This window comes from Ammodytes marinus, assembly GCF_949987685.1.
Source record: "Ammodytes marinus genome assembly, chromosome: 12".
Lineage (NCBI taxonomy): Eukaryota > Metazoa > Chordata > Actinopteri > Uranoscopiformes > Ammodytidae > Ammodytes > Ammodytes marinus.
The window spans coordinates 4,256,928-4,329,016 of record NC_137216.1 but is presented as its reverse complement, the minus strand read 5'-3'; the positions used below and the strand labels follow the sequence as shown (position 1 = coordinate 4,329,016).

The 72,089-nt window shown below is 41.2% G+C and overlaps 2 protein-coding genes and 1 long non-coding RNA gene across 3 annotated transcripts; all 3 read right to left on the bottom strand.

Moving 5' to 3' along the window:
- Window positions 1-37,442: 37,442 nt before the first annotated feature.
- On the bottom strand, window positions 37,443-39,274 carry LOC307258442 (intestinal mucin-like protein; the record flags this gene model as incomplete). Its single annotated transcript, XM_080037971.1, has 5 exons — window positions 39,223-39,274; window positions 38,981-39,109; window positions 38,389-38,428; window positions 37,913-38,036; window positions 37,443-37,626 (listed from the first exon to the last, which is right to left on the bottom strand). Exons 3-5 carry the CDS (start codon window positions 38,408-38,410, stop codon window positions 37,443-37,445), a joined length of 330 nt encoding a protein of 109 aa, XP_079894097.1. The 5' UTR covers window positions 38,411-38,428; window positions 38,981-39,109; window positions 39,223-39,274.
- Window positions 39,275-39,931: 657 nt separating this feature from the next.
- LOC307258441 (mucin-5B-like) lies at window positions 39,932-61,944 on the bottom strand (the record flags this gene model as incomplete). The annotated part of the gene is made up of 24 exons (XM_080037970.1): window positions 39,932-39,936; window positions 40,468-40,636; window positions 40,729-40,760; window positions 40,876-41,015; window positions 42,208-42,277; window positions 42,382-42,560; window positions 42,653-42,857; window positions 43,008-43,191; window positions 43,295-43,539; window positions 43,675-43,846; window positions 47,573-49,749; window positions 52,550-52,617; window positions 53,162-53,312; window positions 53,556-53,684; window positions 53,865-54,021; window positions 54,166-54,405; window positions 54,490-54,669; window positions 56,743-56,942; window positions 57,032-57,158; window positions 57,286-57,380; window positions 57,467-57,631; window positions 57,731-57,868; window positions 61,489-61,614; window positions 61,713-61,944. 24 exons carry the CDS (start codon window positions 61,942-61,944, stop codon window positions 39,932-39,934), a joined length of 5,586 nt encoding a protein of 1,861 aa, XP_079894096.1.
- A 102-nt stretch (window positions 61,945-62,046) lies between these two features.
- On the bottom strand, window positions 62,047-62,955 carry LOC307258551. The gene is made up of 3 exons (XR_013845130.1): window positions 62,892-62,955; window positions 62,199-62,259; window positions 62,047-62,120 (listed from the first exon to the last, which is right to left on the bottom strand). It is a non-coding gene; the product is annotated as an uncharacterized lncRNA (long non-coding RNA).
- Window positions 62,956-72,089: the final 9,134 nt, after the last annotated feature.

Genomic DNA, 72,089 nt, shown 5'->3' with positions numbered 1-72,089 from the left:
TATGTCTGGACTAAGGTATTAATATTTATTGAACGTTTTGTGTCAGTTTTATGATTTATGAAATTGCTTATCATCACAACCCAACAACATACCTCAAGGAGGGCCTTCCTCACTGCATCATGAGGGATATCCTCAAGTGTAGCCTCAATTGCCTTTACTTTACCAACGAGGTACCGGAAGAAGTTTGGGTGGAGACAACGAGGCCCTGGACCGCCATGGACAATAGAGACTGCAATCATTCTTCCAACGTGGAAGTATTCATCGTCTTCCAAAGCTAAAAAATGCCAATATTGCAATGTCAGGACAAATCAATTTACAATAATGTAAAAACATGAGAAAACAGGATTACCTTTACTATCGAATGAGAGGTATTTGGCATTATCTTTGCCTTCAAACACTTGTCTTGTCTTTGTGGCGTCAATCAAAAGCGTAAGAAATTCTCGAGTAGGCCCACCGGTGTCGATAGCCTCTTCCACCTGCTCATCATCTGTGAATCTCACCATCATGTCATAGGTAGGGTCATATGTGGATCGCTTGAACCCTCTTATGGCACCACCCCAGACAGAGCTTGAGTCACGCTTCAGAGACAAATTGGAGACCAGGGGCCTCATTTATAAAGCTTTCTACGCACAAAAACCTTGCGTAGACAGGCAGAATGTGCGGTCAAATGTGCGGTGGCAAAACGGTGGTATTTATAAAATAATTATTTGCGGAGAAGTGTGCGTATTCCCACGCAAACTTTTCACCATGCGTAGAGCTACCGCAAGGTTTTCCTTACTCGGGGAATCAGCGACACTCAATGGCAACACCACGAAATAAAGCTCTGTCATCGGAAAAACACACATATCCTTGTGAAATGCATGGCACCCAATATATTTAATCAATTACATGTGCGTACCTATTGTTGCGAATATAGGCTACTGTTGTCTATGGCATGCAGTAATGATGTAGGTTGATTTAGGCTACTTATCAAGTAGGTCTATACATGTTTTTGTTATATTTTTACATGTAATCTTATAGTTCTACTCTATAATAATGTCATATACGTCGGGAGGTGTGTCCGTGAGTGGCCAGCGGGAGAGCAAAGTCAATATTTTAGGCTGTGTGTAAAAAGTAGTTTTGTACAAAGTTAAGGCCAAACATATTAATTAAAACTAAATATTTCGTTAGATAAAATCATGTTGTGAATTTAGCAAATTATTTCATGCATTTCTTTCCCATAACAACTAACCCTGGAAGTTTAAACTATAATCTGACGTTGTTGTTGGAAATGTGTTGATCTCACGGAAGGGAAACAATGCTTTGGAATAGACTATAGGCTAATGCATTATTTCACTTCTCACAACACATTTTATATAGGCCTATATAGTCCAACAGGTTCGCTAATACGTGATATTTCATACAGTACAAAGTTGGGCAAAACAGTTTACCAAAGACTATAACGACTGTACCAATCATAATATGTGATCAGCGCGCGCGTGTGTGTTTGTGTTTTAGTGGCAGTTACAGCGACGCATGGCACGGGCTTTCTTCCTTCCCAGTCGCTTTCTTTGCGGCTGGTTGCCTCCCTTTTTTCCCCATGTCAGTCAAAATGTCGTACTTATTAAGAGCGTCATCATATTCAGGAGCTATTTAGCATTCACCATGTATGGTAGATTGTGGGATGAAATTGGGAGGTGAAGTGGGATGACACGGGCGGAGATCGTCTGCGCACAATTCACCGCAGGTGGATAATTATAAAGGGAAGATTGCGTGCAACAGTGCGCCGCACAGTTTTATAAATCTCAACTTTTTTTTTGCGCAGCACATTCTTGGCTTTGTGCGAACGCAATGTTTTGGGAAGGTTTCTACGCACACCTTTATAAATGAGGCCCCTGGTCTGCAGCCGTCAGACCATCACTGTAGAAGAGAAGCAAACCGTCAGTTAAAGGCAAGAAAAGCTCTGCCTCTTTGTTGTTGTGCAGATTATTTATACTGTGAATGAAACATTTATTTTTTAAATGTATGAGTAAGCTATCCGGCATCACTCAAATGATAAGCATAATTCAGACATGACGATCTGTATTAAGTAATATATTTTGAGAGGTCCACATGACCATATTCTTTTGCAGAGGAGAACCAGCTTGACATTTATTTCAAGATTTAATAAATCATAGGACTATACTGAAAGGAACTTCAAATGTCTAAGTTGGTTTGAGACAATATATATCTTATCTAAGGTTTAGAAAAACAAGAAATGCTTAAGGTGAACAACTAGTACCTGTGTTCCTTTGGCAATTCCTCTTCTACCTCACAATCTGAAGAACTGCTGTCAATGATGACAGGTGCATAGATATTGGTGTATGTGCTGTGGAAGGAAGGTACACGAATAATTGCCTTTTGAATAAAACAATGGGATACATATAATCTCGAAAGTATTCTGATACAGAATTTGTGTTGCTTTGGCTCTGTATTGCACCCATTTAACCTCATCGTTAATGTTTAATTTCAAATCCACTGTTCAAAAGTATGGAACCATAACAATGAAAAACTGTCACTATCCCAATACTTTATTACTGTACCAAAGATGTCAGAATAAAAACTCTTAAAGTTATGTTTTATGACTGACTTGTAGAAGTCACTTGAAGTAAGCTGATCTTCTGAGGTGGTTGTCTGTTCGGGCCTCGTCACACTCTTGGCCTAGCCTGGCGCTACCAGACCATCGTACTTCATTTCATTTGTACAGAAGGTCTGGAAGTGCTGTAATTGGCAAACGTTCACTCACTTGGAGGCGGGTGTCTGTGGAAGTTTAAAACTATTGGATCTGCTCAGTGCCACTCTGGATTAGCCAACCAATCGCATAACGTTTGGTTGGTTTGGCCAGGCTACTCTTGGCCTGTATCATTGATCACATTACACATCACAGCACAATAAAAGTTAGACGTCACATACATAACCTGAAAACAAACTCAACAAGTGCAAGTTTAATATAGAATATTACATACCTGTCCTTTAGATGGATGGGATCTTGTGGGTGAGCTAAAAATACAAGTATTAAAAATGTCTTAGTAGAAATTGTCATTGTGTTGTAGAGAACATACAATGCTTTCTGAAACATACTGACATTCCTATTGCTGGAACAGGTACCAAAAGAACATGTTAGCAGAAATGTTACTTACCACTGACTATACTGTGGTGTACTGCACTCAGGACTGCCAAGTGTAAACATCAAACCCTAACTTATTCATAGCCTTAACACTGAATCTTACCACTGTATATGCTTATTCTCATAACTGTTGTCCAGAACATTTTACTGTAGCTGAACTGTACAGCACAGAGATCTTGAAAAATCATTCCCTGAGATGTACCTACCACTGTGTCAGATAGAGGTGACATATTGAGTGGCACCCTAACAACAACCTCATCATCCTCCTCCTCCTCCTCTTCCTCCTCATCTCTGTCACCTTCCAAAATATTTTGTGATCACTCTCCATTTAAAGATATGCCCAAATAACATTCTAAGCAACTATACTATAGCTGGAAACCAAAAAACTCCAACCACTAATGACTAAAATAATCTGATTTGTTGTACATGTACAGTAGGCCTATATGTATTGTCTTTCAATACTTACTGTTTGACAAGTCCTCAAGGGTGCAGATGTATAATGTGATCCTTTGATATTGTTTTCCAATGGCCTCTTTGTATTTTTCGATTGTAAAGACAGTCTCAGTCCCAGGGATAAATTTGATCGGCGAGCCATCAGGATACAGCAAGACATATTCCCCATCTTTTATGTCTTTGTTGAAATCTTTTATCTTTCTCCAGGCAGCTGCCAAAAGTTGCTCAGATGACCACAGAGGTTCAACTTGAACAGGAAGAGATTTCCCTCTCATGGGCTTGACGCCATTCCTCGTCTTCCCCATCATCCCAACAGAAATCTAGATGACAAATCAGAAGCAGAAGTTAAGACTATTGCGTCAGATAATGCAATTTAGCAGTATCAAACATCAATATTTACTTACCGTGACTGTTTTCATTGTTTTCTTTTTTTTGGGGTTCGAACATTTTGTCCTCTCAGTTGCTTTTTCTGCCCTGTATTTCATAAACTGATGCATAGCTGACTTATTGGAACTTGCATCAGTCCCGAGAGAGAGAGAGAGAGAGAGAGAGAGAGAGAGAGAGAGAGAGAGAGAGAGAGAGAGAGAGAGAGAGAGAGAGACACACACACTGATTAAAAAATATCACGCTAATATCACCTTTGAGATGAGTAACGTTTTTCACCTGCAGTCCTCGATACTGAAGAAGCCGCTGGTATAAAGCCGATGTCCTTCCCACAGGAACAGCAGAATTTTGTTGAGTTATCCAACCAGACCCCACAGAAAGGACAATACATGTTTTTCTGAAAAAGACGTTTAAATACCATGTTACATTGTCTTCTGCTGTCCGTTATTTCATAATAGAATAGGTCGGTATACAACTTAAAATATTATTCATGCTGTCTTACTGCATCTATGGAATTAGTTTTCGCCCTTGAACGTTACTTAGTGACAGTTCTGAGTAACTATAGTAAATATATTTCTGATAGTAGGCTAACTATAGCCAGTTAAAAGCGTGTTTCACACAATCTATTTCACAATTAATTAACTGTGTGTATTTATTTCATCCGGTTATTAGAATTGGCAGGCTAATTACAAGCTAAAGGCTTACGAAAGTTTAAAAGCAGATCACTACAATAGGCTAATATCTGAATCATGCAATCACAAATCAAAAACACTTCCAATTTTCAAACACCGAAATCTGCTGCTAGCAAGCCTGTCTGGACGTGTGCATCACTTTTAAGTGTCCTCTGGAAACACTTACGTCGTGTTGTGGCCTATTTCCGTTGTGTTGTGGTCTTTGCATGTGTTTTCTAAATGGTGCGCATGTGTTGTCAAATTGATGAAGATGTTTTCTTAATTTGCTAGTGTTTTGTCTTCTTGCATGTGTTTTTTAATTTGCTTGTGTTTTTTCTTATTGCATGTGTTTTCTAAATGGTGCGCATGTGTTGTCAAATTGATGAAGATGTTTTCTTAATTTGCTAGTGTTTTGTCTTCTTGCATGTGTTTTCTGATGTTGTTGTGCTGTGGCCTCTCAGGGCCACCGTAGAATGGGACTTTTTTTCCCTTTATAGATATCCTCATACTTTTTTACCAGATTAATCTTCATATTAAGAGAAATACTTTTTGTATAACACTTTGTCTAAACAATTTAATACAATATGCAAATGAGGCAATATCTCATTCAATATGCGTAGCCTACATATTGTAGCGACCCAGCAGAACTATGGGGGGGATTGATGGGGAGTTGTGGGGGGAAGGAGTTGCCCTAGTTCAGCCTGATAGGCCAGTTTGGGTTATGGGGCGGGGACAGCGTGAGAAGTGGGAAGTTGAGCCAAGTAGGCGCCAGTTCGGGAAATAAGGCAGAGAAGAAGACACGCTCCTACAATCGACAGTTAGCTAATAAGCCACGCCGCTACCAGCCGCAGTTAGCTATAACCCCTTTTGTTGTTTTGGGCACTCCTCCAACCCCGGGGTTAGCCTGTACACTAGGCACAATAAAGCCCGGTTCTCCGGTTAAACGTCAGCTACTCTGTGTCCTCGTCATTACGCTAGCTAGCCCCCGCGGTGTCGGGCCGTAAACGCTACACTGGTGTCAGAAGTGGGATCTCCAAGCCTCCATTCCCCTCACACGCGCGGGCTACCACCGCTAGCGGCTACCGTAGGAACGAGATGGCTGAACGAATCGGAAAGTCCGACCTCTTCAACCCATACACCCCGCCGGACACACCAATGAGGAAACCAACTGATGCAAGTCAAGTTGTGAGGAGAAAGGAAAAAAAGTCTCACTCACCACTCGCCACTCTGCTGACTGAAATCCCCGATGTTGCAGTTCAAAGCCCCTTCCATGTTACCACGGCCAAGCCACTCGCTGTTCAGAGAGAGGTAAACAAACTACATGCATGCAGCCCGGGCTTCGGCCAACCGGACAACGGTGACGTCATCACACCGAAATATCCTCAAGGTAAAGTGGTTGGCCAACCAAGTTCTATCCCAGAGTTACAAAAAGACATTACAGCTAAGATAGAAGATGAATTCATGCAGAGAATGAGCATTGCAATGGAGCGTGCCTTTGGACATTTCCTTGATGGCTCTAAAGGCAGCATAATGTCCATTATGGGAGAATCACAAGGCTGTGTTATTAATCCACCTGAAGCAGGGAACAATGCTGGTGATAGTAAAGCCAACACTGACTATGCAAATATGGGCAACAACTATACTGGCACCTACACAGCCATAGCTAACGATGCTTATGCAACAGTTGCTAATGACAGTGATGCTAACGTTCCCGCCGACGCACCGTATTCCAAGTCTAGCTCCATGGCTACCGCTGCTAACCAACAAAGTGACCTGGTTCCGGCTCTGACTACCGCACTTACTGCTGCCTTGGTTACTCTCCAAAAACCTGCCCCAGACCCCACCCCCAGGGGCAGCCGCATAAAATTGGGACGTTATGATGGCCTCACATCTTGGGAAACCTATTACGCCCAGTTTGAGCTGCTAGCGGCCGCCAATAACTGGTCCCCGGCGGAAAGGGCTGTTCAGTTAGTTTCAGCATTGGAAGGGGAAGCAAGAAGAGTACTGTTGGACGTGACCGCAGCCGACCTAGGGAATCCACAGGCTATATTCAGGGCCTTGAAGAGGCGTTTTGGAAGCACCACCCCGGCAGTTGTGATGCGACAGAGGTTCAACGATCGAGTGCGGGAATCCGGAGAAAAGTTAGGGGTGTTCGCGGCTGAGCTGCAGTACCTCGCACAAAGGGGATTTCCCGATTTTGATGATGCGACACGCTTGGTGTTAACTAAGGAAGCCTTCATTCGTGGCCTCTTACCCCTTCCATTGCGCCAGCAAGTCCGACTCGCTGACCCACAGACATTGGAGGCAGCACTAGATAAAGCATTGGCAGTGGAAGACATACTCACAGAAGGCTTGGACTACCAAACCAGACAGGTCTCTGTACGGCCTAAGACCCAAGCCGTTCAGTCTCCGGGACCTCGTATCCAACGGGCTCCGAACGTAAAGCGATGTCACCGGACGACCGACAGAGTCAAGTCTGCTGGAAATGCCACCAAAGGGGTCACATATGGCGCCTTTGCACAGTGCCTGATTCTGCCCTGCAGGCGCCGGGAAACGCTCAGGGCTCGGTGTAAAAGGGAGCGACCCGAGCCACCCTTCGCTCCCAAAAGACAATATCACACAACCTGTTACAAAAGCGCTTCACCACCCTGTCACCCATGCTCTTCTGCCCCGTAACGCACCCACCGCCGACTGCTGTAGAGTGCCTGTGTTGGTTAATGGCCGATGGACCCAAGCCCTGCTGGATACAGGCTCAACTGCGTCGCTCCTACATCCAGACCTCCTGCCTGCCGGAACTCAAACACTAACAACAGATGTTCAACTCACCACAGTTACCGGGGAAAAGGCCCCCATGCTGGGGAGGTGGGAGGCTCTAATCGAAATAGAGACCTACTCAGCCTGCCAACCAGTCTGGGTCGCTGAAATAAAAGAGGACTGTTTATTGGGAATGGACTTTCTGTGTGCGGCAGGAATTTCACTAGACTTCAGAGCACGTACAGTAACGTTCAAAGACGGGACGACCATCCCCTTCCTGAATGATCCCCACCCCTCTGAAATGGCCAACGAGGTTGGTGAGAGCGGGGATGCGGAGACACACTGGGAGGCCCCTTTTGCAGAAAGCCCTCTTCCACCGTCCGACGACAACCTCATACCCCCAGAACCAGACACACATGCCCAGTTACACCCCCATGCTGTCGTACGAACCGCAAGTGTGATCCCCAGCTCTGGGGAAGAGTCAGCAGCCGATGAAACTGTCCGGGGCATCTGGGAGAAGAATCGGGAAGGCCTAAACTCTGAGCAACAGGATAGGTTATGGAATCTCCTGTATGAGTATCGACACAGTTTTGCCACTGGCCCCAACGACGTTGGCCAAACACACTTGGTCCAGCACTTTATCAAAACAGGGGATGCCCAGCCAATCCGCCAGCGGCCTAGACGATTGCCCAAAGCCCGCCAAGCTGCTGCTGACCAGATGATACAAGAGATGAGGGATGCTGGCATTATCGAGCCATCAGAGAGCCCTTGGGTGTCACCGGTCGTAATGGCTCCTAAGAAGGACGGAAGCTCAAAGTTTTGTGTCGACTACCGGCCATTGAATGACAGAACTGTGAAGGACTCTTACCCACTGCCGCGGATAGATGAGTCCCTCGATTACGTGGCTGGTTCGGCATGGTTCTCCTCATTGGACCTCTAGAGTGGGTACTGGCAGGTGGCCATGGCCCCAGAAGACAAAGCCAAGACCGCCTTCACCACGGGACGTGGCTTGTGGCAGTTCACCACCATGCCATTCGGGCTATGCAACGCCCCGGCCACATTTGAAAGGCTGATGGAAAGGGTCCTTGTGGATATGCCCCCTGAACGCTGCCTTGTCTACCTGGATGATCTCCTTGCCCATGGACCATGTTTTGACTCAGCATTTGAGAGCCTGATGGAGGTACTGGAGCGGATTAAGCGTGCAGGCCTGAAGCTTCACCCGGGGAAGTGCAGTTTTCTTCGGCAGGAGGTCTCCTTCTTGGGCCACAGGATCAGTGGAGCTGGCATCATGACGGAGCCAGATAAAGTAGCAGCCGTCAGGGATTGGCCTACCCCCACTGACATCCACCAACTGAGATCCTTCTTAGGACTTGCATCCTATTACAGGCGTTTTTTTGGCTGGGTTCTCTACTGTAGCTGCCCCCATGTTCGTCTTAATGCGCAAAGACACACCTTTCGAATGGGGACCACAACAGAATGCAGCCTTCAACAAGCTGAAACAAGACTTATGTAAGGACCCAGTTCTGGTTGCACCTAACACAGAGTTGCCATTTATCCTTGACACGGACGCTAGCAACACAGGCCTTGGCGCTGTACTCTCGCAGCTGACCCCTGACGGAGAGCGGGTTGTTGCTTACCACAGTCGTACCTTGGATAAGCCGGAGAGGAACTACTGTGTCACACGGAAAGAACTGTTGGCGGTGATTGATGCAGTAAACCATTTCAAGCACATCCTCTGTGGCCTTCCATTCACCATTCGAACTGATCATGCTGCCTTGAAGTGGCTCATGTCCTTTAAAGAGCCTGAAGGACAAGTCGCCAGATGGATTGAACAACTCCAGGCCTTTCAGTTCACCATTCAACACAGAGCAGGTGAGAGTCACACAAATGCAGACAGCCTCTCCCGCCGACCGTGTGCCCCAGACTGTCACCACTGTAACCGCGAGGAGGAACGAGAGGCAGCTAACCTACAGACGGGGGAGGTGATCTGTCGAGCCCTATTACCCAATGATGTTAAGGGTTGGGCTGAACTGCAAACTGAGGACCCTGACCTTAAAACGGTCATGGGGTGGCTGGAAACAGGCAACCAGCCGCCCTGGGAAGATGTGGTGGCCCAGTCGGCTACGGTCAGAGGCCTGTGGTCCCAATGGCCTGGGGTGGAGCTGCAGGAAGGAGTCCTGAAGAGGTGCTGGCGTGAGCCAGCCACTGGGGAGCCACGCTGGCAGGTGGTCGTGCCAAAGGACCTCCGGGACAAAGTGCTGGAGGCACATCACGGATCCCCCGGAGTAGGCCACTTTGGGGTGACAAAGACATTGAGACGGCTAAGGCAGGCATTCTATTGGGGCCAGAGCAGGAGGGATGTTGAGGACTACTGCCGCCGCTGCGACTCCTGTACCGCTCGTAAAGGCCCCCAAGGTCAGTCCCGTGCACCTCTACAGCAGCAACGTGTCGGGGCACCGATGGACAGGGTGGCAGTCGATGTGTTGGGCCCACTTCCCCGTACCGGTAGAGGGAACAAGTATGTGTTGGTCGCCATCGATTACTTTACGAAGTGGGTGGAAGGAAGCATACCCCCTACCTGACCAAGAAGCCACAACCGTGGCCGAAGCCTTGGTGCAAGGAATGTTCAGCCGCTTTGGAACCCCCTCGGAGCTCCACTCCGATCAAGGGCGGAATTTTGAATCGCAAGTATTCACCACAATGTGTAGCCAACTGGGCATCCGGAAGACAAGAACCACCCCACTTCACCCTCAGAGCGACGGGTTGGTGGAGCGCTTCATGCGGACCCTAGGCGCCTAATTAGCCCTCACCACCGCCCCAGATCAGAGTGATTGGGACCTGCAACTACCCCTCATCCTCATGGCATGCCGCAGTGCGGTCCAAGAATCCACTGGCTGTACTCCTGCATTGTTGATGTTGGGCAGGGAGCTTAGAACGCCGCCAGAGCTAGCCTACGGACGACCGCCCGATGCACCAGATGCCATGGCTGGCCCGGAGTATGCCAGGCAGTTACAGGACCGCCTGGAAACGGCTCACAGTTTCGCCAGACACCAAGCCCAGCAGGCAGGGGTTCGCCAAAAGCGATGCTACGACATGCGCGCTAAGGGGCAGGACTTCCAGGCTGGGGACCTCGCATGGGTGTATACACCTAAGAGGGTAAAAGGTCGTTGCCCCAAGCTGGACAGCAACTGGGTTGGCCCCTGTTATGTGGTTGAGAGAGTTGGCGAGGTTGTGTATAGGGTCAAACTGGCTCCCAGAGGACGCACAGTCGTGCTGCACAGAGATAGGATGGCACCATATCGGGGGAATCAGCAGCCCGCCTTCCCCATGACACCCCCCAGGGTGCGGGCCAGGTCACCTCGCCGCAGGAGGACCCCACCGAGTCAGCAACAGAATGTGCCTCCAGGAGAGGAGGTGACGCCGCTTGGAGCTGTGGTGCCGAGGAACACGGCTGCAACAACAGGAGCTCCTCTGTTGGATGGTGGAGTAAGGAGGCCACAGAGAGAACGTCGACTCCCGGGTCGCTTTCAGGACTATGCTCTTCCTCAGGGACGAGGAATTAGAGGGGGGGGGGGGGGGGGGGCGTGTAGCGACCCAGCAGAACTATGGGGGGGATTGATGGGGAGTTGTGGGGGGAAGGAGTTGCCCTAGTTCAGCCTGATAGGCCAGTTTGGGTTATGGGGCGGGGACAGCGTGAGAAGTGGGAAGTTGAGCCAAGTAGGCGCCAGTTCGGGAAATAAGGCAGAGAAGAAGACACGCTCCTACAATCGACAGTTAGCTAATAAGCCACGCCGCTACCAGCTGCAGTTAGCTATAACCCCTTTTGTTGTTTTGGGCACTCCTCCAACCCCGGGGTTAGCCTGTACACTAGGCACAATAAAGCCCGGTTCTCCGGTTAAACGTCAGCTACTCTGTGTCCTCGTCATTACGCTAGCTAGCCCCTGCGGTGTCGGGCCGTAAACGCTACAAACCCAATAGGTCCTGGATACGATTTGTATGTGTGGTACACTCAAAATCAGACCACTACTCCAAGAGGTAATTTTTGAAAGTTTACATGTAGGGGAAGGTGGGGTGATTTGTGCATTTTGGAAGATGCAAAACCCCTTGTTTCTAGAAAACCGTGGAAGAAATTGGAAATGTGACCACATATTTAAGAAGAGCCATCCATTTGACTCATCCTGTAAAGAAGGGAGACACAAGGAATAAGATATAAGCACATTTAAGCTCAAGAAACTGTGTTTTGCCTTTCAAAGTAAAATTTCCATGATCAAGGTTTTTTGATTATTGTGTCTGAACAATTATAGACACGTTTGAAAACATTTGACACATGTTTAGTGCTTTGGTATGCTACACTTTGAGTCTATATAGTTAGCACAATGTCAACCCTAAATTGCTGCATCATGCCTATTATCCAAAATTCTGGGGATGGGGTGATTTGTGCGCAAGGGCCTGGGTGAGTTATAAGTAAGTAAGTAAGTAAAATGTATTTATAAAAGCACATTTATGACAGTTTGCACTGTCCAAAGTGCTGTACATAGTGCATTCAGTAGGTAAACAATGAAGGTACAATAACAATAACCAAAATAAAAGACGTAAAGCCCATACATCCACATAAACACAGATAGTAGTGCAGAGGTAAGATAGTTAATGGGGAGGAAACACCAGGGTGTACATATGGGTTTTGAGCCTTGATTTAAAGGCAGAAATGTAGGGGGAATCACATTTGTCAGGTGGCAGTTGGTTCCACAAGCACGGAGCAACTAGTGCAAAGTACATTTCTGAGAGTTGTGCCAGTGGCATGGCTGTATACGCTGGTCACCAAAAGAAAGTGATTGTCTACAGTAGCTCAGAAGAGAGTGACATCTCAATTCCACTTAACGACACCACTGATGAGAGTTCAGATGGCCAGAAAGATGATGATGGTGACTTTGTCATTGTGACACAATGACGCACGATTTGTGCGTCAAGACAACTTTTTTTCCGAAAGCTATATTTCTTAAACAGTTTATTCCAGATCCAAAGTTTTTATTGCCAGGGATGCACAACATCCTGAAATATATGTACATATTTGAGTTGGAGACATAACTGTCAAGGCCTCACTTTAAAATCACTTTGAGTAAAAAGTTGCACAAATCACCCCACCTTCCCCTATAACCAATGATCATTAATTTATATATTTGAGTATGTATTTATCGCTAATTATTAACGTCGAATATTTGTTGTGAGACAAAGTGTTAGTACTATGAAACTTAAGGGCGGAACTAAAGTGTATTGCAGTCCGGAAGCCTATGGCTGCGGGGCATTTCCGGTCCCTCGTCAGACGGATTTCGGAAAATGACAACAGGGCTCCGTTGCTTCATTCATGTGCTTTCTTCTACCTGCTTTTCAGGTTTGTACCTAGTGAAAAGCACACACATTACTATCTAGATGAATCGGAACATATTACAAACATGTTGATACACTTTGAGTAAAGTTTTATGTATGTTATGTCGAGTTAGGAACTTTTCAAAAGTCCTTTGTTTGTTTTCGCGCCAAACGGCAATTGGGTAAAATAGCAGTTTGCCGTCCGCGGAGAATATTATTGTGACAACACACACATCGTAGAGCATGAATAAGTTTACTTTGGCCCTGAACACCTGACATAAAGGTTTAAGAATATATTACATGTGATTAAGAGGTTTATGACGTTATGATAGGATATTTTAGAGTATAAGAAAAGTGTTTATATGATGTGTTATAGCTATAGGCCTGTCAGTTAGACAGACCTATCAACCATTGTAGTTCAGACAGTGGTTTAATGTTAATTCCCTAAATGTTGTTTTATGTCTTAAATAGGAGAACAGTCTTTTTTAATGACAAGTGTTATTGTGGGGTAAAGCCAAAGTATATTTTATTTTATTTTATTTTTATTTTTTTTATTTATTATATAGGAACAAAACTGTATTAAATTGCACTATGTGAACTAGCTTTAAAAATAACCAGCCTATAAGCTGAAAACAGGCACAACTTTAGCTTAGGTGAATTTTTACAAAAGGAGTGTATATTTTGATATGAATTTTAATAAGAGTTGTGTATTTATGGTAATGTAAACTAAGAGTGGAGAGAAACAAAATATGTGAGCCTCACTTTTTATTGCACTTTTTGATGTTTTATTTTTAACAAGGAACCTATTGACATTTTAACATGCACTTTAGCCAGGGAAGAGTTTATATTTATATGTGCTATATGTGATGATTGTGAATTAAAGAGACGGATTTCGGAAAATGAGAACAGGGCTCCGTTGCTTCATTCCTGTGCTTTCTTCTACCTGCTTTTCAGGCAAATCCGATCTCAAAATCCTTTTGCTACCTCTGTCCTGGCCACTTGGGACCGGTAACAAACTGTGGGGGCTCGTCCGGGATCTCTCCTCTTCACCTGCATCAGAGGGGCAGATCCAGTGATACCAGAACCGACATCGAGAAGACGAACGCAAGACGACGACGACGACGACGTGACTGTAGACCAGGAGTCAGCCTGTGGGTGTCCAGAGAGGGAGAAGAAGGATCTTCACCTTGCCAGAGAGCCGCACAACTGAACCGGGGTCCACGGGCGTGCGTCATCGGAGAAGCTACACCACATCCATACACACATACACAAACATACACAGTAGTGACATTCTATTCCAACGAAGCAACGCACCATGGGAACGACACGGAAAGAGCTGGTGTGGAACATCAAACAAGGTTTGTTCAAACTCTCAAGCCATGACCTACACACTGTTGCTAGCAGTGGTGTAGTGGGGGGTATACGCAGGTATACGGCGTATACCCACTTATTTTTCAGGCGACATTGCGTATACCCACTTCTAACGGCCGCGACTGCGGGACTTGTTGCCACCCGTCCCGTTTTCCCCGAAATTGTTCTCTTTTTTTCACCAGCTGTCCCGGGAAAAGAAAAATCTCTCCCGGGACACAATTTGTCCCGTTTTTTGGGGAAAATGCCAGAACCTCATTTGATTTCCTTCGTTCAGTAGTTCAGGCCGTTTCACACGGGCCGAGGCGTTTGTTTCGCCCACTAATGCATTCTCAATAGAGAGGCGAGCGGGCAGAGAGAAGGCGGCAAGCGTGCAGGGGCGGTCTTAACAATCTCGGGGCCCGTTTCAAGACCCTGTGGGGGGCCCCCACATTTTTTTTTCTATGAATAATGCTTGTGCATGCTCCCCGCAAAAATAAAAAAGATTGTGGAAACCAGTTGGTTCATAGACGGATTATGAGATTTAAAGTAAAATGCATCAATCTGATGCACTTTCAGAGGAAAATTTAGATTTAAATCAAATCTTGAGCTGCAGAAGGAACATTATTTTTCTTAAACAGGCAGCACTCTTTACTCTGCAACTGTAAAAACATTTCAGTAGATTGGTCTGCAGACCCATGTTATATGATGGAGGGGCCCATTGCAACAGATACAGGGTGGAAAGCTACTTTTTATGAACAGTATGGAATGTACACGTATAAAGTTTATTCCTGTATGTGTGTGGGGGCCTTAGAGGCCCCTTATGAAGCCCATAAGACATAGCTAATAATGCTTTTGTTTTGCACTTGCTTTTCTATTTTTCACCTGCTAGGGGCCATGATGATTTATTTCCTATTCCTTTTTGGACCCTAGGCTGTTATTGACATGAGTGACTGAGCTCTTTGACAATGCGACATGTAAAGTTACTATCAGTATCTCTGGCTTAGGGCCCCCCTGAGCCCTTGGGCCCCTGGGCCTGGTTGCATGCAGTTTTCTTCTCAAAGTGCACCAGATTGATGAATTTTACTTTAAAAGGTTGCATTTTTTTCTTCCGGGGGAGCATTCCCCCGGACCCCCCTAGAAGGTCCAGCGTCCCCACCTCAGTCTCCCTATTTAGCCTACTGTGCAAACAGTGATGGTCCGGCAGACCGTAGCGGCAGTCAGCTGTCAGGACAGTGAACTCCCCCCCGCCCCCCCCCACTCGCACTAATGGCTGTAAATGGAGCGGACACGGAGGCTAAACATATAGCCGTTCTGCCAGCTACGCTCTCTATATCTTATAGACTATTCATGCATTAGGCCTGTGTTGGACCACTACTCACGAGTGGCTGTGTGAGGCAGCGCAATTATGGGAAATATAGGACTGGCAAAAGCGGATGCGCGCGCAGTACAACTTAGAGTATACCCACTTCTCCAGGCACCACTACACCACTGGTTGCTAGTAGCCTGTCAACAGAAGCTCATGAAGTCAGCCAATTGAAAGGCGATGAAGAAGGCTGCATAGACTATGTTATCACCTACATGGGGTCTCGGGAGTTGTTAGAGCTTGAGGATGACGGTCTGACTAAATTATTAATGTTGGAAGATTTTGTGTGTAAATTGATTAATGAAAATGTATGTTGAGTTGCCTGTTGATAAATGGGGTGATGCTAACACACACAAGACACATAGTCCTGAGCTACCCACCATCGATTTAGACAACATGTCACACACTAACCCTCACTCCAACAGCACAGTCACACCACAATATCCTCACTCCAACACACACATCCACGCAAACACGCAGTCAGTGGAGGAGCTTAGGAAAATGTATGACGAGCTTGGTGAGCAACTTAGAAAATGTGCAGCCACAGCCAACTCACAGACCCCTGCACCTAACCCCCAAGGTGAGTCCATGCCCCAACCACTCCCACACAGGGCATCAGGCACCCTGAGAGACCTCCCCTATTTCCAACGCAGAGAGTTTAAAGTACATGGAGGCCAAATTGGAGACCAGAGCTCTGAGATGAGTTATAACAGCATCATCAAACAACTTGATGATGGAATAAGAGAGGGCTTCATGGAGGCAGAGGTTGTACGGGGAGCATTGAGAATCATCAAACCAGGCACCTTCAAAGATATGCTGGTAAATAAAGATGAAATAACTCTCTCTGAACTCAAAGGCTTCCTCAGGTCCCACCTTGGAGAAAAGGCAACAACAGAGATGTTCCAGGAGTTGATGTGTGCCCGGCAGTCTGAACAGGAGTCGCCACAGCAGTTTCTGTACCGCATGATTGGACTTAAACAAAAACTAATGTTCCAATCAAAGCAGAACAATGCAGAGATCTCCTATGAACCCAAGACAATACAAGAAGTATTCCTCCACACTATCTACCAGGGCCTGGGACCAAAGCACACTGAGCTTCGACAGAGATTGAGACCCCTCATCTCCAACAGCCGTGTCACAGATGAGGAAATCCTTGGCCAGGTAATGAGAATACTAAGTGATGAAAATGAGCACCAGCGCAGACTTGGCCAACTCCCTCGCCAAAAGCCAACACATGCACATAATGCCAAAGTGGAAACCGGAAACTGGCAGGGTAATGACCGGCCACGAGACACAGCTGCGGTGAGTAATAACCTCCCGACCATTCAGCAGCTCAGTGCCCAAGTAGAGACCCTGACACACATGGTGGCCACTTTAATAGACCAACAGTCAACTAGCATCCAAACAGCTCACTCACCAACGCCGCCCTACCGAACATCGCCTCACCCCCTGTCACACCATCCTCCTAACTTACCTCCAGACAGACGTCCTCAACCCCTGCTGAGTCGACCCTCCTTCCAGACAAGGGGAAGAACAGCCCGTTGCCAAAAATGCACTGAACAAGACTTACTGGATTGCAGCCACTGCTTTGTCTGTGAGTCAGGACACCGAGCAGTGGGATGTCTAAAGCGGACTACGATTCAGGGAAACGGGACCAGGCCTCTGCCGAGGGACAGCCAGAGACCAATGCACAGCCCCAGTCCCCGCTTATAAGCCCAAACCCCAAACAGCTCCCAGCACAACCAAAACAAAACACACAACCGCCCATACTTACCTGTAACAGTAGCACAAACTGTAAAATACCCCTAGTTGGTAAGAAAACCCTGCTTAAATGTTCACTCAGTGGATACCCAGTAACCGTGTTGTTTGATAGTGGCTCCCAGGTTAGCATAATTGATAAAACATGGGCTGATAATTACATTCCCCATCACACAGTGAGACCGCTGCGGGAACTGGTTGATGTAGATTTAAATGTCTATGGAGTAACAGGCCATGCCATCCCCTACGATGGGTGGGTTGAGCTCACGGTCAACCTCACAGGGAGTGACGGCCCTAATCTCACCATACCAGCCCCCTTCCTAGTCAGCCAGCTGCCAATGCCCCAACCGTTACTCGGAGCCAATGTAATTGAGGAGATTCTCAAGGGGCAAGATGACGCCACAGTGGCCAGTCTCCTACGCGGCGCGTTTGGGGTGGCAGATGAACAAGTGGTTGCCATGGTCAATTACATCCGAGTACCCCCAAAGCCAGATTGTGACCCTGCCACAGTAAGGGTAGGCAAAGACAATATTGTCATTCCAGCTGGGAAAGCAGTTAATGTGTGCTGTCGAGTGCCATGCAACTTCAACACATCCGACCCCCTTGTCCTGTATGAGCCCACAGAGGAGAGTACAGTTTTAGGCCAGCTGAGTGTAGGGGAAGGCCTGCTAGAAATCAATAACACCCAACGCCCCTATGTCAAAGTGCCCATCTCCAATCACTCAAAGCATGAAATCACCCTGCCAAAAAGAACCACTCTAGGAACCATCCAGCATGTGGCCAAGGTCCTCGAGGCTGACGCACCACAGTTGAAATAAGTAGAGCCTGCATCAACAGAAGAAGCATCAGCGGCAGTTAATAATGTGGCCTCACCTCCTGAGCCCTGGCTACCGCCTGTTGATATGTGGGGCGCGGCACCGCTGCGACCCTGCAGTTACACTATCTCCTGTCCACCCATGTTATTGTCACTGTCTTGTATGTTTCTTGGAGAGGTGTGTACTGAAAAGGCAAATTTCATTGTGCTGTAACGGTGCATATGACAATAAAGCTATCTATCTATCTATCTATCTATCTATCTATATCAGTCACCTAACTAACGAACAACAACATATGGTTAAAGAAGTGCTGTATGCAGAGTCCGGGGCATTCGCTCGTGACAGTAATGACATTGGGTGTATTCCCTCTCTAAAAATGGAGATCAATGTTAAAGATGACATTCCAACACAAAGAGCCTATGCATCTATCCCCAAGCCGCTGTATAAGGAGGTGAAGGAGTATATCCAGGAATTGTTGGTGAAGGGATGGATCATCAAGTCCCGATCTCCCTATGCAGCCCCTGTCATATGTGTGAGAAAAAAAGATGGCTCATTGCGTCTGTGCATTGACTACCGGCTCCTAAATAACAAAACAGTGGCCGACCGACACCCTCTCCCCCGAATCCAGGATCTCACTGACTCTCTTGGAGGATACAGCTGGTTTTCGATCCTAGACCAGGGCAAGGCGTATCACCAAGGCTTTATTGCCGAAGGTTCAAGATATCTGACTGCATTCACCACTCCTTGGGGACTGTATGAGTGGGTCCGGATACCCTTCGGCCTATCAAATGCGCCAGCAGCCTTCCAAAGGAGCATGGAGGAGATGCTCGACACGCTACGTGACGAATGCTGCATCCCCTATCTGGATGACGTGCTTTGCTTCTCAAGGTCCTTTGAAGAGCATGTGCTAGTCCTACGCCGAGTCCTTAAAGCCCTACAACAGCACGGAGTGAAGCTGAAACCAGAAAAGGGTGAGCTACTCCGCAAAGAGGTCAGATATGTAGGACGGCTGGTGTCTGCTGAAGGAGTGAAAGTGGATCCCAAAGACCTGGAAGCAGTGCGGGCACTAAAACACAAAGTACCAAAGACAGTGGGAGAAGTCAGGCAGCTACTGGGATTCCTGAGCTATTATCGAACCTATGTGCAGGATTTCTCACGGATAGCCAAGCCCATATATGATCTCCTAAAGTCAAAAACGGACTCACTGCCACCCACGCTGCAATCCAAGCCACCACGAGGCAAAATAAAAGGCATCCAACAGTCCTCCAGAACCCCAGCAGAGTGGAGAGAAGCACATCAGCAGGTCCTTGAATGCTTAATTGACAAGCTCACCCAACCCCCAGTATTGGCATACCCAGACTTCAGTCGCCCCTTCACACTTCACACCGATGCGTCTCAAAAAGGCCTAGGTGCTGTTCTCTATCAGAACCAAGATGGGAAGCTGCGGGTGATCGGCTATGGGTCACGCACGCTAACACCAGCAGAACAAAACTATCACCTACACAGCGGGAAGCTTGAGTTCATGGCGCTGAAGTGGGCGGTCTGTGATCAATTCAGAGATTATTTATTCTATGCCCCTCATTTCACTGTCTTCACTGATAATAATCCCCTGACATATATACTCAGTACTGCTAAGCTCAACGCAGTAGGCCACCGATGGGTAGGAGAGTTAGCTGATTTCCACTTCGACATCAGATATCGGCCTGGGAAAACAAACATTGACGCCGACACCTTATCCCGTCTCCCGCTTGACCTTGAGGCCTCCATGGTAGATTACTCTGAAGGGCTGTCGGAGGATGCAGTGTGTGCTTTGTGGGAAGGAACTCGAAGGGCCGAACAGGGAGACATTGCCTGGGTGGCAGCCCTTAACTTAGCCTCCCAAACCCCGTCTCACATGGAGCCTTTGCAGACGATCAGCCATGATGAGCTAGTAAAGCAACAAAGGACAGACGCTGTAATTGGAAAAGTCATGGAGCTAAAGATAAACAATACACCACTGACAGAGAACGAGAAAGGAAAAGTCGACACAGGCACAAGGAGGCTATTAAGGGAATGGAGCAGGCTGCACATAGTGGATGGCCTACTCTACCGGAAAACCATTGGTCGCAGACAATTGGTCCTGCCATCCATCTATAGGCAAGTAGCACTAACCCACTTGCATGACAACATGGGCCATGTTGGCGTGGAGAAAGTCTTGAGCCTAGCAAGGGAGCGGTTCTACTGGCCTTTCATGAAAAAGGAGATTGAAGAGTACATAACTAGAAGATGCCCTTGCATAAAGCAAAAGACACCAGCCACACACGAAAGAGCACCCATGGGGAGTATCACATCTAACTCGCCCCTTGAACTCGTGTGTATCGACTTCCTCCACTTAGAAGCCTCTCGTGGTGGATGCGAGTACATATTGGTCGTGATAGACCACTTCACCAGGTTCGCACAAGCCTACCCCACTCGCAACAAAGCAGGCAAGACAGCTGCTGACAGACTCTTTAACGACTTCATCCCCCGATTTGGATATCCCACTAAGCTTCACCACGACCAGGGTCGAGAATTTGAAAACGAACTGTTCAAATCACTCAGCCAGTTATCAAGTGTTGGCCACTCAAGAACCTCCCCCTATCACCCCCAAGGTAGTCTGGCTTGACCACTTCAGCCAGCGTCTATTAAGCGCTGGCGTCGGCAAACAACGCTACGCCTCCATTGGCTGCTTCCCGGGGTTAGCCCCGCCGTAGATGATTGTGATTGGTTTAAAGAAATAAAAACAGGCCAGCCCAGTTTCCCCCCGAATAGACGGCTCTAAACGGAGTGCTTCCAGACCATACTACTTGCTGTAGTTTGGTCTGGCTTTGCGAGACTACCCCCAAGGCAACCCTGCTGAGAGACTAAACCGCACACTGCTGCAAATGCTACGGACCCTAGGAGAGAAAGAAAGGGAAAATTGGAAAGACCACCTACCTCACGTGCTACATGCCTACAACTCCACAAAGCATGAGGGCACAGGGTTCTCCCCTCACTACCTAATGTATGGCCGTCATCCCCGCCTCCCCGTTGATCTCCTCTTTGGTCTTATAGCAGAGGAAGAAGAGGAAACACCAGCAGGATATGCGGAAAAATGGGCAGGAAAGATGATTGAGGCTTATCGAATAGCAAACGCAAACAGTCAACAGTCAAGTGCCAAAGGGAAAGCCCACTATGACAAAAAGAGCAAAGGTGTGACTCTTCAAGCTGGAGACCGAGTCCTGGTACGTAACCTCAATGAGAGAGGTGGGCCGGGTAAACTCAGGCCATATTGGGAGAAGATCATCTACACTGTGAGAGAGCAGGTTGGGGATAACCCTGTCTACAAAATAAGCCCGGAGACAGGAGGTCGCCCTGTCCGCACACTACATCGAAACCTGCTGCTCCAAGTAAACGACCTACCTGTAGAGCCTCCCCAAAACCAAGTCACAAATAGGCCCAAGCCACCAAAGAAAACCAAAAAGTTCTCCGAACCCCTGAAGCCCACAGAACAGAGACAGAGTTCTGAGACAAGTGACTCTGAAGAGGAGGGTGTGTCCCATTACTGGCTATGTGTACCTGTGGAAAGAGTTGAGAGTAACTTACCAAGGTCAAGTGTCACCAGCCCCATTCAAAGCAGACCTGGACCGAGTGGAACTCTGAGCAGACAGAGAAGCAATGGGGAACTGGAAAGACAAAATGAAAGTGTGCCTTGTGCTGAGGAACACCAGCCTCACAACGACCAAGAACTGGCTCAGGTCCACAGTCCAGACAGAGATAACCAAGACAATCAACTTGACGCTCATCCTGAACTAAGGAGGTCTACCAGAAACAGACACCCTGGCCAAAGGCTCACCTATACAGCCCTTGGTCAACCAACATATCAGCCACTTCACTTTGTGAATGCAATAGAGACACAGCCCACAGTTTACCCCCATCAGTACCCACAGCCATACTTCCATCCATTCCAAATTAGCCTTCCTCCATACATTCCAGTTTATTACCCTATCCATTGCTATTGATGAGTAAAAGTTGCACATTTACACCGTTAATAACACAACTACAGATTTTGGGTGTGCAATATATATTTGAGCTTGGGTTTTACACTGTTGAGTTTATCGAGTTTTAGTTACAAGAAGAGAGGAAACAAGGGTAAACATTTTAAGTTAAGCTATTACAAGCAGGTGTCAGGAGCCACTTCTTTTTGTTGGGGAGTGTGTGGTACAATCAAAATCAGACCACTACTTCAAGAGGTAATTTTTGAAAGTTTACATGTATAACCAATGATCATTAATTTATATATTTGAGTATGTATTTATCGCTAATTATTAACGTCGAATATTTGTTGTGAGACAAAGTGTTAGTACTAGGAAACTTAAGGCGAGACACCCCAGGTGAATAGGGATTTTTTTTTAACTTATAGATATCATCATGAAACTTTGCCAGTTGATTACTGACACTAACACAATCATTTTTTGTATTACATGTTTTTCTTTAATATTTTATTAAATATGCAAATATGGCAATATTTAACCAATTATGCGTAAATTTGGGTCATTTTTCGAGAAAGATTTTGAGATGTTGGATAAAGCCAGAGTTAAAACCTCTAGTTTATTTTAACCACATATTAGTTTCTAAAGTTTTTACACAACAGATTTTGGATACAGCCTTTTTTCATTTAATAAATCAAAAAAGACTATGTACATGTCTTAGAAATGCATTTTCGGCATGTTTTTAGGAGGAAAATGTATCATAAATCAGACAATTAACAATATATTAACAAATCCTTCTGTAAAAACCTTTAAAATAGTGCTATGAATGATCATAGAAAGTTTGGTTGATGTCAGTGGTCTAGAAGTTGAGATATCTTTCGCAGAGTATTGGAAAAAGCTCATTTTGAGAAAACGGCCGTTAAAGATAAAAACGTGAATTCTGCTGATAATAGCTAGAGTAATTTATTGAATTAGGCCCTACACCCTTCAATGCCATATAGGCCTACCACTGCTTAACATATATAAACCATAGCATAGTAACATTTACATCCACATGCTAATTTAAACGTGGTTAATTCATTATTAGCCACTGTCTGTCAACCTGCTCCTGTCGGCACAGACGCTCTCTCTCCCCACCATCTCCCCTCTGATCGTCTGACAGTCTGTGTCTCTCCGACGTGATCGGCGTGATTTACATGTCTTTAACACTTCTCCCCTTCAAATGGCGATCATGTAATGTCCGTAGCCAATTGATTAAGTATTTTTTTTGTCTTGGTTTGGCATATTTTCGACGTTTTTCCCATTTTATTTTGTGATTTTCGAGCTACCCGGGGCTAGCATCACGTGATGCCTTTTAGCGAATCACATCGTCAGAAATGTGCATTAGCCAATGAGGTCGCTTTCCTAGCATTGAATCCCTCCTCACACTTTCACGATTGGTTACTGATACAAAGGAAATGACCATATTTGGATCAGATAACGTTGTTCTTGAGATTCAGAGCTTTCCAACAGTACCATGGTTATTATGATTCATACAGCGGTCGCGGTGCTGTATGTTACGTTAGAATGCTCACTTTTGACGAATTTAGGAGCAAAATACAGACGCAAGCAGTCAAAGTTTAGTAAAATAAACACCTAAAACGTATATTTTGGACATTTTATCCATACTAGTATGAAAGAAGACATGTTATGGAAGCTAAATAGACACAAATCTCAAAATTGACCAGTGCTTAAAAAAACGATGTTTTTGCCTGCCGTGTCTCGCCTTAAGGGCGGAACTAAAGTGTATTGCAGTCCGGAAGCCTATGGCTGCGGGGCATTTCCGGTCCCCCGTCAGACGGATTTCGGAAAATGACAACAGGGCTCCGTTGCTTCATTCCTGTGCTTTCTTCTACCTGCTTTTCAGGTTTGTACCCAGTGAAAAGCACACACATTACTATCTAGATGAATCGGAACATATTACAACCATGTTGATACACTTTGAGTAAAGTTTTATGTATGTTGTGTCGAGTTAGGAACTTTTCAAAAGTCCTTTATTTGTTTTCGCGCCAAACGGCAATTGGGTAAAATAGCAGTTTGCCGTCCGCGGAGAATATTATTGTGACAACACACACATCGTAGAGCATGAATAAGTTTACTTTGGCCCTGAACACCTGACATAAAGGTTTAAGAATATATTACATGTGATTAAGAGGTTTATGACGTTATGATAGGATATTTAGAGTATAAGAAAAGTGTTTATATGATGTGTTATAGCTATAGGCCTGTCAGTTAGACAGACCTATCAACCATTGTAGTTCAGACAGTGGTTTAATGTTAATTCCCTAAGTGTTGTTTTATGTCTTAAATAGGAGAACAGTCTTTTTTAATGACAAGTGTTATTGTGGGGTAAAGCCAAAGTATATTTAGGTTTGACATTTTATTTATTATATAGGAACAAAACTGTATTAAATTGCACTATGTGAGCTAGCTTTAAAAATAACCAGCCTATAAGCTGAAAACAGGCACAACTTTAGCTTAGGTGAATTTTTACAAAAGGAGTGTATATTTTGATATGAATTGTAATAAGAGTTGTGTATTTATGGTAATGTGAACTAAGAGTGGAGAGAAACAAAATATGTGAGCCTCACTTTTTATTGCACTTTTTGATGTTTTATTTTTAACAAGGAACCTATTGACATTTTAACATGCACTTTAGCCAGGGAAGAGTTTATATTTATATGTGCTATATGTGATGATTGTGAATTAAAGAGACGGATTTCGGAAAATGACAACAGGGCTCCGTTGCTTCATTCCTGTGCTTTCTTCTACCTGCTTTTCAGGCAAATCCGATCTCAAAATCCTTTTGCTACCTCTGTCCTGGCCACTTGGGACCGGTAACATATGCACTTCATTTAGCGAAGATTATCTCAACTGTTATATACTAATATAACCCCAGTGAACAACGTGGGATGTGTGACAAAATCTCTATCCGGGGCGAAAGTCCTGAAATTGACCACAATAGGTGACAGTAGTATCACACTAGGGAATGGGACTTTTTTTTCTCCCTTTATAGATATCCTCATACTTTTTTACCAGATTAATATTCATATTATGATAAATACTTTTTGTATTACACTTTGTCTAAAACATTTAATAAAATATGCAAATTAGGCAATATCTCATTCAATATGAGTACATACAGTACGTAATAGGTTGACTGTTTTTTAGACATTTTCATTATATATCAAATCAGAATGTTTACACTCTTCTATGACCTTATAATCATTGTCATGGTGAACATTGTGATCCCCTCAGAAAATCTGTAACTTCAAGGGTTTATATTAGTGCTGTCAGTTTAACGTGTTATTAACGGCATCAATTTTTTTATCGCACGATTAACGCTCGTCATGGCCTAGGAAACGTTGTGGTTTTTTCACATGCTGTTGTATAAACTAGTAATGTTAGAACAACTGAAACACCACAAACTATACATATGGCTCACAGTTAAGTTACTTTTAATTCAAACGGAACATGTCCTACAGCGTAATTTCACATTAAAATCATTTAACTGGCAAAATGGCGAAACGTCAATTCTGACTTTTATTTTGAAGCAGAAACTGGAACCTAGCACTTGCTCAGCTGCGCGACCTTCACTAGTAGCTTCTTCCGTGTGTGAGTCTGAGACTACTCGGAAAAGAACAGAAAAGAAAGCCTATCATTTGCAAAAGTCTTACTTATAACCCTGCGCGTGCACCAAAACCTCCATGAATGTTAGTGGCAGCCGCCAGTCATTCATTTTCACTTTAATTTTTGCTACGAAGGGCGACTGAAGCCTCGGCTGCAGCAGCGCCAAAGCAACCACCTGTGTGTCCACTCCACACACAGTCTGAAATAAGCCGTGGATGAAAGACAACCAGTTTAATTTAACCTTAATACTAATTTGTTTTATATACCCTATGTTGTTTTATGGTTTTAAATACAAAAAGAAGTTCCAATATGTTTGTGAATGCTGTTCTAGGGGTGGGATGCATGGGGTGGGGGGGATTCTATATTGTTATTTGCACTGAATTGCAAATTATGATATTTTAGAAGAAATACACTGAATTACAATGGTGTAGACATCATTGTAATTAAGTGTATTTCTTCTTAAATATCATAATTAGAATGGGTGTGATAAGAGCATTAAAATGAGAAAAAATAATGGGACAAAAAGAAGTCAAGGGACATTCAGGCTAGAATAAATAAAAATGCGATAAAATTAATCGCGATTAATCTTGAGTTAACTATGTACATGTACGCATATTTAATGAGATATTGGCTAATTTGCATATTTTATTAAAAATGTTTAGACAAATTGTAATACAAAAAGTATTTCTCTTAAGGCGAGACACCCCAGGTGAATAGGGATTTTTTTTAAACTTATATATATCATCATGAAACTTTGCCAGTTGATTACTGACACTAACACAATTATTTTTTGTATTACATGTTTTTCTTTAATATTTTATTAAATATGCAAATATGGCAATACTTAACCAATTATGCATACATTTGGGTAATTTTTCGAGAAAAAAATCGAGATGTTGGATAAAGCCAAAGTTAAAATTTCTATTTTATTTCAAGCACATATTAGTTTCTAAAGTTTTTACACAACAGATTTTGGATACAGCCTTTTTTCATTTAATAAATCAAAAAATACTATGTACATGTCTTAGAAATGCATTTTAGGCATGTTTTTAGGAGGAAAATGTATCATAAATCAGACAATTAACAATATATTAACAAATCCTTGTGTAAAAACCTTTAAAATAGTGCTATGAATGATTATAGAAAGTTTGGTCGATGTCAGTGGTCTAGAAGTTCAGATATCTTTCTCAGAGTATTGGAAAAAGCTCATTTTGAGAAAACGGCCGTTAAAGATAAAAACGAATTCTGCTGATAATCACTGATTATAGCTAGAGTAATTTATTGAATTAGGCCCTACACCCCTCAATGCCATATAGGCCTACCACTGCTTAACATATATAAACCATAGCATAGTAACATTTACATCCACATGCTAATTTAAACGTGATTAATTCATTATTAGCCACTGTCTGTCAACCTGCTCCGGAGTCGGCACAGACGCTCTCTCTCCCCACCATCTCCCCTCTGATCCTCTGACAGTCTGTGTCTCTCCGATGTGATCGGCGTGATTTACATGTCTTTAACACTTCTGCCCTTCAAATGGCGATCATGTAATGTCCGTAGCCAATTGAATAAGTATTTTTTTTGTGTTGGTTTGGCATATTTTCAACGTTTTTCCCCATTTTATTTTGTGATTTTCGAGCTACCCGCGGCTAGCATCACGTGATGCCTTTTAGCGAATCACATCGTCAGAAATGTGCATTAGCCAATGAGGTCGCGTTCCTAGCATTGAATCCCTCCTCACACTTTCACGATTGGTTACTGATACAAAGGAAATGACCATATTTGGATCCGATAACGTTGCACTTGAGATTCAGAGCTTTCCAACAGTACCATGGTTATTATGATTCATACAGCGGTCGCGATGCTGTATGTTACGTTAGAATGCTCACTTTTGACGAATTTAGGAGCAAAATACAGACGCAAGCAGTCAAAGTTTAGTCAAATAAACACCTAAAACGTATATGTTGGACCTTTTATCCATACTAGTATGAAAGAAGACATGTTATGGAAGCTAAATAGACACAAATCTCAAAATTGACCAGTGCTTGAAAAACGATGTTTTTGCCTGCCGCGCCTTAATATGAAGATTAATCTTGTTGAAATGTATGAGGATATCTATAAAGCAGGGGTTGACACTAAGGTTTCAAAAGCACTTGCCCATAGGGCAAGTACAGGTAATGTTTTACTTGTCCGAATGTCGTGTTCACTTGCCCAAAAAAACTGTTAAACAATGATATATATAGGCTAATTAAATTATACATTTTAGCGAACTGTATCTCTTAAATGCAAACACAGTTTACTAGTCTCATCCTGACCACATACAACCAACAACAATTCATATAAGCCAAGATATCATGACATCACACTACACCAAGCCCTTGGTCGTGCTGCAGCATCGTAAAAGGGCCTCTTTTTGCCAGGCACCTGGCCTGGTTTTGGGGGTCTCAGAAAACTCAGTCTAGCTCAGAGTCAAGTTGAAGGTAAGCTTCCACACAAAAGTGTTCAGAAAAATTTAACTTATTTTACTTATTTAAAACGGTCACATTGTGCGAAAAAGTGATAATCTGCCATAAAATGATTAAAGTCCACCATGTTAAAGCTATTGCCCAGTTATACTGTAAGTAGGGAGGGGGATCATTAATTTCTATTCATATTGATACCATTTTAAAGACTCCACAATCCAAATCTTTATCGATATTTTTCTATTATTTTGTTAAAAGAGAACTGGTATTATTGCTTAAATTGCTTATAAGATTAGAAGAGCTAAGGATAGGACTTTAAACAGGTCATAATTCCATATTTAGGCCTACTAATAATTTTATATTGCTGGGGAAACAAGTTTTTCACCCAAACTGTATTATTCAAGCTTCTCACGAAAAACTTAAATTTCTTTTTTTCTTGATGTTACATTTGAACACATCACGATGTAATTTTATTGACCTGTGCCTAATAATCATTTTACTGAGCCGACCTGAACACATCACATTTGAACCGTTTGCGATTTTTTTCTAAAGCCAACTAGTTCTTATCCTGCAGATTTTAAAACTATCAAGTTTTTTAACTGCGGGACTTGCTACACAGTCTCTCGTTTGCGTTTGTCGATCACCGCTGCTTTGAATGAATGATGAGACGGTGCCGAGCCCGTCTGCAGCGGCTCAGCGGACGGATTTTTTATTTTTATTTTTTTTTGGAGACAGAGTTGAAGCGGGTTGAAGGAGTTTCTTCAAGACAGTCGAAGGTACAACACTTTTACAGTCTATGATGCAGACCACTGATGGAATAATTCGCCAAAGTAGGCCTAATTAGTTGAAGCTGACCCGACTCTACTCGATATTTAAAATTACATCATGTGACCTACTGGACCCCATAGCGGTATCGATAAGCTCAAACGTTAGTGATTTCTGGGGTTTGAATATAGCGGAACCAGGTCCGCAGCCAAATATAGCCGGCTTTCGGAACATAGACAGCGAAACTGCGCGCACACAGGCTGTTGTGAGAGAGAGAGAGAGATATGCTGCTGGCTGCCGCGCGCAGCTGCTCAATAGTAAATATATTATATAGCCGATCTATTTTGTGTGAGTTAGCCGGGAAAAAATTGTTTTGCGGACTCTAAAACACATGAATAAATAGCTTAGACTACTGACAACTAATCTAAAATCCACTTGCCCGGTCGGGCAACCAAAAAGCAATATCAACTTGCGAACATTATTTTCACTTGCCCTGGGCAAGCGGGCAAGCGTTGGTGTCAACCACTGATAAAGGGAAAACAATTCTCATTCACCATGTAGTGTGATACTAGTGTGGTGGCAGATTTCGCATATGATATATCTCTGGACTCAAATGTTGGAATACTTATTAATGCAATAGGAAACATTTGTTATTATCTTGTATAGACTTATAAGTGTAATGATATACAGGTCCTTTTCATATAATTAGCATATTGTGATAAAGTTGATTATTTTCCATAATGTAATGATAATAATTGAACTTTCATATATTTTAGATTCATTGCACACCAACTGAAATATTTCAGGTCTTTTGTTGTTTTAATACTGATGATTTTGGCATACAGCTCATGAAAACCCCAAATTCCTATCTCAAAAAATTAGCATATCATGAAAAGGTACTCTAAACGAGCTCTTAACCTAATCATCTGAATCAACTAATTAACTCTAAACACCTGCAAAAGATTCCTGAGGCTTTTAAAAACTCCCAGCCTGGTTCATTACTCAAAACCGCAATCATGGGTAACGAGCCCCACACACATCCTGCGTCTACCTCTGGAGCGCGTCGCGTTACCTTACTGCTGCCTCTCTCGGACTGTACTCGGACACACATGCAACGTCTCAGCAGCTGCTGCTGCTTGTTGGAAGTTTTATTTTGAAGGGGACACACCAGGAAATGGTGAAACTACAGCGAAAGCTGCCAGTATGAAGTCAATATGACTCTCAGCAGAGTATTTCAAAAATCACTTTACTGATTTATACGGGAGAGAGAGAGGGGGGTGTGGTCGGGGAAGAAGGCCGTAGACACAGATAGAGCAACGGAAAACTGTTGCGCTCATCATGATCTTTTTTATTTCTTCACTATATTGGATCTCTATATGTGTCATTTATCCAAAAATGAAATGCCAGAACTAATTGAAAATTAGGTTTTAAATCCCTCGGATTTTGATTGCACAATTAAATCGTGAAATAAAGGGATTATTCGCGCATACGACTGAGGGATGTTTTATTTTGAAATAAACACACCGGGTAAACGTGTAACTAGAGTGAATGCTGCTGGTATGACTGTCAGCAGAGTATTTCTCTATCAGTTAAAGCACAGAGACGCAAGAGAGACGAGCTGCTCTCAGAAAAAAATAGGCGAGCCTCCTGAGGTGAAGGGGAGCGTCGCTGCAGACGTGCCTCCGACGCGCCTCAGCAGTGCGTCTGAGGTTGGATGTGTGCTCGCTCTACGTTGATTTCACAGTCTGTGACCAAAAGTCAGACGCAGACGCGAGGTAGACGCGCAGTAGAGGTAGGATGTGTGTGGGGCGCGTAAGACTGCCGACCTGACTGCTGTCCAGAAGGCCATCATTGACACCCTCAAGCAAGAGGGTAAGGCACAGAAAGAAATTTCTGAGCGAATAGGCTGTTCCCAGAGTGCTGTATCAAGGCACCTCAGTGGGAAGTCTGTGGGAAGGAAAAAGTGTGGCAGAAAACGCTGCACAACCAGAAGAGGTGACCGGACCCTGAGGAGGATTGTGGAGAAGGGCCGGTTCCAGACCTTGGGGGACCTGCGGAAGCAGTGGACTGAGTCTGGAGTAGAAACATCCAGAGCCACCGTGCACAGGCGTGTGCAGGAAATGGGCTACAGGTGCCGCATTCCCCAGGTCAAGCCACTTTTGAACCAGAAACAGCAGCAGAAGTGCCTGACCTGGGCTACAGAGAAGCAGCACTGGACTGTTGCTCAGTGGTCCAAAGTACTTTTTTCGGATGAAAGCAAATTTTGCATGTCATTCGGAAACCAAGGTGCCAGAGTCTGGAGGAAGACTGCGGAGAAGGAAATGCCAAAATGCCTGAAGTCCAGTGTCAAGTACCCACAGTCAGTGATGGTCTGGGTGTCATGTCAGCTGCTGGTGTTGGTCCACTGTGTTTTATCAAAGGCAGGGTCAATGCAGCTAGCTATCAGGAGATTTTGGAGCACTTCATGCTTCCATCTGCTGAAAAGCTTTATGGAGATGAAGATTTAATTTTTCAACAAGACATGGCACCTGCTCACAGTGCCAAAACCACTGGTAAATGGTTTACTGACCATGGTATTACTGTGCTCAATTGGCCTGCCAACTCTCCTGACCTGAACCCCATAGAGAATCTGTGGGATATTGTGAAGAGGAAGTTGAGAGACACCAGACCCAACACTGTGGATGAGCTTAAGGCCACTATCGAAGCATCCTGGGCCTCCATAACACCTCAGCAGTGCCACAGGCTGATTGCCTCCATGCCACGCCGCATTGAAGCAGTCATTTCTGCGAAAGGATTCCCGACCAAGTATTGAGTGCATAACTGAACATAATTATTTGAAGATTGACTTTTTTGTATTAAAAACACTTTGCTTTTATTGGTCGGATGAAATATGCTAATTTTTTGAGATAGGGATTTTTGTTTTTTCTTTACTTTTTTGCCAAAATCATCAATATTAAAACAATAAAAGGCTTGAACTACTTCAGTTGTGTGTAATGAATCTAAAATATATGAAAGTCTAATGTTCATCAGTACATTACAGAAAATATTGAACTTTAACACAATATGCTAATTATATGAGAAGGACCTGTATATTGAATGTTGTTTAGTTGTAAACTGAAATGTAGATCCCTCAAATGCGTATCCAACAAACCACTCAGACGGGCCACACCTCTCCTATTGTACTATGCTCAGAACTCCCCGGTGCCATCTTCAAACTGTCCCCCCCACCATTCCCCCTCACATGACTGGCCAAATTGAGAACATTGCATTGTGGTTATGGTGAACTGAAGCCATTGTTGTATCTTAAACCTGTCTGTCTCTCAACCGTCTCCCCCTCCTTTCTCCCCCCCTCCTTGTCTGTTCCTCCAACTCAGAACAACCTGACCCCTCCCATGTTTTACAATAACAATGTATGTATATTAGAACTGTCTGCCCCTCAGCCTGTCTCCCCTCCAAAATCACTGTTAGATGTCTCCCTCCTGGGAGACAAATGTCCTTAAATATGCCATGACTTTAAGGGAAGGTCGTCACTCTTTGCAACATACCCACGTGCATGAGGCAAACCAGTGACCCCTCCGGAGGAACCCTTGCTATTGATTGAAAATAAACCTTTTGCTACTACAAACGTATCACTCTGCTTAATTTCTCACCACACTAGTGTAACCTGTTGTGGTAATTTTCAGGACTTTCGTCCCCGATAGAGATTTTGGCACACATCCCATGTTGTTCAATGGGGTCATATTAGTCTATACCAATTGAGATATTCTTCGCTAAATGAAGTGCATACAAATCATATCCAGGACCTCTACTAAAGGGTTTATATAGGCTACGCATATTGAATGGACTCCACTTATATAGCGCTTTTTCCCTGGTTTTTCACAGACTCAAAGCGCTTTACATTGTTTTGTACACATTCACCCAATCACACACACATTCATACAACGATAGCAGCAGCTACCACGCAGGGTGCAAGCTAACTATCAGGAACAATTCGGGGTTCAATATCTTGCCCAAGGACACTTCGACATGTGGCTGGTAGGCGGGGGATCAAACCTCCGACCCTGCACTCCAGAGGTGACCTCCCTGCCCTCTTCGCCACTGCCGCCCCTGATATTGAATGAGATATTGCCTCATTTGCATATTTTATTAAATTTTTAGACAGTGTGATACAAAAAGTATTTATCTTAACCCTTTAGGCGCCAGGTTTTATTTTTAAAAATACTAGATTTTGACACCTACATTTCAGAAGGCTCTGGATTGAAAGTGGTTTGAGATAGAGACAAAGTGTAAATGAGACAAATATTGAGAATGACCTAGAGTTTATCCAGGGAGTAAATGTTGACATCTAATTAGCATATTATGACGTCATATGGCAGCGGCCATGTTGGATTATGTTTTTTTTTTTATGGGATTTTCCAGATTTCCTCGAATATTTTGCATTGAAGCATGACATTTTTCTGAGCTGAGGTCTAGGTACGGGATGGAGGGGAGTTTGAACAAAATATAACACTCTATTTAGAGAAAACAGCTGTTTGATTCAGTACAGCGTCATGTCGCAATCTTGCGACTTTGGCGCCTAAAGGGTTAATATGAAGATTAATCTGGTAGAAATGTATGAAGATATCTATAAAGGGGAAAACAAGTCCCATTCCCTAGTGTGACACTAGTGTCACCTATTGTGGTCAATTTCAGGACTTTCGCCCCAGATAGAGATTTTGTCACACATCCCACGTTGTTCACTGGGGTTATATTAGTCTATAACAGTTGAGATAATCTTCGCTAAATGAAGTGCATACAAATCGTATCCAGGACCTCTAGGGTTTATATGTAGGCTACGCATAATTAATGAGATATTGCCTCATTTGCATATTTTATTACATTTTTTTAGACAAAGTGTAATACAAAAAATATTTATCTTAATATGAAGAATAATCTGATACAAAAGTATGAGGATATCTATAAAGGAAAAAAAAGTCCCATACAAAGCGCATACAAAACTTTCCCAGCACCCCCACTACATGAAAACCACGCGCGCACAGAACAGTTTCCGCGAGTGGACAAGCTTCATCGTGAGGACGCATTTCTCACTGTGAGTGAGGAGCGCAGCCTGGCCCTCTCTAGGTGCGCGCAAGTGTTCAACACTCACTCACGTAGTTTGTCAGACTGATCGCTCTTTATGTCATGACTGGATTATGGACGTATAAAGAAATCAAGCTTTTCCCCTCGCGGATGCTGTTCTGTGTACACCGTGAGGAGCATTTCTCACCGGGCTGTGAGTGACGGGAACGAGCTCGACCATCTTGAGGCGCGCGTAAACGAGTGTTCTGTTCAACACTCGCTCACGGTCGCAGTATGAAAAACTGATCGCTCTTTATGTAAGATTTTTTTTTAATGGCAATGCAAAGCATTTCTGTAGAAAAGGCCCCAAAGTTTATAGGTTACAGTGTTTGTTATTTTCTTATAGTGTTTTAAGATGTGAGTTGTTTAGTGCGGATATTAGCCGATCAGCACGGTAACAGTACATCCACCAGTTTCCTCTACTAGAATTATTTTTGTGAATGACGCGGGATCTAGCAGCATTGTCATGGATGTATTGGGCACGTGCCTGCTGACGATGACGCAGCGGCCGCCTGCATTCATTGAGGTAGCGCTCATCACTGCTTTATAACTGCTATACCGGTGACACGGTAGAGTCAAAATCCATATCATAGCGCACCTTCATACCAGTTTACCTTCTAAACCGTTTATACCGTACACCCCTACTACTCGCTTATCTAAATCCCAAAAACCCACAAAATAAAATATTCTATTATATTTTCTAATCTGCTACCTTTCTAAAGTTTAAGTATATTTGACCAAGCCATCCGTGCAAAGAGTTTTAAAGAAGAGTTTTAAAAGACTCTGCCGCTAAAGTACTTTGTGAGTCCAAAATGTTGGACTTTCAAAGTTTTTCTTCCGCTTCCATGGTTAAAGGAACGGAGAAAAGCTGGAACAGGGTGGCAAAACTATAGAGTAGTAGTGCCGTGGAAAAACTATAGAGTAGTGCCGTGGCAACATGATAGATTAGTAGTGCCGTGGCAAAACTATAGAGTAGTAGGGCAGCCTCTTGTATAGGGGGACAGAGACCCAATGGGGTGTGTGGGAGAGGGAGGGGTGGATAGTGAACAGCTGCAGGGGAACCCGGTAGCCCCCACCCTCTTAATAGTCAGCTAACTTGGTGAAGTTTCAACCATGACCTACTTTTTCTAGGGTAAAGGCTACTGTTTGCTTGCCTATCAACTCTACATTCATATTCTATTCTGTTTCATTAAAAATATCCTACTTTTCCTTATGACAAAAATAAATGCAAATGTCTCATCCCCTTAAGAATCTGATTTGCAAAAGGAAAAAGTTGCAACAAGCTAACTTATCACAACGCCCTCTCGTGCAACTTCTTACTTATACATATGCAACCATCATCCAGACATTAAAAACCCTCATTCTACAAAAAAAATAATAATAATCTATAAAATATGGCAATAAATCACAGGCACAAAGTAGAATAATTGCAACATGTTCACTTATCACAACATTTGGCTTTGTTATTTAAGGTAGGGGAGAGAGGCCTAAGTTGTGCCGGTGGGGAAGTTGTAAAATATATATATACAGTATATGGCACAATTTACCCCATGGTATTCTCTCTTGTGGCACAACTTACACCACACCGGGGGCAAGTTGTGCAACAAGACACCTGTTTTTCCGAAAGCTATATTTCTTAAACAGTTTATTCCAGATCCAAAGTTTTTATTGCCAGGGATGCACAACATCCTGGAATATATGTACATATTTGAGAATAACTGTCAAGGCCTCACTTTAAAATCACTTTGAGTAAAAAACCACCCTCCCCTATCAGTATAAGGGCAGGGGAATGAAGGAGGCTGTATCATTATTTATTTATTTTTAAACAAGGAGGGTCAGTTTTATGCTTCAAAGGCTGTTGTGTTTCCAAATGAAAGAGTTGCATTTGTTTGCAGGATTCTTCTGTCTGCCTGTCTACCTAATCATCGGGGATTCCAGACTCCCCTGCCTTGATTGATGTGGAGGTGTACTCCTTGAAGTCTGCTTGCCATCTTTGTGTTGAGAGTTACTATGTGATTGTTAGAATATTACAATCAACTTGGCTTTTTTACGATTGACTTACTATCTGCATTTCTAACCAATCCTCTTTACAGATTCTTCCAGCCATCAATTATTTATTATGAATATATATGTCAGAGAACTTGTGTAGCCTTTGTATAGCTGAGGTGTAAGGTCAATCCACATTATTTCCAAGGGCAAATTCAAAATTGCGAAGGTTAGCACTTTGCCCCACTAAGGTACAGCATCAGCTATGTTCGTTCTTAATGTATTATTCACTAACTGATCTTCTAGCCCTGTCCTTGAACTTACAAGGTTCATTTTCCATCATAAAGCTGTGTTAAATTAATTAATTTGAGCCCAACTGCAAGTCCTGTCCCAGAGCTGCCATACTGTAATCTAGCATTTGGTTAATTCAACTCAGACAATATGTTTGCAAGATCTAATGAGGTTTTGATGGAAAAGATATGTGTCTACATATTGCAGTAAACACAATTCATTGCTTACTGGATATTGAATAAAAGGGTAGAGTACAACTATCATTTAGAGTTCATTATTTGAAGTTGACTCAAAGTCAGTGTATGAACTTGGACTTTATACAGAATGGGATGTAATCCAATAAATGGTGATATACTGTAATGAGCAAAACAAGTTTTTATTGAAATGAAGAACAACAAAACACTTCAAATCAAATAATTAAAATTAATCAAGAACACACAATCATCAGTACACCTAAGAGTTGTAATGACTTTAGAAAACATTCAGATTTGCAATAGTCAGACAAAGATTGTTTGGATATTTTTTACACTGTCATTTATATATTCAGTGTTTGAAAAACAAATAAGTATGTTGATGTTGCTTTAAATTCAAATCCATGTTTTAAATCTTTCACATTTGACCACAAATCAATCGGTTTTCCCTGTGGCAAAAGGAAGCAAACATTTTGCTGTGATGTATTGTATATCTGAAGCCATTCTTGTGTCTTTTAATCTCTCAAGTCATTTACAGTAAAAGTAAAAGAAACACCCTCTAAGACTGGAAACACCACATCAAACAGTTTGCATGCATAAAGGTACAAGCTTTTCCAAAAATCTAAGAGACACCATGCGCAAATATGTGCTGTTCTCCTGGGATCATATGCAACCTGCCTCTCTAACAATATATGAGAAAGTGACGCCAGAGTACAAATGGCCCATTTTCAGAGGTGTAGAAAGTTTCAGCCTATGTCTGCTGTTCAACATGTTAAACATGTTTTCCCTTTAAATATTGAGGCTTGATTTTCTTATATTTTTTGAAAAGGCATTGTTAAAGTTTATATTAGTATATTAGTCAGATGTGTCCTTAAAGTAAGATTTGTTTTCAGTGTTGGCTTTCTAGTTGTTCACATTTCTCCGGGGTGTGTTGGAACACATTCACTGACATGGCAACCACACTGGTCAACTGAAAGGTAGGTGTGCATCATCTTGCTGCCATCAGAGCACATCATCTCCACCTCTTTCTCACTGGTTTTCATTTCTTGACAGCATGTGCATGCATGTGTCATGCTTTTGCTCTCTGCAGAGTACCTGTGAACAGACAATGTTCTATGTCAACAAACATCTTCAAAATGACTCTTCACATGAACTGATCAGGTGGTATTTGATCTTGTTTCTGTTTTGTTTAGTTTATTTTGTTGTTTTTAAAAAGCCTCCTCTGGACAGGTGTTGTAAACTAGCATTTATGCTAACACACTGTAAACAATGCATCTGGTTCGTCCAATGACATTATCATGTCCATGTCCAAATTAAATCTACTATACTATACTGGTTTCAGCATGATTGAGTTTTCAGTACAAATCACGCAGATACTCACACTGAGGAAGACTGTCCACAGGATCCCTCACAGGCAGTGATTTCCACCGGCTCAACAGACTGGCAGTCCTTTGTCTGCAGATGGACGGTGCTCTTGATCATTTGACAGTTGGAAAGAGGAGTACCTGTGGGGAAATAGCATGAACATTTGTTTTATGTTGCTGCAAACACGACACGTAACACAAATGATAATTTCAGTGGGAAACTAAAATAAAGCTATGGTGGAACTTTAGCCTTAGAATTGACACACATGTATTATGGCTATTGGTTTTTAGATTGACCACATATGTTTACAAAATGAGCCCATTAGTATAACATGGCATCTGATGAATCCCAAAAATATCAAATTATTAGTCATAATGAAAATAGTTATTAGTTGCATCCATATTATAGTTTGACCTCTTTTGAAAAGTGCCAAGGACGCACTTGTTACTTTTTCAAGTTGTGGATGAATTTATTTTATCGAGTCATACTTACAAGTTTTGCAACAACCATCCATGTTACTTTGTTCAGTTCCCTGTAACATAAACAATATGGATTGTAAAATATACAGATAGACATCACGACAGATACAATGGCACACATGTCACTATCTAAAGATATTATTTCATTATGTACGTATTTGTGTATTTCAGCACATTTTGTGTGTTATATCCCACACATTTCTCCAACCATATACTGTAAATTAATTGATTATATTTATCATCATAGCCAATTTGGAGATACATTTCTCTCTATTTGGCTTGCAGTGTCCATTTTGGGCTTCAATACAATGTCAGTTCATTCAAACATTTTTTGGGAATAACTAGCCTGACTCAAAAGTCCAAAAAGAAAAGAAAGGTCAATGCTCCTCTTAAGGCTCGTTACACATTGTATTAGCCAAAATAGAAAAAAAAACCCTATTCGACTTTTATTTCTGATAAATGAGAATTTAGAATCTTGTTTGAGATGCAGTTTGAATGCCAAGTGCAATGCAAGATATGTCAGAATCAGTTGAGGGTCATTAACTAAGCAATACAACCGCCAGATATAAAAATGTATGCATATTTTTGGGCTGAAATATACTCACAGGAATGCAGTTCTTTGGATCAAATTCAGGACATTTGACTTCATTTTTGGTGGTTATGAACTCGTCATTCTCCTTTTTGCAATCATACGTGGTACAGTTGTCGTTTGGTGGTGACCAAGAATTGGAAGGCTGTCAGAAAAGTAGATGATGTCACTCAGTGTACATAAAACAAATCCGACTTATACCATGATTTAAGGATACACACACAGATGCTGATGATATTTCAACCACACTCTACTTACTTCAATAATGATTGGATAATCGAAGCCTGGGACCTCCACAACACAGCTTATCTTTTTACATATTCCACAACATACTCCGGGTTGTTTTTCATAAACATAGCCCTTAAAAAAACAGAACAAACCAATCAATTATTCAGGAAAAAAAACAGCAAAGACACAAATGCTTTCGCTGTATTTACATACCTCAAATTAAAAAAAAAGTGCATGACTAAATACAAGATATGACATGGATACATATTGGTTAGGTATTTTCATTAATTTGTATTAAGCACTGGTAAGTCAACAACTGCATTAAAGATGGCACTCCTATAATATCAAATCTATCATCATGTGCACATAAATAACAAAGCCTATGCTGCAGCAACTGTAACACACAGCAGAAGTCTTGCAGATTTCTGAAAGTAAAGCATGTGAGTGAGAATTTAAACACGTTAAACATTTTGTACAATATAAAACGTTGCTTGTTTCAAAATTAAATAAGTAAAAACAGCAGAACTCTTAAAGTTTTCATGCATAAGTACCGTTGGACAATCTTCATGACACATCATCATACTACACTGTATGATCTTCAACTTGGTATCTGGATCCTGTTCTCCTGTACACTCGCATTGTTCACATGGGCTTTTGTTGAATCCTTTACCGGGCTGTAAATAACAAAAAGTAAAGTCTGAGCCAAATTCTTTGCAAGGACAACAAAACAAATGTCCCGCTAGTCTGACGACAGGGTGTAAATACAGAAGAATGGTGACCTATGTCTAACTTGAATATTGTTCTTATGCTTATGTTAAACTTATATCATACTTAATTGAAACAAACAAGTATACTTTTAATAAAGCACATGTATCATATATAGATAGAGTATATTATTCCTTACCTTGTATTCGGTCTCATTGAAGACACAGACGTCTTTTGGTACTAGATAAAAAAAACGATAACAAATCTGATCAGATTAAAAGCTTATGTAGTATAGTAAGTATTTCACACAATAAAACCATAATAAATGTAACTGCAGTTTATATGCTAAGCTTACCACACTTGTAAGAGGGGCAGCAAGTGTCATTTGAGACAAGGACCTCCAACTTAAATCCCAATTCGCAACTTTGTGTTTCCGATGAGCATTGGTTTTGATCACATTCTTTTGGTCAGAAGAAGAGATAAGAAGTGTTGAGTGAGTGATATAACAAATATAACATATAAAACATTATTTCGGCAGATGTACGTAGGTGTGTTATTTGAATCACTTACCACATGTCTGTCTCTCACAGCAGTTCTGTGTGCGGTTAACCAACACCATACCTTCCTCATTGCAGGTTACTGCTTCTTGTGTGGGACATGCAATAGGCTCACACTGAACACTCAGAGTTTCCTCATCACAAGAACACTGCTGACAGTCACCCTCCCAAGTGTCACCTATCTGTATGAGCAGGAATGATGTACCGAGTTAATGTTGTAACAGCAATGAATCCACAGTGATAATAATAATTTGTCATGCATTGAAGAATTTACCTGTTTAGGTTGGCCGTCAGGTCCAGTGCAGCCTTAAACAATAAAAAACAATAAGTTTAACTTTGCAGCAATCCAATCCCAAGAAATATGGATTTTCTTCACAACAGTTAGGGTTAGGATTTTCTTCACATCAGAAAATGTACTTACAGGCGGAGACACAGACGTCGGACTTTGGACTGAACAAAATCATCCCCTCTGGGCAGTAACATCCCTCCGTGAATTTGCTACAAACTTCGTTGTTCTTGGCATTTTCTCCCTGGCATTGTCGTACATAATTGTCATCATATCTAAATATGAAGACAATATACACAAATAGACACATTCATTTGACCATTTCACAATAATTGCAGATATAATAGAATTATGAATTACACGTACAATACAATGCAGACAAGTATTGCATTTCAAAGCCATGCTAGTGGCCTGATTCTAGGCATGCCAGTACTCCCTTATTGACATATTAGCTTGCAAATCACTAAACCATTGTAATATTCTGAATCTTTAGTGAAGTGTTTAGTGATAGCACTGCTAAGCTTTCCACATCAGTATTACAACCATCTGCCACCTTCTATGAAAAGCAGAAATATTTAATTTTCAAATTTTCTTAGGAAATAATAGATAATGATGACAGTGTCTCTCAATTAAAAATCCACTTGTGTCTGTCAGAAACACTGATATCAAGGAATGTTCCAGACAAAACTAGTACAATTGCAAGAGGGAAAAATCTAATACATGTAAAAGAAATAAAAAAATAAAACCTGTAGAATGCAATATGCAATAGACTTTGATTGTTCCTGTGAGATATTTCATTTTTGCTGTTTTGTTTCCAAATGTTTGATGAATAAAAACTAAAAGTTTTTATAAACATCACCCTTTAGTTTATTTTTTTAATTCGCCCCTTGCATCAACCTTAAAACATTTACAGTAGGCAGCCTGAGCCGATAGAAGAGAAGGCTTTGGGGGTTTGGGGGAGCGCTTGCTGAGAGGAAGAGAGTGACCCCAATGTTGTAGCAGCAGCATCGTGAGAGGCGGAAGCAGCACTAGGCTTGTTTACAGGCTTAAATAAGCGATACGCTAAACAAAAAGTTGTGTAAGTCGGTTTGGATAAAGTAGGAAGTGAATAAGCTTTTGCGCACAGCATTTACTATCCGAAAGAACAAGTTAACGTGTGAGAAAAGTCGCCGAGTAGCCTACTAACTGCATTTGCAAAGGAGAGACTGCGCTCTGTGGACGTGACTGATGGTTAACCACAGGAAAGCAGGTGGTGATCATAGATATTAGAGCAACATCTCATTTTGACATTCATGTTACCCACAGTTGGCTCCTAATTACTTTGGTTATCTTTTGAATTTCCCTCTAGCTCAACCATGCAGCCTTAGAAAAGCTTCTCTGAGCTGCTAGCATGGTTTATCCTCTTTTTGTCTTACAAGCTGCTGACATCATTTCATTTAGGAAATTGTTAATAGGAACAGCGATTACCTTGAATTGCAAGTTGGTGCAACAGGTTTTCCACAAGGCTGGTACACTTTATCTTCTGGACATTCATATTCTACAATAAGAAAAAGTGGATTTAAACACCAATAATATAAAAAAAGAGTAATGTGGATCTAAAAAATAACAGTTTGTTTTCTGAAAAAAACAAACCCCTCCTACCACACTCTCCCTTTGTAGAATTCCTCCAGGCTACACAGATAGATGATTCTCCACACGTCATAGCGTATGCCTCCAGACTGGTACAACCAGTGGTGGCATTTGACATGTGGCAAATATCAAATTTACAGGCCTCATAAAAGGGTTCTGGGTCGATCTCTTTGTGGCATTCCTCAAAAGCCCTTGATACATATCAATAGGAAAGCTGTTAATCCAAATTATATTCCAGAAAATAAATGACATATTGTGGTCATGTTTATTCTTAAATTCTTACTTGCTCTTTATAATTTCACAAAGTTCAGTGTTGCAGGGATGTTGTGAAGGTGTTGGACTTGTTGGTGTCGGAGTGGGTTCTGCCGTCCCACAATATGGCTTTTTCTTATCATTTACCAACCAATAATGTCCCATCTCAGTGCATGAGGGATGAATCTCGCCATTTGGTAATCTGCAGTCATTTTTGCTGTTATTGTCACAATAACCTGAAAGGGAAAGTGAATATTAAAAATGACAGATATTACAACCCATGTTTTACCACATTTTGTTTATTTATTTTCATCTATGAACATCACATGCGGCCTAATTTGCTGTTAATCATGTTTATTCAAACAGCAAATTGATTATCATCTTACCACAGTGTCCCTCTGTATTGCTGTGGAAAAGGGAAAATGGCAATTCAACGCTGAATATCATCCCTCCGAACGACACAACTGCATGGATTTCTGGGATCGTCATAATCAGCCAGATGCCTCGGTTTGTTATGGTGAAGTCCTTATTAGAGTAGGTCAGCGATACATGCTTGCTGTTGATGTAAACCTAAACATTTCCATCATAGTATAGTTGAAATATTGTTCATCATCTTTATGGTGAAACAATTCAAAATTAGGCAGTTTAGGCAATTTGTCATGGCAAGAATTACCTTGTTCACAGTCTTGGGGATTCTTTCCTGTGTAAGAATAACTTCGTAGTCTTTGTAATACACAATCAAGGCTTTTGCACAGGTCACCTTTCCAGTGGCATCACAGTTTTCATTGTCAATGATAATCTTAAAATTGTGTCGAGGAATGATCTCTTTGACCAGGACATAGGTGCAGTTTTCTTGGAAGCTGTAATATTTGCCATCAAATGTCAAGTAATGCGGATCTCCCCAGCCAGCGCAAACACCTGCAAATATGACATTGAGATTACATTGAGTGTTAGATCAAGAAATAATGCTAGGCTATATATTCCAGTTTGCCTTTATTTGAAACAGTCTTCAGATGCTGCGTGAATGTGTAACTTTATTTATTTTTTACTTACATTTGCATTCATAAGTGAAACAACAGCCACCTTGATCATAAATCTTAGTTGGTCTTTGCTTATTTTCACATACAGGCATGGTGACTGGCTCACATGACACATATTCTCTTGATTCTTTTCCATTCTCACATGTCGATGTGATGCACTTGTCTGGACTCCAGGACTCACCTTCCTATCAAGGGAAAGGTAGTGCTTTAGGTGGTTTACTACAAGTCAATTAAATATTATGATTGAGCTCTATGAGCACATATGGACAACATACAGTATACCTATAATTCAGGAAACATGAAAACATGTACTTCAATAGAAGGTTAAGTTGAAATATAGTATGGGTTTTTTTCAGGTTTTTATTAGAAATACGTCTTAGGGTTTGAAATGCTTTAATAGTTGTGATTTTGGGATTATATGTAGATACACTTGGACATGTTATTACTTACCTGTAAACTAACTTTTTTATGGAGCTATGTCTTGTTTATTCCTTTGTTTATGTAGGAATATCTCAGTCTTTTAGATTGTGATTTTATATGTTGTGAGTTAGTGTTGAGTAAAAATCCTGAAACTAATGATAGAAGACATCTAATCATAAGAGAGATTCCAGTTTTGGGTAACACTTTATTATAATGTTAATTTATAAGTCATTCACAAGTCATTTATAAGTAATATATAAGTCACAAGATAATGATAAACCAATTATTTAGAAAACAGTCATATATATTTGTAGATGATAAATGAGTTACAAATCATGAAATGCTCATTAACAAATCATTGGTAAATTATGAATACGTCATTTACTAACCTTTCTGCATCCGCCTAATCTAAAGTGTAAACCATTCATCAGGTACAATTGGTAGTAGAGCTGTCCTCCACAGAAAATTGACATAGTTGAATATGATTGGTCAAATATTGCCTATAGTTGACTTATTGTCAAATTATGCTATTTATTTCCTGTTCTTTTATTTATATCCTCATTTGCGTCATTGGCTTCCATTTTGGCTATTTGATTAATCGATTATTAATCGATTATTAAAATAATCGCCAACTATTTTGATAATCGATTAATCGTTTCAAGTAATTTTTTAATAGAAAATGTCAATTTTCTGATTTCAGCTTCTCAAATGTGAATATTTTCTGGTTCCTATTATGACAGTAAACTGAAATATCTGTGTTTTTTGGACATAACAATACATTTGATGATGTCAACATGGGCTTTGGAAAATGTATTAACATTTTTCACCATTTTCTGACATTTTACGGACCAAAACACTAATCGATTAATAATCAATTAATCGAGAAATTAATCGACAGATTAATCGATTATCAAAATAATCGTTAGTTGCAGCCCTAGTGCCATATGTCCTCTTATCATCACTCTAAAGACCACATGAACTCTGAAGTAAACAGACAACCTGCACTTTGCTGGTCTGTCCCCCTGACAGTACTGACATTTGATCTCCTTCTGCTGTCACTTTTAGACATTCTTTAGTCCTATTTTGACGCTGCTGAAGAATAGATTACAAACCCAGTAATCACAATTGGTTCATTCCTTTAACTTTGGATTGTTTTGCAACTTTTAAAGATATTTTTTGGCATTTTTCATGCTTTATTGATAGATTGAAGAGACAGAGGTGAAATGGGGCAGAGAGGGGAGTGACATGCAGAAGACGACCGCGGGCGGGAATCGAACCCGGGTCTGCTGCTGGGCCCGGCCCGGGGGTATGTCCTACCAACTGAGCTAAGGGCGCCCCCTTGTTTTGCAACTTAATGGTCTTCACACAGCTTTGCACATGGTCAGTAGGAGTTAAATTTATACTTTTAGATTTCCTTTTAAACAGATGAGGAATAGCAGAATTCCTAAACTTCACATACGCTGACCCCAAATAGTCTAATATTCAACTTCGATCTAAGGAGCCTGATTCGACTGCCAATCTCACAGTCGAATAGTTGCAAAATGCGAAACAAAGATCATTATATTCCGGCTATATGGGGGTGCTGAATGTCTGACTTTACATGGAATTGCTTGGATTCTCTCAATAAATCACGATAGATCACCTATTGTGGTATACAAAATCTGCCTATTATACTGTTAATACAATTTTTAAACTAGCTCAATCATTCTCCTTCGAGTCAATGACTAACGTAGACATACATTCTAATGCCAACTCAAAAAGACAAACTATAATTGGGTCTTTAAGCCCCTCTGTGTGGGCTGAGAAATAAATGTGGCAATGTGGCAAATGAGAATATGGATCATTAGTATAGTATAGTTAGTCGACTATAGGTAAGATTCAATCAGATTCAACTATGGACATCTGTTATGTGGAGGACAGCTCTACTACACATTTGTACCCGATGAATGGTTTACACTTTAGATTTGGGGGATGCAGAAAGGTTTTTAAATTACTTATTAATAATCAACCAATGATTTGTTAATAAGAATTACATGAGTTACTAAAGGTTTTATAGAAAACTAACAATACATGTGTGATGTGTTAAAGGCCAATATTGTATTTGGGGTCATTGTAATGCCAGTCAAAAGCCTCCAATTCCGGGGAGGGGGGGCACTTGTGGTGTAGTGTTCAGAGCCTATCAATATATATTACAAATTATTTTGAGATTTCAAATTGCAATGTATCACTTACTTCTCCTTCAACACAGCTTATTAATAATCTATAAATATATACAACTGTTTTGTAAATAATTGGTTCATCATTATCTAATGACTTATATATGACTTATGACTGACTTATAAATGAACATCATTATAAAGTGTTACCCTGCTTTGTCAATACTATTGTAGTTTTTTTTAGAATTCACTAAAGTGTGAAAATCAAACCAAAAAGCCCTTTTAATATGGAGGCATTGGAGGCATTTCAAATGAATCAGTAATTACACATTACATTTATCAAGTGTTGATGTTTTCATTTACAACCCAAATGACCAAATACAGTCTGCAGTATAGGCATTAAAGCTTATTTCTTGTATCAAAGGGAATGACAGAACTTTTCTCAGGCCTTCTCAGAAGAAAGCCTGGAAACAACAGTTAGAAGAAAATCCAGTGGGCCTTTTGTGGGCAGTACTTAATTTAAGGTGATCTTTTCCTTGTACATTTTTATGTAAAAAAATAAAGTCAAATACCTTTCTAGGTGGTGTGAGATATGAGCAGTCTTTGTGGGGCTTCTTTGTGGTAGTAGCTGTTGTTGTGTCAATTTGGGTTGTTGAGCCAGAGCCAGTTGTGGTGGAGGCAGGAGTGGAGGCAGGAGTTGTTGGAGAAGTAGACTGACATGGTCTACCCAACTTCTCAACACTGCATGTCAAATTGCAATATGCAGTGAAACACCAGCCTGATCCATCAGTCTTATTGTACATGAAAGTACCTATATGAAAATGAAACCAATCAAATAGATAAAAGTGAATAAATGAAAAACAAAACAAAATCCAGGGTTACAAGGTTCAGTCGCCACACATTATTTTCTAAATGGACTTAAATGTAAAGTCAAAGTCAGGATCAGACCTACATTGTCCATACAATATCATAAATATTTTGTGGATAAATATGTTCAATATGCCACATGATTTGGCCACAGCATGTACTTTTCAGAAGCCATATACTGCCAATACACATTTCAATTGACAAAAAAGTTTCCAAAAGGATTTCAAAAGGAATGAAATGGAAACAAGATTTGATCTCAGAGCATAAAGACCTTACATGTTCGGTTGCATTGTAAGGACAGGTGACAGGTCTAATTGTCCATTGCTTACCTGGAGGAAACATTTCTTCCATGTACTGGCAGAAACATAATGTTGTTCCACTTGGTGTTGAAGACTGAAGAGTTGAGGGTGTTACAGTCGAAACAGTTTCCATTGTTGCCTCCTTTGTTGTAGCCTTTTCTGTTGTCACCAATGTGGTGGGCTTAACTGTGGTTGTTGTTGTGGATTCTTCTGTGGTTGTTGTTGTGGTACTGGGTTCCAGGATTGTTGTGGATTCAGCGACTGTTGTTGTGGGGGGTATTTCTTTGGTAGTTGTTGTGGGTTTTTCTGTGGTTGTGGTGACAGTTGTAGACGTCTCTTTAACAGTTGTTGATTCCAGAGTTGTGGTGGTGCTTGGTTCAACTGTTGTTCCTGAGGTACTGGGATTTTCTGTGGTTGTTGCTGTGGTACTGGGTTTCTCTGTGACTGATGTGTATTCAGGCACTGTTGTTGTGGGGTTTTCTGTGGTGGTGGTGACAGTGGTAGACGTCTCTTTAACTGTTGTAGATTCGAGAGTTGTGGAGGTGCTGGGTTCGACTGTTGTTCCTGAGGTACTGGGCTTTTCTGTGGTTGTTGCTGTAGTACTGGGTTTCTCTGTGACTGTTGTGGATTCAGAGACTGTTGTTCCTGAGGTACTGGTCTTTTCTGTGGTTGTTGTTGTAGTATTCAATACATTGGATCCTGTCGGCGCAGCTGTTGTGGCCACTGTATTTGTAACAACCTCAGGGGTTGCTGTTGTGATGGGTATTGTAGTTGTTGTAACAGCAGTAGTAGTTGTCTTCCCTGTTGTTGTTGTTTCCATTCCTGTTGTTGCTGAAGTGGTGGATTCTTCTGTGTTTTCTGTTGTTGTGGGGGGAATTTCAGTGGTTGTTGTGACAGTGGTAGACTTCTCTTTTACTGTTGTAGATTCAAGAGTTGAGGTGGTGCTGGGTTCGGCTGTTGTTCCTGAGGTACTGGGCTTTTCTGTGGTTATTGCTGTAGTACTGGGTTTCTCTGTGACTGTTGTGGATTCAGGGACTGCTGTTGTGGGGTTTTCTGTGGTGGTGGTGACAGTGGTAGACGTCTCTTTAACTGTTGTAGATTCGAGAGTTGTGGTGCTGGTGCTGGGTTCGACTGTTGTTCCTGAGGTACTGGGCTTTTCTGTGGTTGTTGCTGTAGTACTGGGTTTCTCTGTGACTGTTGTGGATTCAGAGACTGTTGTTCCTGAGGTACTGGTCTTTTCTGTGGTTGTTGTTGTAGTATTCAATACATTGGATCCTGTCGGCGTAGCTGTTGTGGCCACTGTATTTGTAACAACCTCAGGGGTTGCTGTTGTGATGGGTATTGTAGTTGTTGTAACAGCAGTAGTAGTTGTCTTCCCTGTTGTTGTTGTTTCCATTCCTGTTGTTGCTGAAGTGGTGGATTCTTCTGTGTTTTCTGTTGTTGTGGGGGGAATTTCAGTGGTTGTTGTGACAGTGGTAGACTTCTCTTTTACTGTTGTAGATTCAAGAGTTGAGGTGGTGCTGGGTTCGGCTGTTGTTCCTGAGGTACTGGGCTTTTCTGTGGTTGTTGCTGTAGTACTGGGTTTCTCTGTGACTGTTGTGGATTCAGGGACTGTTGTTGTGGGGTTTTCTGTGGTGGTGGTGACAGTGGTAGACGTCTCTTTAACTGTTGTAGATTTGAGAGTTGTGGTGGTGGTGCTGGGTTCGACTGTTGTTCCTGAGGTACTGGGCTTTTCTGTGGTTGTTGCTGTAGTACTGGGTTTCTCTGTGACTGTTGTGGATTCAGAGACTGTTGTTCCTGAGGTACTGGTCTTTTCTGTGGTTGTTGTTGTAGTATTCAATACATTGGATCCTGTCGGCGTAGCTGTTGTGGCCACTGTATTTGTAACAACCTCAGGGGTTGCTGTTGTGATGGGTATTGTAGTTGTTGTAACAGCAGTAGTAGTTGTCTTCCCTGTTGTTGTTGTTTCCATTCCTGTTGTTGCTGAAGTGGTGGATTCTTCTGTGTTTTCTGTTGTTGTGGGGGGAATTTCAGTGGTTGTTGTGACAGTGGTAGACTTCTCTTTTACTGTTGTAGATTCAAGAGTTGAGGTGGTGCTGGGTTCGGCTGTTGTTCCTGAGGTACTGGGCTTTTCTGTGGTTGTTGCTGTAGTACTGGGTTTCTCTGTGACTGTTGTGGATTCAGGGACTGTTGTTGTGGGGTTTTCTGTGGTGGTGGTGACAGTGGTAGACGTCTCTTTAACTGTTGTAGATTCGAGAGTTGTGGTGGTGGTGCTGGGTTCGACTGTTGTTCCTGAGGTACTGGGCTTTTCTGTGGTTGTTGTTTCAATTTCTGTGGTTGTTGTTTCTATATTTAATAAGAAAAAATACATTATCAGATTGTTATCAGGTTATATCAAACCAACAAGAAATCTTCCAAACCTCAGGTCTGCATTTTAAGTCTCTTACCACTTGTTGTAAAAGTAAAGGGTGTGGTTGATGGTTGTGTTGGATTATGGGTAGTTGTTGGTGATGTCTGGGTTGTTGGTGTATAACAATCATAGGTGATTCTATTAATAATTCCATCCTTTCCACAATCAGCATCTATACAGGTTCCATCCCCATCATGAGTCTTATAGACTGTTTCTCCATATTCGTATACATGACCATTATGTAAGCATTTGCAATCTGCACAAAAAGAGAATATCTTAATTCTTAGTTTTTTAATATTTCGTCACTGAGAAAACTATCAAAAATACAGATTGATAGTTTAACTAACATAAATCAAACACATAATTATTCCGAAAAAAAACTCACCATGGACATTGTAGCTGCACTCCACGTTTGTTGAAGAACATTTACTAAAAGGTAAATGAAAGACGGACATTTTATATACAGTACAGTGTTTCATAATTTTTTTTTTTTTTTTAGGTTGTCATTTCATGGTGGTGAACACACATTTGGGTAATCATACATCTTCCTGGGGCATGTCAAGTTATGTCCTTGACTATGGCCGTAAGATATATTCACAACCATGCCATAATTGGAGGAGAGACACAGTACAAAGTTGATGATAAAGATATCAGTGCAGATAATGTGTTTATATCAGCTGCCCACCTGCTCAGAACAGGTTGAGAGCTCCGCGCACTTGTGTTCCATAACATTTTGGCCACGAGATTTGTAAAAGACACCCCTACATAGGGTTGCAAAGGGGTGGAAAGTTTCCGGTAAATTACCGGAAACTTTCCGGAAACTTTCCATGGGAACTTTCGCTCAGGAATTTTGGGAATATTCGATTTTTGGGAATTGACTTGAAATTGGGGGAAATTTAATGGACTATCATATTCAAACTTAAATGTAGTTCAAATGTTCAAATCTGTGTCTTCAAAAGTCTTGTGCTCTGGGCTTAATGTAGCCTCAATGCTCCAGGGTTCTAGAAATCATCTGTGCATGTGATGGAGGAATGCACAGTGCATGTAGGGGGCGTGGCCTCAATACCCCTGCAGTAAGCAGTGTGCTGTGTGCATGTGATTGAGGAAAAGCACATATTCTCAAGTGTGAAAGCATGAAAGCTGGTTTATTTAGTCAAGAATATGCTAAATATACATTTCCCCCGACTATATTTAAAATCACTGTTAAGGTCAAACCTTAAATTTGTTAAATTTTTGGTTTATTCCCGTTAATTCCCATTAATTCCCAAAATTCCCGTTAATTCCCGTTAATTCCCTTGGAAAGTTTCCAACTTTGAAAATTCCCGGAATTTTGCAACCCTACCCCTACATAAACCACTTATTATTATTACTTAGTATTCATGTTTCACTCCTCTTTCTACTTTTATTCAACATTCTTTAACTAGCGACATGTGATCATGAGAGCAAAAATTATAGAAATTAAATCGTTATTTTTTTAAATGTCACTGTACACCATTGACTGAAGGCGGCAGGTGTCCATCTACAGCAGGGGTGGGCAATTAATTTCCCCAAAGGGCCACATCAGAATCAGGGACTGTTGTGGAGGGCCGGACCAAAAGGCTAAACTCAATTCTGGTCAATATTAGTTGTATCTTTTTTTTAAAAGAAGTAAAGTATATGGTTTTGATAATCTGCAGTAAATGTTATGGCAAAGAAAAAGCCATACAAAGCCATGAAAATGCCAACATTATACCACTTCATCAACATTTATCATAGCAATTGTGAACAAAACGTGCAAGAAGCAGGGGAACCTTGGCCATACTTCCCAACTTAGAGATCTGTTGAGGGGTTTGGGGGTTCACCCCCAGAAAATTTGAGCTTCAAAGCCATTGTTTCCTGCATTATAGTGACTTTAAAATAATGAAAATATTAATTAACAACAAATAAAAATAAGTATCCTACACTGCAACACAATTTTTGTTCATTATTATCTATTCCTTGTATTGTCCTCTGTACAGGATAAAACAATCCACCAAGCAGATCATGCCCCAACCCCCCTCATTAAATTTTTATTATTATTATTGGGCTATTATTTACATTTTAAGGTTAAATCTCTCAATCTGGTCAAATTTGAGAGGAAGTTTAAATCTGATGATTTGAACAACTGTCTCCTGTGTGTGCTGCATGTCTTGTAGTCTATAATTTGGAGACATCATTTAGCCTTCTGGGAGTTGGATTTTCTATAGAAATATGAATATAAATAAATTAGGCACTAAAATATAAAATATAAAGTGGTGTGTCCTGCGTGACCTGTTTGTTTGCCCGTTACAACCGCGCACCCCTCTCGTACATCCACACCTCCACACAGACGTAGGAGAGGGGAGAGCCACACACACAGCCAACCTCCACACTCGTTGGGAATCGTCGCTCGGGGAGTGGGAAGGGGGAAGGGGGAAGGGGGAAGATAATATCAGACAAGTGAACGTACAAGCAGGTTGTCTGTCTGATATTATCGCCCCCCTTCCCCTTCCCCGAGTGCAGATGTTGACTGTGTAGCTTGCACTGAGTCACTTTTTTTCAGCGCGCAGCGCACGGCAGCGCACTTAAAACAGCGCACATACAAGCTTCTTCTCCTTTTTTTGAATTGCGATTTACAACCAGTGAAGAGTAAGCTGCATACGCTTGCGCAAAATATAAACCCGCCTTCAAAATAAAAGCAATGCCGTTGTATTCCATTCATGATTTAAACTTATTTACGTTTGATTCTTAATTTTCCATTGACCTCACGCGGGCCAGTCAGAGACAGCCAGCGTGCCGGATGTGGCCTGCGGGCCACACAATGCCCAGGTCTGATCTACAGTCTTTAATTGCACTGATTCTACGCACTTTAAAGAGTCATGGCAAGGGACATGTTTTGTTTGTATATATTTTCACAATTACCCCTATTCATTCCTCCAAGGAAGTTTCAGTTTGTTTTAATTCTGGCACAGCCTTTGGACAAAGGTGGGAGTGTTTTTACTACGCCAGCTGTGGTCCCTGGGTGAGCCAGAATTAGACAAAGTCATTAAGAAAACATATGAATATAGCGCTCTTTGCACTGATGGTCTCATTTGCCGTACATTTTAATTTATGATCATCCGAGGAAAAATAAGACTGTTTCAGAAATGTTTCAATGTTCCTCGTAGCACCTTGCACTTTATGAATATGATTAGGCCGGCTAATGCAGCAAATCCCATTATAATATAACTTAATTTTATAAGGATAATATTTGTATACAGTATGGCTTTATATTAGCTTTCATAAAACAAATATAGGTAACCATTAACGTTTGCACCAAGTACAGAATTAGTAAGATTGAAAGTTTCCTACCAATTGTAACAGTTTTCATTTGAAGGCATGTCCTCCCCTTCTTGATAATGCTTCCCTTCGTCATCATAGCATCCACATTCAATCTGTGACACACACTTCATAGTACTGTCTTCCATATAAGGTCGTTCAGGTGGACATCTTGGATAGCAGCCTTGAAAAGATAAATGTTGCTGTAAGTTACAAACCAAATAAGTACAGACATAAAGTCTAGCCTAAACCACGTGTGAATCTCTGAATGGCGAAAGTGAACAAGGTAAAAGTAAATTAAATGACAGTAAGCACAATTATGCTTGACCATTGGGCTTAAAGAGAAAGCATTGCATGGTGACTCAACTCTACCTGAATAATTATAACACTTAAAGTACATGCAACATAACTTTCATGTAATTTATACCTTCTAATGCTGGAATTTGACTGTAGCACTTTCCCGAGGGATTCCTGCAAGTCTTCATGCATGGTTTTCCACATGGCTCATAGTGCCATTCACATGGTCCATCACGGTTGTAAAAACTACAGAATACAGCTAATGAAACAGGAAAATAACATAACAAGATACAAAAAACAAAATTACTAAATCATGTATACAATTTTCATAACAAATGAGTAGAAGTACATTTTTCACATTTCATATTACATAGGACATGGTGATAATGACATTGTATTTTTTTTTATCTCCTCGCACAAACACAAGTAAAACACTCACGGCAGACTGAGGGAGATCTCCATTTCACGCAGGATCCAGCCTTATTACAGGCTGCTGCGTAGGCGGCTACAGCCGAGCAGAAACAGTCACAATCTCCTCCTGTATTGCAGGCACATGTGTCTTTCACACAGGCATCATGATAGTTTTGGGGATCCACCTTTTTGGAACAAAATCATTGTAATTGAAAACAGAGTACATTCTGATTGCCAATTATACAAAGTCATTGCATACAGAGTTTATTACTAACAAGGACTTTGTTTGCGATTACATGCCATGTGGCATTGCTTGGAAGTTTTCTTACCTTCGAATGGCATTTTTCAAATACTTCACTCTTGATAATGTTGCAGTGTTTCAATGCCCATGCCTGCCTGTGGGAGTACAGAATGCAGGGATTCTTTGGTGCGACAGCATTAGGGCAAGTAGGTGAGACTTTCCAGCTGTTTCCAAACTCATGGGCTTCAACCACAACGTCTTTGCTTCTGGTGGTGTAATCGTTCTTGATATTCCCATCAAAATTCCCACACAGACCACAGACTTTTCCCTGTAATTACATGAGATCTAGTTAATTTGTCAAGTGGTAAACCTATTCACATTCACCTACACACCTGTATATCTGCTCACTCACCTTGAATGTGGGACTGAGTTTGATCATGAGTGTTGTCTTCTTATTCCAAATTAGAACAACACCATTCTCTGCCTCAATCACAACATACAGACCTATAGAGTGCATCTTATAGGGTATTTCCTGCCCATTGTCTTGTTTGATAACATGGACATTTTCCTCAGAAAGAATAATTTCATGGTTCTGAAAGAAAAATAAACAAGGTCATTTGTAATCTTGCAAGTTTTTTTTAAACAATATGTGACATGCATATCATAATGTAATGTACCCCCAAGTAGAACTTTATATTAGTGGAGCAGATGCTTTCAGTTGATGAACATGGAATGTTCTCAGTCAAGACTCTGAAGCTGCCATTGTTACTTTCTCCACAGTAATCCTGCAAGAAACTGACGTCAGTATTACAAGACTGACATTTGACAGATAACAAAGACTAAGGATACATTTGTGCCGTACCTGAGCGAAGACGTAGCCACATTCACCATTAAAAGAGAATTTCTTTTCATCAAAAGTGATGTAATGTCCTTCTCCGTATATGATACAGGTTCCATCGCAGTTACGGTTTGTACAGTCCCATGTTCGGCCTTTGCAAGTGCTTTGATTTGAAGAAATAGAGTAATGTCAATATATATATCCTCAATTTAAAAGAAACTGGACTGACCCTACATTAGTGTGGACAGGATAAAAGGGCTCACCAGGTATTACAGTCCACAGTGGTAGTCTGTCCAGGATTATAAAATTCTCCATTATATTCGCAGGGACAGTTCTCTTCCTCAACACAGCCTCCTTTATCGTCTGACATCAGGCCCGCAGGACATACACAGCCGGAGGTACAGTGACTATTGATCTAAACAGCAATAATGCATTTAACATGTCATCCTTTTGGTTTAGTATACATACTGTATGTAGAATACCTTTCAACAGGCATGAACCTTTCTCAATCTTACGCATTCTGTGTTCAGTGTCTTGCAGCTTTTTTGGCACTCGGATCCCTGGTCACCTGGCTTTGCGCTTGAGCAGTTGAAGAAAACCATTGGCTCGGTGCATGCTGATGACAATGATAGTGTGTTACAAAGGATACCACTGTATGCTGCTTATATTGCTAATACTTTGCTGTGCTATGAAAGGAATTCTATGACGAGCTGAGTGCTTTCTACCTACATGTAGTCAGGGGACTTCCGTTACAGTCTAGTTTTCCGCTGCGGCAGACGCTGAAATGCATAGACAGAGGGGTTGACAAACAAAAACATACTTCAATAAAGATGTTAAAATGTTTAAAGAAATGTGTTTAAAAACGCACAAATATGTTTCGAATGTTTCAAAAATATGTTTAAAATGTGTAAAAATAGGAACAGAGTTGTTTAAAATGTGTGAAATAATGAAAAGATCTTTCAAAACTGAAATGTGTTCTCTGAGGGGGGGCTCACTCTCTCACACTTTGAAAACCCCTGGTCTATAACAAATACAAACAGACAATCACATTTTTGTGTGCAGTTTTGTGATTCCAATCCACCATACACTGTTTAGTGGATGTGGGGACACAAATACAATACAAACAAAAGGGTCTATTTGATGTAATTAAATGAAAATTAAAATAATAGAGGGAATTTAAAAAAGGGAATTTAAAACATATTGAAATAAGCATTATAATAATGAAATAAGCATTGCAACGAAAGTGCAATCATGGCTAACTATACAAACATTAAATCCATTACATAATTGCCTTATATTACCAAAAGAGCTATTTGCATTTGCTTAGCTGAACAAACTAAAGATGCAAAAGTTGTTCATGAGCTGGAATTCAAACAAATAGTTTTTTTGGCAGATGTTTACTTTCATTAAATATACTCCTTTTTGAACCTCTATTTAGCAGTAATGTTGTGGAGTGTGCGTTACTCGTTTTGCTGTATGCCTAAACACAGCTTCTCACTCAGCAGTTGGAAACAGTACTTAAAGGTTAATTAAATATGGTCCTGGATGAACCCTACACCAGAAAAAGCTGACCCAAAACCTGCTGCGGGGCTTGAGCTGCAACATCCCCAAATGAACTTCTGCCAGAGACCTTTGTTGCATTGTATCCCATTTCTCTGTCCTGAGAGCTTTACAGACAGCTCACCAGTACACACATGGAAATCCCCAAAAAGAAATCTTTAGAAGAAAGATTTGTATGCTCTTATCTTATTAGAAATACTGAAATACTCACCAATTTTGGCCGTCAACCATGCAGGATTGCCCAGGGTACACCAAGGAGTCTCTCACGTGACAGGGGCAATGAGAAGCTGGCACACACTGTCCATCCTCATTTAAGTAAGTTCCGTCAGCACAGCCACAGCCATCGAGCGGCGTAAATTTAACTTCACATGTTGAGTCTGACTGACTAAGAGAGTGGCAGGTGCGACCACAGCTTGTCATTTGGTAGCCATAAACAAGAGTAGGAGGGCACCCAGTCGTGTATTTCACTTTGAAAGGAGGTTTGCTTAGTATAAGATTAAAATAAATAAATACAGACTTTATTAATTTCACATTTGATAGTTTGGGTGTAACTTACGACACGTTGTGTCCCTCCATCCCTCCAGTAAGACACCTTCAGCGGCACATGCGTGGGCATAGGAAGATAAGGCTGCACACATGCACTCCTCACTGTTTTCACAGGCGCAGGTGTCATAAATGCAAAACTGCATAAAGAGTCAGGAAAAAGCTATATCAATAGTTTAAATGTGCCATTGTTAAGTGAAATAATAAAAATGCAGAAATACACAAATTCATTAAACTGCCTATAGAAGAAGAAAAAACTCTGCTTACAGCTTCGTAGTCTTCAGGGTTTATATCAGAATGACACTGGGCAAAAACCCCATTTGGGTCTGACAGCAAGGAGCACCAGTGTTTGGCATAGTTTTCTAGAAAAACCAATAAACATGTTTCATACTGACATAGTGTTGTTAGGAACGATATTAATAAATGGAGTATGATTTACGATACCTACCCCTGTCTACGCTCAACATGCAGGGGTCCCTAAGATTGTTTGTCACATCAGGGCAGTTTGTTTTGGTCTTCCATGTGTTGGCAAATATCCCAGCCGTTCCCTCAATCAATCCATTTGAGGTCCTGAAGTCATCAGCTTCCACATCATTAAAATCTCCACAGAGACCTGTTTGAAGAAAATGACGTTGACTTTACACTTCACTCCAATAATCATCACATCATAATTCAAACTATAGTTAAAAAGTTGTAAGAATTAAAATCACACCTTGGAGATTTCCCTTATTTGAAACATTGGCTATAATGTAGACCTGCATAATGGGTGTGTGCTGAATCTCAAGACGAAGCCCATAGTTTGTTTGCACTATAGTGAAGAAAGTTGATGGCTTGAAGACTGCAACGCTATCTGCAGGGGGAAATCCATTTTTAAACAATGAGATGTTTTAATTTAAGTAAACTTTATGTAAAAATATGTCTTGAGTTCATAGTACAATGAACACAATAAAAAAATACTCACTAACCATCAATAATAGGCAGGTGAGAAACCATTTGGTTATAGATAACCTGTCCGCTGGCTTGAACTACAATCGTCTAAAGTGGGAAAAATGACACTGTGACTGTTAAAAAGTTCAGGTTAAATATCTTCAAACTTCCGTACAGATATGAAAAAGGAAATGTCTATAAATTATATACTGTCATTTTACCTTATGGTCAGGCAGTAGTACAGTGACTGCACCCAGGCAAGTCAATTCATCAGATTTTTCACAATTGACCAGGTCACCAAGGACACTGAATTTGCCAGTGTTGTGCTAAAATCAAAAATATAAAATGAAAAAATGTTCAGGTATTGTATTTTATATTTTAGATAAATTAATTAATTTAAGTTGCCTCACCTTGGAGAGAACATAAGAGCATTTTCCATGGAAAGTATATGTGTTATCATCAAAGGTGGAGATGTGGGAGCCCCCCACAACAGAGCAGGTACCAGGGCAGTCTAAATCCTCACAGTTCCACAGGCCCTTGTTGCAGGTGCTGTCAACAAAGTTCAGTTAGTTCAACTGGACACACCAACTCAAATATAGATGTGGTTTACTATAAACATTACAGTGAAGATAGTAAAGGGATTACCATGTTTTACATGGCTTTGAGAAAGATTCCCCTGGTTTGTATGCCTTGCTATTGTGTACGCAGGAGCACTGGTCAACAGCAATACACCCACTCTCATTAATGTCGTCGAATACAGTCCCTTAAGAAACACATAAAGACATGATTAATCTTTGGCCAATGGTAAACTGCTCTACAATGCAAACCCTGAAAGAGCCACCTATTTTACTTTTATTAAGTGTCCAAAGCGGAAAATTGTAATCAGGCCCGAGCACCGAATGGTGCAAAGCCCTATTGAAACCGTAAGGATTCTTATTCCCTATTATTATTATATGTAGTCATTTTTGGCACTTTTGACCCCCTTCCCATCATGCAAAAGTGGCAAAACCCTGCGGGCAGGTCAGAACTGAAAAAAAAAAACGTCTTAGTGTTTTCGGGGCCAGGCCAAAAGAAATGGAACCCCATTAATTGATCAAAACTCAGGCTGTGTTACACTTAGATGCACACAATTCGATACAGCAATGTACAATCCTAGGACACGCAAAAAACCCTCTTGACGCCCCACCCCAAAATCAACAAGAAGTATTTTATTTTGAAATATTTGCCACAAAACAGGAAGTTGACCGAACTCCACTATACTCTGTCTCATCTTCTCCAAATTGTTTATGGTTAATGACTCCCAAGGCCTGAGGAAGCCCATACACTAATATTCGTAGAAAGCCACCTGCTGGGACAAGTAAAACACAAAGATAACACAGGAAGCTACTTCCATCGGCTCAATCGCCTTTGTAATTTCTCGGCGTCATCGCCTCCAGCCCAGGCCCGAGGACGTCCGCGCATCAGTATCAAGCGCAGTTGCGGTGCCTCCCGCCAGTGACGAGCATTACTCTGCAGCGCGCTCCGAAGACAGACTCATGCAGCTTCACGCGGTCACCCGGAGGACCCGGTCATCGCTGCTCGCAGCTTTAATTCCATTTGAATTGCTTAGTGTCGCAGCCCGAAACGTGCACTGGCTGTTTCAACTGTTTTACCCTGGGTTTCCCTATCTCCACTTGTCTCCTGTGTTCTCCTGTCTTTCTCTCTCTGTATTTTTCTTCAGCCTTTTGAATTGTGTATTCAAGTTGATTTTTCAAATGTTTCTTTCTGCTCTTCACTAACCCTGTGTCAACCTGTGCTCTAGTATAATCGCTTGCATTTTCACATCTAGTTTTTACTCGTGCTCCGCCATGCCTAACTAACCTTTTACAGAACACAATTAATTATATTTATGTCATTTTAGCATATGTTTAAGGGATGTCAAAGCCAACTCCATCTCCTTCCATAGTGAAACCCAAACTGAATAATTAAGGCTGAGTACTTTTGGATTTGACTTTCACTCTTTGCAGCATAACCTTGCACCTTACTGATAGCAGCCAAACAAAAACAAAGAGGAGCGTCAAGAGAACAAAGACACATCAAATTAATGTGATAATCTCCCTATATTAACATGAAGTAAAGCATTTAGTATTTGTGGGTAACAACAAACCAAAAGACAAATTATAACTTCATCATCTCTTTTGGTTTTAACCCTTTAGGCGCCACAGTCGCAAAATTGCGACAAGACGCTTTACTGAATCAAACAGCTGTTTTCTCTAAATAGAGTGTTATATTTTGTTCAAACTCCCCTCCACTAGTTAGCAGACATCCCATACCTAGACCTTAGCTCAGAAAAACGTCATCCTTCAATGCAAAATATTCGCGGAAATCCGGAAATCCCATCCAAAAAAAAAAAAAAAAATCCCATCAAAACTTTTTTTGTCATATCCTCCTAGCGATTTTTTCTGGTTTTATTGAAAACTTTTGTGGTGTTTGGAGACTCTGACGTGAAAGCACGTTTCACTCTGCAGTTACTGTGCTCATTGCTCAACGAGCAGCGGGTGCTGCCGCGAGCCCCTCCCCGACCAAAAGCACTGACAGGCGGTCAGTCTCGGAGCAGCCCCTCGGAGCAGTCCGAGCCGGCCGTCAGGGCAGAGAGGTGACACACCTCCGCGTCCAGGCTGCAAATGAATCGCGCAGTTGTTGGGTGTGAAATCGGAGATAGTGTGCCACTAAGATATTTATGCTGAAGCTGGATTTAGGAGTTATTGAGAGAATATGGCAAGCAAAAGTAGGGAGTTAGTGTGCACTCTTTCTACGGCCCCGGTGCGTCCATGCGCAGCAGTGGTGCAGCCATGTGACGCAGCATTATATAAATGTATTTTTCATTTCATTTAACTTTTATTTATCCTCGAGACCAATTGAGGGGTGACCCTCATTTACAATGACGTTGAGTTCAAACAAATTCAAGGAAAAACAACAATACATACAATATTCAATGCAAATACATCAAGTACACAACAGAGAGAAAAAAAACTATTGAATATGAATATATATATATATATATATATATATATATATATATATATATATATATATATATATATATTATCATATTATAATGGTAATAATAATAATCATAATAATAGAAGACAAAAGTAAATTAAAATGGGTAAAAAATCTAAAATCATAAAAAGTGCCTGTTTTGTGGTGTAGTTCTAGTTCTAGTTTACAACTGTTGGCTTACAACATAGTGGACATCATAACAAATGAATGGAGGGGGTGAACTTCATGAAATAAGTTCAACTCTATTTAAAAATATCAGGTATTTCATGGAAATTACATAATCCAATATGGCCGCCGCCATATGACGTCATAATATGCAAATTAGATGAAAAAATGTATTCCCTAGATAAACTTCAGGATATTCTCAATATTTGTCTCATTAACTTTTTGTCTCTATCTCAAACCACTTTCAATCCAGAGCCTTCTGAAATTTAGGTGTCAAAATAAAGTATTTTTCAAAATTAAACCCGGCGCCTAAAGGGTTAAAATCAGAAAACTTACCAGATGGACAGAAGCATCCATCTATGCAGTGTTCATCACACACTTGGCTCCTCTGGGAGTCGCTGCAGGTGTCAACACAGGGACTACCACATTCCTTATATTCCTTGTTGAAAAGGCATGTTTGGCCTATTCAACACATGACATTTTATTTTTAGAAACACTGATTCTGATATAAATACAGTGAAAATGCACAAACATGTAAATGTTTTGATTGCTGTTCTCACCACAGATATCTTCGGTCTTCCATTCTTGGGGTTTCCCGCCTAAATAAGCACACTGACGGGAGTACTCTGTTATGGTTTTACAAAGGCATGAAGAACTGCTGCTGTTACAGTTGCACATGTCATTCTCACATGCTTCGATATACTTGTCAGTATCAAGCAGGTCTTGGCAGCTGAGGAATGCAGTTCCTGAGAGCAGCTCCTCACAGAGACTTGTCTGTTGATCAAAGTACATGATTTATTTAAATTGTACCTAAATGTCATATCAATTATTTAAAGCAAATCCATTTTGTCATACCTGCTTTGCACAGGTTGTTGTTGCGGTAGAGGACATGTCTTCACATTCTTCATTAAGATCGCTGACTTTCCACATCTCCCCAACATCTTCAGGAGTCATTGAAATCCCTGTTTCTAGAGGCAAAAGAAGTGTTTAGCAAATGTGAAGACACATTTTATAGTTTGGTTTAATCTTATTTTGTATGTATTTACCTGTGGTGAAGTCAGCACACAGACCACAGGTCTCATTCTTGAATTTTGCATCCAGCTCAACCTTAAAATCAGGTGAAAAACGACATTTGAATAAGGTGCAGAAAAGGAATATTGTACAGAACATTGCAGAAGATTGCCTTTTTTCTCCATTATATCAGAATAGAATGAAAAGTTCTAACTTTTACATAATAATTTCGCTATACTACAATAACAGATGAAAACCATGTGATTGGCATAGAGAAAGCGGACCTTATGTGGAGAATGTTGTGACAACTACTGTTTCTCAAAAATGACATGGACAGTTTGTCATGCTCCTAGTTTCACTAATAGCCTTCCTGAGGACAGGAGACATGTTTACCTGTTTTAACAGCAACCTAAGAACTAGATTTTGTTTTGCCTTTTTTAATAATGAATATTGTCTTTAAGTGATTGAGTACTTGAAAATCGACCATTTTTAATCTGTGCAAAATGCCTTATTAAGAGCACCCTGGGCACTTCTAACATTGGTAAAATGTATCTTACTATAAACACGATCTCACAAAAATATGTTAAGTTTAGCTAAGAAGTGATCGAAATCAGCCATGTATAAATGTAGCAGTATAACTTAATATATTTTTTTTAATAGATCAGGTTCTGTGCTGATCTAAGATGTATACAATCAGGTATGATATGGAGCACAATGATAAAACATACCGAAAATGAGTCTTCTTCATTCCATTTCATGACCAAACCCAGCTTAGCCTCTATCTTCACATAGGAGCAACCTCTCGCGATTGAAATGCCCGACTGGCTAAATGGTAGAGTAACACTATAGGAGACAAACAAATCATCACAGTAACATGATAAGACAGTCCGTAAAACCAATGGTAACTGGTAATGACATGTCATACTATCAAAACAGACTCACAGTTCCTCATTGAACCTGACGGAAGTCCCAGCTAATTCCACATCGACTCCTTCCAGGTTCATAGTTATCTTCTTTATGGTAGTGACCCCATCTATCTTTTGCCGTTTGATCAGAATGGAAAAACTCTCAAGGCTGCTCTTGCATTGGGACGCAAGGATGTAGTTGCAAGTGGAAGGAAGTTGGAAGAAGTCTCCGTTGAACGTCCTAAAATGAGAGTCTCCCCATGTGCTGCAGAACTGGTTTGTTGAGATTTTAAATTCCTCACTCTTATCTTTCTTCTCTTTCTCTCCACTCTTATCTTCCTTCTCTTTCTCCTCACTCTTCTCTTTCTCCCCACTTTTATCATTCTTTTCTTTCTCTCCACTCTTATCTTTCTCCTCACTCTTATCTTCCTTCTCTTTCTCCCCACTCTTCTCCTCACTCTTATCTTTCTCCTCACTCTTATCTTCCTTCTCTTTCTCCCCACTCTTCTCTTTCTCCCCACTTTTATCTTCTTTCTCTCCACTCTTATCTTCCTTCTCTTTCTCCTCACTCTTCTCTTTCTCCCCACTTTTATCATTCTTTTCTTTCTCTTCACTCTTATCTTTCTCCTCACTCTTATCATCCTTCACTTTCTCCTCACTCTTATCTTGCTTCTCTTTCTCCCCACTTTTATCGTTCTTCTCTTTCTCCTCACTCTTATCTTTCTTCTCTTTCTCCCCACTCTTGTCTTCCTTTACTTTTTCCGCACTCTTATCTTTCTTCACTTTCTCCTCACTCTTATCTTCTTTCTCTTCACTCTTATCTTCCTTTACTTTTTCCGCACTCTTATCATTCTTCTCTTTCTCCCCACTCTTATCTTCTTTCACTTTCTCCCCACTCTTATCTTTCTTCTCTTTCTCCTCACTCTTAGTTTTCTTCACTTTCTCCTCACTCTTATCTTTCTTCTCCCCACTCTTGTCTTCCTTCACTTTTTCCGCACTCTTATCTTTGTTCTCTTTCTCCTCACTCTTATCTTCTTTCATTTTCTCCCCACTCTTATTTTTCTTCTCTTTCTTCTCTTTCTCCTCACTCTTATCTTCTTTCTCTTCACTCTTCTCTTTCTTCTCTTTCTGTCCACTCTTATCTTCTTTCACTTTCTCCCCACTTTTATCTTTCTTCTCTTTCTCCCCACTTTTATCATTCTTTTCTTTCTCCTCACTCTTATCTTTCTTCTCTTTCTCCCCACTCTTGTCTTCCTTTACGTTTTCAGCACTCTTATCTTTCTTCACTTTCTCCTCACTCTTATTTTTCTTCTCTTTCTCCGCACTCTTATCTTCTTTCTCTTCACTCTTATCTTTCTTCACTTTCTCCTCACTCTTATCTTCTTTCACTTTCTCCGCACTCTTATCTTTCTTCTCTTTCTCCGCACTCTTATCTTCTTTCTCTTCACTCTTATCTTTCTTCACTTTCTCCTCACTCTTATCTTCTTTCACTTTCTCCGCACTCTTATCTTTCTTCTCTTTCTCCCCACTCGTATCTTCTTTCACTTTCTCCGCACTCTTATTTTCCTTCACTTTTTCCGCACTCTTATCTTTCTTCTCTTTCTCCCCACTTTTATCTTTCTTTTCTTTCTCCTCACTCTTATCTTTCTTCTCTTTCTCCCCACTCATCTGACCCATCTGACCACCATGACCCATCTGACCCTCATGACCTTCTTTCACTTTTTCCACACTCTTATCTTTCTTCTCTTTCTCCCCACTCTTATCTTCTTTCACTTTCTGCACACTCTTACCTTTCTCCCCACTCTTGTCTTCCTTTACTTTTTCTGCACTCTTATCTTTCTTTTCTTTCTCCCCACTCTTATCCTCTTTCTCTTCACTCTTATCTTTCTTGTCTTTCTCCCCACTCTTATCTTCCTTCAGTTTTTCCGCACTCTTAACTTTCTTCTCTTTCTCCCCACTTTTATCTTTCTTTTCTTTCTCCTCACTCTTATCTTTCTTCTCTTTCTCCCCACTTTTATCATTCTTTTCTTTCTCCTCACTCTTATCTTTCTTCTCTTTCTCCCCACTCTTATCTTCTTTCACTTTCTCCGCACTCTTATCTTTCTTCTCTTTCTCCCCACTCTTGTCTTCCTTTACGTTTTCCCCACTTTTATCATTCTTTTCTTTCTCCTCACTCTTATTTTTCTTCTCTTTCTCCCCACTCTTATCTTTCTCTTCACTCTTATCTTTCTTCACTTTCTCCTCACTCTTATCTTCTTTCACTTTCTCCTCACTCTTATCTTTCTTCTCCCCACTCTTATCTTCCTTCACTTTTTCCGCACTCTTATCTTTCTTCTCTTTCTCCCCACTCTTATCTTTCTTCTCTTTCTCCCCAATCTTATCTTTCTTCTCCTTCTCCCCACTCTTATCTTCTTTCTCTTCACTCTCATCTTTCTTCTCTTTCTCCCCACTCTTATCTTCTTTCACTTTCTCCGCACTCTTATCTTTCTTATCTTTCTCCCCACTTTTATCGTTCTTTTCTTTCTCCTCACTCTTATTTTCCTTCACTTTCTCCGCACTCTTATCTTTCTTATCTTTCTCCCCACTTTTATCATTCTTTTCTTTCTCATCACTCTTATCTTCTTTCACTTTCCCCGCACTCTTATCTTTCTTCTCTTTCTCCCCACTTTTATCTTTCTTTTCTTTCTCCTCACTCTTGTCTTTCTTCTCTTTCTCCCCACTCATCTGACCCATCTGACCACCATGACCCATCTGACCACCATTACCCATCTGACCACCATGACCCATCTGACCCTCATGACCTTCTTTCATTTTCTCCTCACTCTTATCTTTCTTCTCCCCACTCTTATCTTCCTTCACTTTTTCCACACTCTTATCTTTCTTCACTTTCTCCTCACTCTTATCTTCTTTCTCCTCACTCTCATCTTTCTTCTCCCCACTCTTATCTTCTTTCACTTTCTCCGCACTCTTATCTTTCTTCTCTTTCTCCCCACTCTTATCTTCTTTCTCTTCACTCTTATCTTTCTTCTCTTTCTCCCCACTCTTATCTTCTTTCACTTTCTCCCCACTCTTATTTTCCTTCACTTTTTCCGCACTCTTATCTTTCTTCTCTTTCTCCCCACTTTTATCATTCTTTTCTTTCTCATCACTCTTATCTTCCTTCACTTTCTCCACACTCTTATCTTTCTTCTCTTTCTCCCCACTTTTATCTTTCTGATCATCATGACCCATCTGACCACCATGACCCATCTGACCACCATGACCCATCTGACCATCATGACCCATTTGACCCATCTGACCACCATGACCCATCTGACTACCATGACCCATCTGACCACCATGACCCATCTGACCCTCATGACCTTCTTTCACTTTCTCCTCACTCTTATCTTTCTTCTCCCCACTCTTATCTTCCTTCACTTTTTCCACACTCTTATCTTTCTTCACTTTCTCCTCACTCTTATCTTCTTTCTCCTCACTCTCATCTTTCTTCTCCCCACTCTTATCTTCTTTCACTTTCTCCGCACTCTTATCTTTCTTCTCTTTCTCCCCACTCTTATCTTCTTTCTCTTCACTCTTATCTTTCTTCACTTTCTCAGCACTCTTATCTTTCTTCTCTTTCTCCCCACTCTTATTTTCCTTCACTTTTTCTGCACTCTTATCTTTCTTCTCTTTCTCCCCACTTTTATCATTCTTTTCTTTCTCTTCACTCTTATCTTTCTTCTCTTTCTCCCCACTCTTATCTTCTTTCACTTTCTCCCCACTCTTATCTTTCTTTTCTTTCTCCTCACTCTTATTTTCCTTCACTTTTTCTGCACTCTTATCTTTCTTCTCTTTCTCCCCACTTTTATCATTCTTTTCTTTCTCATCACTCTTATCTTTCTTCTCTTTCTCCCCACTTTTATCTTTCTGATCATCATGACCCATCTGACCACCATGACCCATCTGACCACCATGACCCATCTGACCATCATGACCCATTTGACCCATTTGACCACCATGACCCATCTGACCACCATGACCCATCTGACTACCATGACCCATCTGACTACCATGACCCATCTGACCACCATGACCCATCTGACCATCATGACCCATCTGACCATCATGAACCATCTGACCCATCTGACCACCATGACCCATCTGACTACCATGACCCATCTGACCACCATGACCCATCTGACCATCATGAACCATCTGACCCATCTGACCACCATGACCCATCTGACCATTCTCATCCATAGGACCCATCTGACCCATCTCATCCATAGGATCCATCTCATCCATATGACCCATAGGAACCATCCTATGACTCATATCTTAAAAAAGAAAGACATTTATACAATCAGTTTACATTGTCAAATCATATCAAATCAGTTGTATTTATATAACCCAATGTCACAAAAAGCCATTTAGCCACAGGCTTCACAGACAAAATATGAAACCCTCTGCCCCTCGACCCTTGACTTAACTAAGGTACAACTCCCCCCAAAAAACAATTTTAAGCTGCTCTCTTTGTGTCCTATTTTGTGTACATACCACCGTTTGCTGAAGATAGTCGGAAGCACAGGGCGAGCCATGGAATCACCCATTCAAGTAGCATCCTGCCGGTTCTCATGTTCTTTGAGTAGTTCCTGTCCTTACAGGTTTGTTTGAGCCAACTGACATTGCCACACTACCAATATCATGTATTATATAGTGTATTTGGTGTTTGCTTTTTAGGAGGGGTAGAAAATACATATTGGGTGTCAACCTTTGTGGTTTCTATCCATTAAAGCATCTTAGAATAAATTCAAAAATCACTGGACCAAACATTTGCAAAATATTAAGTGACCAGAAATGTTTACCGACTGTCCAGCATGTTTTTCCAGGTAACCTTGTTCATACAATGGTAATGGGTGGGGTGGGTGAGGCCAATTTAATTTTGAGGCTCACCTTCCATTACGATAATTAGCCATGAATGAATCATGGCTCATTAAATTTGACCAATCCATTTATATGCTGATGACACCATTTTGTACTGTGTTGCTGACTCTGCAAAGTCAGCTATTGAGAACCTGCAACTGTCCTTTAATGCTCTTCAGAATGCTCTTATTTCACTTAAACTTGTCCTTAACCAGACTAAAACTAAATTCATGTTGTTCTCTAGGGCTAGAGAATTGGACAACAGTGCATGCATCTATGCTGTAAACGGTTCTTTGATCGAAAAAGTCTCTGAATATAAGTACCTTGGTATCTGACTAGATGAGAAGCTCACTTTTAAACCCCATATTGACAAACTTGTTCTCAAATCTCGTCAAAAAATTGGTTTTTTATATCGGAACAGATCAAGTTTCCCAAAAATTTGTAGGAAAAGGGTAATCGAAGCAGTGTTTTTATCAGTGTTGGATTATGGAGATATAGTTTATAGACATGCCTCTGCTACTGCCCTAAAACCCCTTGACTCGGTGTACCATTCAGCCCTTAGATTCATTACAGGTGATCCTTTTAAAACTCATCACTGTTCCCTGTATGAAAAAGTCGGCTGGACATCCCTGTCATTGAGACGTGAGTTACATTGGTTTTTATTTATTTTTAAATCCTTAATTGGTAAACAGCCACCTTATTTATCAGCTATGCTCGACTGGAACTCTCAGTCTTTTAATACCCGATCCAGTGAGCTGCTGCTTTTAAAGGTTCCTAGAGCTCACTCTAAGCTGGGAACAACTGCTTTTAGCTATAGTGCCCCCACCTCTTGGAATGCCCTTCAGAGCAACTTCAATATGACCATTCTCCCCACTTTTTCTTCTTTTAAATCTATGATTTCTGATTTTCACCATCACCACTGCATTTGTTTTAACTGAATTAATTTTTTAAGCTCTTTTATTGTAATTTTTTATTTGTTTTGATCTTTTTTATCTTGCTAGGATTTTGTGTTTCTCTGTTTTATTCTGTCACTCTGTTGTTATTGTTGTTGTTGTGTTGCGCGCTCGTCGGCGTTGTAAATGAGGGGAACCTCAATGCCTTTCGAGTTTGAATAAATAAAGGTTTCAATCAAAATGGCAATGGCATTCCGTTGGTCGATCGGATGTCTACTACTTGGGTTCAGACGGAAATATCTCAAAAACTAATTGATAGATTGACATCGATTTGTGTAAAGGAAATCCATGGTCTCTGAATGATGAATCCTAATGCCTTTGGGGAACTCCTGAGGTTTCCTTTAACATTCTAAACCGAGATACTGAACATGGTAACCATTATACCTGCTGAAAATCATGGAGTTAATCTTGTAATTTTAAGGATGCTAAGTACAGCATAAAAGAGTAGCTATGGCTGTAGACAATGTATTTTTTTGCCCAAAATGTATGATTAGCCTTAGTTTCTTGCATATCTTTCATACAAGTGCTGCAGAAAGATTGCCCTATAAATAACTTCCCGTATCTGTGCCATAAATACAAGGAACATAAAAGCTTTGAATGCAATTTAAAACCCTATTATGGTGGTCAGAGAGAAAGGTGTCAGAGAGGGAGATGCTGCTGAGATTCCAGGCAGCCAAATGCGCAAAACACTTCTCAGACCCCTACAAGCCTTTCAGGGTGAAAACATGAGCAGATTCAGCAATACATTTAAACAATCATGGTGCACCAGGAGATTTGACCTGCTCTTTTAAATACTTGCCTTTCTTGTAATTGAATGTGTGCAATTTGTAAGACTTTGATTAAAGGTGATTTATTTATGTTAAAGGTGAAGTGAGCGATATATTTAGGTTAAGGCGAGACACCCCAGGTGAATAGGGATTTTTTTTTTACTTATAGATATCGTCCTGAAACTTTGCCAGTTGATTACTGACATAACACAATACTTTTTTGTATTACTTGTTTTACTTTAATCTTTTATTAAATATGCAAATATGGCAATATTTAACCAATTATGCGTAAATTTGGTTCATTTAAAAAATTAAAATTTAGATGTTGGATAAAGCCAGATTTAAAAACTCTATTTTATTTTAACCACATATTAGTTTCTAAAGTTTTTACACAACAAATTTTGGATTCAGCGTTTTCTCATTTAATAAATCAAAAAATACTATGTACATGTCTTATAAATGCATTTTCGGCATGTTTTTAGGAGGAACATTTATCATAAATCAGACAATTAACAATATATTGACAAATCCTTGGTAACAACCTTTAAAATAGTGCTATGAATGATTATGGAAAGTTTGGTTGATGTCAGTGGTTTAGAAGTTGAGATATTTGTTTCAGAGTAGGCCTATAAGTGATCACTGTATGAATATAGAGCGATTTAATATGTATATCATACTACTATAATAGCAGGCGAGTCGCACCAGTTGCTCGACAGTTGGTGCGCATCCAGTGCACATGGCCAACGACCAGTGCGCACGCAGTCTCACAGTGCGTCCAGTGCGCATGTGCCAATGCCCAGTTCAGCAGCATGCAGGTATCATACCTGCTACAAACCTGCCACATGAAGCAGCAACGGCCCAGATAATGGACATAAAGTTTAACGGACATGATAACGGACATAAGGTTTACCCACGGCCCTGATAACGGACATAAAGTTTAACGGACGTGATAACGGACAAATTGTACGCACGGCCCTGTCACAACTTCAGCCAGTATTTAGTTCTTCTTCTTCTTCTTCTTATAGAATTCCGGCAACTTAAACGCTGTTTAGCGTATTACTGCCCTCCACAGGTCAGACGTTGTCCTACATTTTTACATACAGCCCTGTGTTGTGCAGGAACTGCAGAATAGCTTTTGACTTCAGTTGATGGTTTTCACTGTGTCCAAATAAAGAAAAAATAGAAAAAACCTCAACTCCAAGTCCTAACAGTCTATCAAATAATGGTAAATGGTAAATGGACTTGTATAGCGCTATATCTCCGTTTATCACAGACTCAAAGCACTTTACATTGTTTTTGTACACATTCACCCAGTCACACACACATTCATACACCGATAGCAGCAGCTACCACGCAGGGTAGGCTTAGCACTAGGGTGCACTAGGGTGCTAAGCTAACTAAGCTAACTATCGGGAGCAATTCGGGGTTCAGTGTCTCGCCCAGGGACACTTCGACATGTGGCGGGGGAGACGGGGGATCGAACCTCCGACCCTGCACACCAGAGGCGAACTCCCTACCCACTTCGCCACTGCCGCCCCAATAATAAATGCCTTTCTGCTCGATATTTTCTGCACTCAAGAAACACATGCTTTACTGTTTCAGGTGTCCCACACTCACACAACCCAGACACATGTTTTCCAACAATAAACAACAAGTGATTTAACCCACAGTGCCCCAGCCTTAATCTACACCATTTAACTGAATCCCTTCTGGAATGAAAAGTGCAGATACCTCTTTTTTTAACTTGGTATTGTAAAGAGAAATAGTGTCTTCCCCTGCTTTCTTTTTCCCACCTTCTCTGCCATTCCTTCATTAAACCCTCTTTAATTATTTCTCTCAGCTCCACTCTCCCCCGTCAGAGCAGATGATAGCCTCTCTAGGTCTGGTTTCCTCAACCCACCATAAAGCCCATAAGATTGCCATTAACTCTGACGTGAAAACCGAGCTCCCATTAGAGATGCGCCGACCAAACTTCACCCCAAGCTGCTCCACATACATTCCCACTAACTGGATTTTTTGATCCATCTATAAAAATAATCAAAATTTTGTCACTAATTGACTTTAAATATTCTGTTATTTTTGGAGTTGCCAGCTTCTTATCTTTTTCCTGTAGAGAACCAAGTTCAACACTGAGCTCGGGCAGCAGCCAATATGGCATAGGTAGACAGCTTGTATGTTCCGCTACACTTCCCTGATCCATACCCAGCCTCCTAGCCCACTGATTTATTTTAGCAAAGAATGTTTTATACTTATTATCCCCATCAGACTCTTGTAACAGACGCCTTGCTGAAAAAGTTTGATGACACCCACTTAGTTTCACCCAGTACTGTAACCCTAACTTAATACGCCTTAACCATAAAGGCATTTCTCCCATTTCAATAAGCAGGGCAGGGACT